Source organism: Candoia aspera, chromosome 6 (genome assembly GCF_035149785.1).
Source record: "Candoia aspera isolate rCanAsp1 chromosome 6, rCanAsp1.hap2, whole genome shotgun sequence".
Classification (NCBI taxonomy): Eukaryota; Metazoa; Chordata; class Lepidosauria; order Squamata; family Boidae; genus Candoia; species Candoia aspera.
Window position 1 is genome coordinate 25,661,672 of NC_086158.1, and position 72,089 is coordinate 25,733,760.

Genomic DNA, 72,089 nt, shown 5'->3' on the forward strand with positions numbered 1-72,089 from the left:
TTCAAGTTTTATAGTTTGTGTGCAATCCATTCCTTAAAATCTAATATACCTATACTATAACCAGTGTCACAGAGTAGCAGCATGTATAGGATATTAACTTGAATGTTTCTTCAAAACACTAACCTAGGCACCTTCTGGATACATTTACAGTCAGACCTTTCAACAAAACCTCAGTTTAATTTCAGAAACTGTTAAAATATATCGTACATCAACTTCTGACATACTACGTTAGTATACACAAATGGTCTCTTGAAACTGTATTTATGAAATGTACATTTTAATTTAAATACTCAGTATACACTGCACTTAATCTGCATGTTGCATTTATTAAATACATTAAAATCTGCAATGTAACAAAACGTTTTCTGCATACGAAATTCAAAACACCATTTTAAATGAACAAAAGATGGCTCACTTCATTTTTTAAACTAGTGCATAACACACCAGCTCAGCTCCACCACACTAGCTGTTCTTTCTTTTTAATTTGACATTGTTCACAGACTATTACATATCACAATAAGAGTGCTGGATAAAACATGAGGTACGAAAGTGGTTCAAAGATTATAGGTCATGCAGATCATGCTAGACAGCAAAGAAAAATGTGAATGAGAACACTAAATAAAAATACATAAAGAATGTGCATTATAAAATAAAAACTCAATTACACAGCTTTGCTTCTTTGGTTACAAAGTAGGTTGAACAATTTCACAGCTTTTTATTCCCACCCGCCCCCCCAAAAAATCATACGAAATGTCAAAAAGCAGAGGAATCATGGCAATTTCTCTATTAGAAAGTAGAAACAGAAATGAGCAAAGTCTTCTTCATCAAAATAGCCCATCAATTATTATATCACAATGACTGGCGACTACCTGTACAGATGCACTATGGTCTTCGTACTTACACTATACAAAAATTTACATTCAAGCTGGATCTTAACTACTGAAAATAAATACCAAAAGGTAAATTGCCATTAGTGTTAGAAATAGGCCAGGATTCTTTTGTTCAATTATTGCCTACACATTTTATCTATTAAACTCGATCCTGTCTATCAAGTTTTACTGATACTTACATTTATTTTTTTTTAAAAAAATTAAAAGTTCTGTGACATTGTTCACGTACATTATGAATAGCAGCCCTGTAATAAATAAAACAAATAAATGAAACTAATGTAGGCAAGTGTTACTTGTCATTGAAAGAACAGTGGCTCTAAAGATGAACTGTTACTATGTGAAAACGCAAGGCTCAAAGTAATCCATGAGTAATGGAAACCTGGAGGAGCCTCGCTAAAGCTCTTAAAGACCTCCACTCACGTGCATCAAACAAATGCAGATTTTTGCGTTCTAACTCCTCCTACATTTCCCCTTGTGCACTGATGGCATAATTGGACACCAACTGTGTTGTATGACATCTCACTGAGGGAAAGCGCTTGCAGAATGATTGTCTAATACTGAAAAGGCCAAAACACACAACTGAAGCATGGCTACTTGCTTTCATATAAAGTGGAAAGAGGACCAGTGGCACACAAGGACAGGTTGCTTTCAGTTCTTAACGAGGCAAGAAAGCTTTATGCTGAGGAAACATTCGGCTGCTGTGGAGGTTGCGTTGGCTGTGGAGGCTGTGCTATCACTGTTTGCTGTTGAGAGGTGCTACTTGGGTTGGCCTGTTGGGTTGAGAGTTGTGACAACTGATCGTTGTTTGAAAGAGATTTTAAGAGTGCATTTTCCCGTTCAAGTAAAGAGTTTCTTTCAACTAATTCTTTTATTTGTTCCTTCAGTACTTCCACTTCTTCTCTGACTGCATACATCAAATGGCTTTTCACCAGATCCTGTAAATGGCAAATCAGACCATTAGAGCATTCCATATCAAGCTCTTATTTCACTCCCAATACTTGAATAAAACTTCGGTATGAGTTTAAATAATATATGCAAGTAAAATAAAAATATCAAGAAATCTTACCTAAACTAGATACACATACTGCCAAGGAATAATATTGCTATAAAGACCTACAGTCTCCAAACCATTAAAAAAAACACACTGTAATCTATACCTTGTTTTCAGGAAGCAAGTAATTATTCTTAAGATCCAACTGCACATTACACCAAATAGGTTTATTTTACTCAAAAGCAAGCATGGCTCTTGATTGGGATACAATCCATAGTGAGAAGTTAGGATACCCCTGAAAACTTAAGCCTATGCATTTAGTTAAAGCCTCCATGAATATGAATGGGAACCCTTCGTTGATGCTTAACTACTTTTATGGGCAGGGGAAATTCAGGAAAGCGATTACTCTTCTCTGTACACTACACTCTTGATCTTAATTAGACTCATGTTTACTTTTGAAGAAATGAAAATAAGAAAATAATGTCATATAAGTAGCATAAGCTGTTGGCTCTTTACTCTCTTTTTGAAGAGTTTTGTATATTTTATGAACAGAAATAGGTATTTCAAAAAATCTAATTTGAGCAGCTCAAAAAGTGGCAGCTGAAGTAGCTCTCCTCCTAACATTACAATTGTTAAGGTACTTGTAATCCGTTGTCTGTGGAATGCTCATCTGCATAACCACCAGACTCTCTCTACCCCATCCCAATGTATTTAAACCCTACATCAGTTTAGCCACTCTATGTAGCTGTAGCTCATAAAAATATAAACCCTATAATAAAACATGTTAGTCTTAAAAGATGTTACAAGACTCTTTCTGATTTTGGGCTACCACAGATTCAGTTCTCTCCTTCAAAAAAAAAAAAAAAGAAAGCTTTAAATATTACTACAAAAAGAGTATATCATATTTCTTTGGAAGAAAAGCCATTATTACAGCTTCAACACTCCTGCAACTGAGTGGGAAGAGTAAGGATTGTCCAGGATTATCAAATGGGCTTCCTGGGTGAACAAGAAAAGAACTTGCTTGCCTTTTGTGACTAATCAGGACTGAAGCATTTTAAATCAGGAGAGAAGCATTTCTTTTTTTATTTACATGCTCAACCATTACAGGTATGTGTGGGCAAACATAAGGCAGCTGAAAGTCTCATTTCAACAAACTGTGTAAGGTTTATTTACGTTAGAGGACTTTGCTATGGGTAGGTTCTGGTTTACAGAAACTAATGACACTAAGGCCAACGGAGCTGCTATTCTGGAAACTAATCCATATGCTCTGCAGGAATCCCCAATAGTTCTCTTTAAAACAGTGTTGTTGTTGTCAGTTGTTAAGTTGTGTCCGACTCTTCGTGACCCCATGGACCATAGCATGCCAGGCCTTTAAAACAGTACCTGGCTATAAATACAAATTTAAAATAAGGGGATCTTGAAGATACAAGTGGCAACTGTCTTTTCAGCCTAAAAGAATGCCTTCTCTTGTATGAATTTGCACAATGACTGTGTTTGCATAACTTATATATGGTTACATTTATCAAGACATACTCAACCCAATTTTCTGGGTTTGCACAATCCATTAGATATTCACTCAGGCTCTGTTTGTCTAGGCTAAAAAGTGGTTAACTGGTTTATGGTTCTGCATGTAATATAAACATGTTGATTCACTTGCATCTCAAAGATTCTGCTCAAAGTAGCCTTTGCTTTTAGATATTAGATGCACAACTGATCTATAGTACTAGTCATCCTATGCTTAGAACACCATCCCCAGAAAAAAATCACTTGCTCTTTATGCTTCCTTCTTTCACGTGTGTGCTGCAGATGGTGATGCTATTAAATACATTATTTAAAGTAAATGGGATGTCCTTATAAAGAAAATGTGCCATGGTTTCAATTAGGCCCTTATCCCACATGAGCCTTCATATGGGGTTCTTCCAGCATGGCTACTGTAACACATTAAAATATTTTAATGTCATAGTTCTTCTGTATCTTGAAATTTCAATTTGATGCAAGGATCTAATTGTACTGAAACTAATACGCTGACTCCCTAAGTAAATCCCTCTTGGAAGACAAATCTGTAAATATTGCCCCTCTATTAATCAGCAATCGTAGGTATAGGAACTGTCCATTAGTAAAAAATATTCTAGTCTATCCAAAATGTACTATTCTTCAGTATGACGGGTTACTTTGGCTACTACTCAAAATTTAGGGCAAATAGAGAAAAGTATATTGTACATCATTCTATTTTTTTTTTCCATAACAAACCAGGCTGTCAGGAAAGCAAGAAAATTTAGACTTTGGAGATGTAACTATGTTGATCTATAGCACCTATTTTTATTAAGTCTTTACAAACCAAAAGTAATTATTTAAATCATTGTGTGTGTGTGTGTGTGTGTATAAACATTCTTACTACAAAACTAGCTAACAAACTAGAGAATTTAGCCTTTTTAAAAGTAATTATTTAAACCATTTATTTTTTTTATATTTTATATAAATATTATTACTAAAGAACTGACTAACCGATTAGAGAATTTAGCCTCTGGAAATGTAACTGTTGCAATGCACTCTACATGGGGCTGCCCTTGAAGAGCATTTGGAAGCTTCAGCTGGTGCAGAATGCAGTGGCCCGGAAAGTTAATGGCACTGGTTTTTCAGCACATGTGACATCACTGCTCTGCGATCTGCATTGGCTTCCAGTATTCTGGGTGCAATTCAAGGTGCTGGCATTTACCTTTAAAACCCTTCATGGCTTGGGACCGGACTACTTGTAGGACTGTATCTCCCCAATTGTTTCTACCTGTCCCACCCAGCCTCGCAGGAAGGATGCTCAAGGTGCCATCAGCTAAGGAGTGTCAGCTGGTGGGGCCCAGGAAGAAGGCCTTTTCTGCTGTGGCACCCGCCCTGTGAAACGTAATTCCACCTGAGATTAGGTTAGCCCCGGCCCTGCTGGCCCTTCCCCAGGTTCTAAAAACATGGTTTTGTGCCCAGGAAGGGTGATAGAGCCATCTCTTGGCTTTGTTGATGATTATTTTATGAAGCTCAACTGCCATGTGCTTTTATTTTATATTATGCATTTTATTTGTTTTTATCTATTTTACTGTATGCTGCCCAGAGTCACGTATGTGAGATGGGCAGCTATATAAATCAAATAAACAAACAATGTACCTAAAAACTAACAAATCTAATTTTTATGTTCACAAACCAAATATTTCAATGCATCATATTTTCAAAAGTAATTATTTAAATCATTATATTTAAAAATAAATAAATAGTATTATGAAAAATATAACTAACAAATTAGACCATTTTAGGCAGAATTCTAATAGCTATAAAGCAGAAATATTTTGGATGACTGAAGTAACAATAATTCTGCCACAGAATTCAAACTGTATTTGCTCAGCTAAAACATTCAGAATTTGAGTTTTAATTACATAGCAGCAAGTATTAGCTTGTGCATTTTTGTTGCTAAAAATTCTACATCAGCCCCAAATTATTTCAGAATTGGTGCTATTTTGCTCATAACAGAGTTGCTAAAGGACAAAATGCAGATAACCAACAAACTAGAGCAAACTATAATCTGTGCTGTGCCATGATGTTCTTATGTAGTTATTATTCTCTACCTATGAAGAATTTGGGACAGATAGAAAATTCTAAAACATATAATTATTTATATTAAAATCTCCAAATAACAGTCTTACAGTCAGGATATATGATCAGTATTGTAAGCAAAATAATCAATTAAGTTCCTTACTTACCATTGCCTGTTCTATTTTGTTATCAATGGCTACAACACCCCCAGCAGATGCACTGTTTAAAAGAAAAGACAAGACACATATGAGCTTAAAGTTCATTGAAATGCTGTTCAGCAAAAGTGCTGGAAAGGTGAAGAGTTCCATTATATTTTCACAAGTCAGCATTTTTACAGCACTTTGCATTCAACGTTCTTCTATAGCTTAGTGATCATTACAAACCTCTATGATTGGCCAGTCTTAATTCCATATACTCGAGAACAAGCAAGTAAGGATGGTATCTTCAAATCATAGGCATTATATCCCAGAGAAAGTGAGACATATTTAAATCCCATCAAAATCAGTGGGAACTGAGAATATTAATGTCTTCAATGGGACTTAGACATAACTAGTTCATGCTAGTTTTGGCCCCAGATAAAACTATGCCAGTCTTTGGGCCTTGCTGAAACTGAGCACAGACCTCTTGAGAGTACAAGGAAAGAAATATTGCCCACATCCTATTGGCTGTTATGGTCTCCCATATTTGAGCACCTTAATATGCAACTGAAATAGTTCATAATCATAACCAGGTCAACCACTGTGTGTTTGAAAGTGACATTTTGATGCAAGTCTCTTGGATCAGCATGATAATATGTAAAAGCACCTTAGTGGCAAAAAACAAACTAATTCTTCTACAGTAAAACTACACAAGACTGATTGTTAGGAGAGTTCCAACTTGTTCCACATCATCATTGCCACCAGACATTTTATATAGAATCTGGGCTCAGGTTCTAGCGGAAGTTTGTATCATCCTGGGCCATACTGAACAAAATGTCATCTCCTTATGATTACAACAAGATCTGGAACCTGATTTTTAAATTAGTATCAGCAGTTTCCAAAGCTTACTTCTATAATACTTTCACTAATCACAGAAACTAAATTTAGTATTTTTAATAATAAATTTAATAAATTTACTATAGAGAAAATTCACTGTATTTTGTCATATTTTTATACAAAGCATTCTGCACTCACTACTAGAAAGTTACATCTATTTTTCATTTCTTAACCTATTGTTAGCCAGTGAACTTGGTTCACATGTAATTATTTATATTTTTATAATCCAGTATGAAAATAAGACAAATTCAGATGCTCTTAATTGGATATTACAAAAACTTGCTTCCACACTGTGAATTTATTATTTTTAACACTTATTATAATAAAAGAGATTAAGCTCTAGCAAACAATATGTAGTCCAAGACTATCAAGATTTTATGATCTTCATACTTTAGTTATTTAACTATTTAACTATTAAATAATGGCAAAAATAATTTGCACTATGGTATATAACTTCAAGTGTTAATATTTCACTCTTTTATAGATGTACATATATTACAATGCCCTTTACAACGAAGTATTGGCATTATTAAACAAGGACAGTAACTTAACCACTATATTAATCAAAACCCATCTTTCCATAAATAAATGAAATTATCCTGGAAGGATTTGACTTTTTTTCTGACTCTCCCCCAGTGTAATATCAAAACTTGCTTTGATATTTGCCACCATTCAACTTCAACTTAGCTTCAACTTAATATACAGTAAAGAGTCTTATGTAGAAGCACCATGTGCCTTGAGAATCTTTATCCAATCTCAAAAGTAAGAGCCTTGTCAAGTTGTGATGAATCACGTGTCTAGGAGCTATTGCTGAGTAGTCAGTGAGCTGGCGTATACTAAAAATTAATTCACTTTTTCAAATGTTTAAGGAATATTAAAGAAAAAACCGACTGCCAAACAACTGATCACTTTAAACAGCAACATGCAATTGTGCTTCGTATTTACTCTTGCTGAAAATTTGTATAATCACTTCCAGATTTCTGATTCGTAAGATACACAGAGCACATAAAGATAAATGGTAGAAGACTGAAATGACTAACACATCACTATGAACTTTCAGCACAATATGTTTAATACTTGAGTAACTTATTTATTTGTTCTTTCTATGAGCCAATACCATTACTCTGGGTGAATGTACGTAAATTCTTAACATAAATATCCAACATGAAAAGCTATAAAATGCCAATTAACTTGCATCCCATACAGACAGGAATCATAGCAATACCAGTTTAATTCTCACCAAGAGAGTGCCTGAAAAGAATCACCGACACTTTTTTATTGTAAACTTATTCTCCATTGTTTCTCCCTATCATATGAAACACTTAAATTTTCTCTAAAATTTATAGTTGGAATCCATCTCAAAATTTCTTGTTGAGGTAGAATAGAAATGTACTAAATATTCATTATTTATATAGAAATGTACTAAATACTCATTATTTAATAGCATATATTAAACAAAGCAAAATATGTCAGATGAAAACACTGTATAAGAGCAAAGGATGCTTGTTGAAATGTGGACTTTTAGCAACTTTTTCAAAAGAGGCATGAAAACAAAATGTTCATTTTATTTCTTTTAAAAGCAGTCAATAACGGAAACACCCTTCATGTTTAAGAGGTTTCACTCACTCCTTTAAAAAGGAGACACTTAATATTTCATGTTGGCAAGTGTTTATAAAACAGTCTTAGTAGTCATCCCAACTTCACAATTTCACAACATCCAGAAAAAAAATTCTGATCTTTTAAAGCCCATTCATTTTTATTACTAAAAAGCAATAGTTGGTACATTTAATCAAGTGTAGGTTCCACAATTTTGTAATACATGGAAAATAGATTTTTTTAATTGTTTTTTTAGGTTTTGAAGTTTGTACTTAAACTTATTACTTAGGAACGTAATTGTGTATTTACCTATTTTATGAAACATAACTACTATTCCATATTTCAAAACAAAGCAAGTGCAGCCCCCCTGGTCTTATTAAACCTTTGGGAGTTAGGTAGCATTCCACACAGTATCCTTCTGGACCACCTGCAAGAAGTGGAAGAAACGGACACTGTTTTGTGGTGGTTCCACTCTTTACTGAGTATATGGTTCTAATTAGTAGTTATGGGAGATAAGCAGTTGAGCCCTTAGCTCAGTGCTTCCCAAACTTTTTCCTTCATTACTCAAAACTGGTTATAGAAAGTCCTTTTCACCCAATGTAGGTAGAACACTTTAAGTCAATTTAAATGTCCCTGTTGTGATTGGGTAATGGGTTTGTGTGTTGTTACCCAAAGAAAAACCATTTTTACCCAATTTTAGGTAATTTACCCAGGCTTGGGAAACACTGCTTTAGGTCCTCCATTGTGGGATGCCACAAGATTCAGTTCTTTCTCCCATGCTATTTAACATCTGTATAAAACCATGTTCTGGTTTGGGGTAAGATATCAATATACTGATGATACCCAGTTATACACTGCCACCTTAAACCAAGTCGGAGATGCAGTGGAGTCATTATCTGAGACCTGGGGGCTGTGAAAGATGGGATGAACAAAAATAATTTGAGATGCTGGCTCCTACAAAGCCCAGGACAGGATCACACTCCCTGTGGAAAGAGGTTACACAAAGCTGCTGAGAGATGCCATCCATCAGTTTGGGATGAAGTATCAGTATGCTAATAATTATACACTGCCACCCCAAGATGAGCTGGATAAGCTGTGGTAATCCTGACACAGAGCTTGAAGGGAATAATTGAGGATTTGGGTGGGTCAAAACAAGATCAGAGTAGATCCTTGAAAGACTCAGCTGCAGTATGTCACTGCTGTATGTCACTGATATATCTGGCTCAATCCACAGCTCTGGATAAAGGTTTTAGCTCTTGAGAGTCACAGTCCCTCCTATGAAGCATGCCTGCAATTAGGAGGTTTTCCTAGACTCACAGCTCCTGCTGGAACTATAGAAGGTATGGCCAAAGTTGCTTTTGCCCAGTATTGGTTATATGCCACTTACTGCCCTTTATGGACCAGAATCTCTTTCCACAGTGGCTTATACCCTAACTGCAAAGCATTCTACTGGGGGCTTTCTTTGAAGACCACTGGGAAACAAAGTTGGTTTGGAAAGCAACTGCCTTCCTCCTGGTGGCTGAGAGTTGCTTTGGCAAATAACACCTGTTTTGTGGCTATCAATAGCATTTTGAGTGCAAAACAAACTGCTGGTGCTTACGTATAAAGCCCTATATGGCTTGGCTCCCAGTTACCTTTAGAATCGTATCTTCCTAAGTATAATATGCCTGCCCTATACAGCTAAGGCGGCAGGAGCCAGAAGACCTTCTCTGTTGCAGCTGCCTCTTTGCAGAACAGCTTGCCTCTCAAGATCAGATTGTGACTTTTCCTGTTGAATTTCAGAAAGTAATTTAAAACTATCTTACTCTGTTGGTGTGTGGGTGGCCTGGTCTGGGTTTGCAGTTCTGTTTATATTAGTTTACACATATACTGAAAATTTGGTTGCTTTAATTAAAATAATTGATTTTTAATTGTATTTTTGTCTCTCTCTGTGTTGTTCTTTAACTAAAAACTGCATATGCGGTCACAAACTGGTGTAACAAACAAGCAAGGCAAGGACATCTATTGTTCAGATAGGAGGCAGAGGAAGACAGGTAAAAATTCTATCAGACACACACAACCTCTTCAAGCATCCTTAAAAAAGTTGTGTGAATCTTATATGCAGAAGATACCAGGGAAGAATTCTCCCAATGTTTTATAGGGTTACACATTTAAGTCATTCAGTGGTGTTATATCATTTCCTGTACTATTTATTCTGTAATTTGACATTTTCCATTTTAACTTATGTTTGCATGGAATAATCTAACATTTTAAAATATGTATCATGCTTTAATACACACTTAAAAAAATGTATAATCTCAATATGGACTACAGAAACACAAGCATAAATTCAATAAAAAAAATCCCCTTTGCTCCATTTCTCATACAAGGTTATTGTTTTGAGGATATAATTAAAGGAGGTCACCATGTGTTAATCACTAGAGATTCCAAAGGAAAGGTGGAATTTAAATTCAGTAACACATTGTATTATGTGAGCACACAAGAGAATGAACTTTCACAATATATTTCTATCATGTAGGAAAGGAGTAACTCAAATTCAGGGCTAACTGAGAACAGGAGACATACACAGTGGTGGAATAACCCACAACGTTCTAAGGAGTGTGGGGAAAAAAAAAGAATCTGCCTTTTCTCTTGAAACAATATACGTTAAAGTAAAAACTTTATTGCAATTTCATAAATGGAATCATTCACTCTTATTTCTAGCTCCGGCTTTCTGGTTATGTAGTACAATACTGAACTTCATCAGGCCATTCTACCTCCCTCCCCATTTTTTCCCAACTAATAAGAACTTTTTTTTGTTTCTCTTCTCAACCATACACTTAATGATGAAGTGGTATGTGATCTGAAGCTGGGGAAGCAGACATTTTTTGTCTTTTTATTTCACAAATGTATCTAACCTCTCTCTCTATACAGACATAGGATGTTTTTCAAATACCTATAGAAACCAGTCATATTTCTGGACGGCCCCATGATGCTTTGAAACAACCATCTAAGTTCAATACTGGAATACTTAAGAATCAAATGACAAAACACCTACATCCAAAAGCATTATCAGGTGGACAACTGCACACATTACTTCTAAATAGAATTTCAGGATAACTAATAAACAAATACAGCTATGCAAAGCTTCAAAGACAATTTAATGTACGATTTAAGGTCTTTGGATCAAACCTTTGATGTACTGAATCAGATGCTTTCAAACTGCTTTAGATTCAGAGACAATTTGGAACTCTGAAGACCATCACAGATTTGCAGTTTCAACCCCTGTTGCAGCTTTCCTTCCATATGTAGATAAAGCAGAGGGCTGATTGGCTTTTTGATACTAATATAAGTAGCTGGCTGATGAGTTTTTGTCTCATCTATAAACCCTGCCTATAACAATGTTTGAAGAAGCACTGCTCTGCTTGTGTCTCATTCTGATAGAATTTGTTTAGGAAGATTTGCTTGGAGACACAGAGAGAAAGAAAAAGAATTATTCTACTGCATTAAAAAAAATCCTATTTCTTTTGTGAACCTTTTTTTTCAAATCCATACTCTTTTATTCTTGTCTGACCTTAATGCTCAATCTATTTGCTTGCCCTACAGTATGATCCCAATTGGTCGCTGTGTCCAGTCTCCAGTACTTTCAATTTCCATTTCATTCTTTCCACTCCCACTAACAGCAGCAGTAACCACCACTGCATCATTTCTGCCACTTGTCTCTCACTCTTTTGTTTGGACTGAGTGAATCTGAGATAATGTACTTGTTGGACTTAACTGTGCATAATACAGATTTTTTAATATGAGTTTTGTGGTGTGTGTGTGTACACAATATATGGTAACACTTTCAGAATTTTTTAAAACAGCCTCTTACCAGACATAACTAACCTTACCAGTGACCCCAGCCAGAAAAACAAGCAGGTAAGAGTGATAGACTCTTAATGTTTAGTAAGTTCTTTCATTTTTATACTAGTTTTAAAAGTTTTTATTTTTATATTGCAATATGACACTTTCTGCACTTACTTGACACAACTTCTTTATAGGTACTAGACCACAGCCTTGGACACTCTGACTTTGTGTTAGTCACTATCTTTCAGGACATCCTATCTCACAGGGTTGTTTTTTCAGGTATAAAATTGGAGGGGGAAGTACTATGTACACTTCTGTACTTCTGGGAGAAAAGGCAGAAAATATCAAAACTGTTGGACAACTGAAGGCTACACTACTTCCCATTCTTCATTCCCGCTACTTCTACTCTAAAAAAGGTGCAGAGAAAATATTTTGGGTTGATGCTTTGCAGACTTAATGTCCTTTAAGGGTTTACCATGGCTACCATTTTCAGTCCATTTTGCCAAAGTTAAAATAGCTGCAGATGTTTAATATTTTTATGATTAAATATTTTATTGAACTGAACGTCAAATGGTTTAAATCAAATCTTGAATTCAAGTAAGTTCTTGCTTGACTCATACACCCTTAGTACTAACAATCATCAAACTATTCAGTGAAATGGGAAAGCAGATGAACAAGTAAATCTAAAATGAAAATAATGAATGTGAATATATGTATCGGTGGCAAATACTAAAGGTTTAGGATAAATTGGTGTAAGATATTAACTTATGAGAACCTTTCTTTAAAAACGACATTTTACAGTCTTATTTTCAGAGTTGTTATTGCCAACAGAACATTTGTGTTACTGAGTGAACACATCTGAGACTGAACATGCTGGTGCATATAAACATTCTAGAACATCTGTTAAGTTAAATACTGCATTCAAATTTGGAGAAGTTCAGAATTTAAAGTGGTTCAGGAAGTACAAATCAGATAGTTCACTTCCAAATACAGACTGAATGAAATGTTGAGTGAAACCAATTTATCTATCAGATGTATTGAGACTGGAACTGGTCAGTGGCTCAGAATTCTAGAGGCTGCAATCACAATACACAATACACAATAACATAGGTAATCACAAAGCAGAGAGCTGTGACTAAATATAATTGTCAGTGTTGAAAGGCAGAATTTAAGTCCTCCTCCCTTGTATCTATAGCAAAGTCAGAATACACTAGGCCAAGCAGCAAAAATATTATACAAGCAGAAGTTTGATTGCTCCCCAGTGTACTTTTTTTAAAAAGCCATTCTATAATCTCTTATTTTGAATAATTAAAGTAGTGAAAGGCTCCTGAGATTAGTGCACCTAGCAACAAGTGTTCAAGTGGTAAGCAAGAAAAAACATGGTGTCTTCCCAAAGGAAGGTTCAACATGGTGATGGTGTTTAATTCTTAAAACAGTAATTTAAAATATATAAGACAGAAAGGTTTCTTCAAATACTTAGCTCATACTGCTGTGCAGTATATGAGATACAGTAGTATTTTATGTTTTGAAATTATTTATTCAAATTCTTGTTGGCTTCAAAATGTTCCCAAGAAAATTGACAGTCCCTGGAGAGTATGCCAGATCCACTTATGGTAACTGCAGTTATAAAGCTATGATATTTTGTGGTTGAACCCCCATTAAAAATGCTAAATCATATATATCCAAAATATATCATGCAACATATTGTAGGAGGGGGTTAGAAGAAAGAGCTGGTCAGGCTTGTACAAATAAAGTATGAATATTGTCAAAATTCCCTCTTTGCCTGGGCAAGACTGCAGCGGGCCCAAGGGCCCAGGAATGAATTTTTAGAGATAGCTAAACCCATGAGTCTAGCAATCTGTCAAAATCATATGCAATCAGAGTTATGATGTGATCAGCAACTGGTTCTGCCAGCTGGTGATTTCCAGTATAGTAGGTACTAGCATATCCACAGACTTCGGAGTGTCTGTAGATATGTATATGTCACTGAAGTTCAGTAATATTTTATGTGTTGCTTTAAATTTCTGTCTTTCAAAATGAAAAAAAAAATGCTGGGTGGTAAGAGAAAAGCTAAAGATGACCAATTTACCAGAAGTGCTGGTAAAAGTAAGCCTAAGTGAAGAAGTTATGATAGAAATATAGTGGTTTATTTCTCGGGCAACCCTAATCCCAATAAAATCATTGATTTCAGGTGGGTGCACAAATTCATTATCATGCTAGGGAGTAATGATATCACAAAGTTTGAGAACCCCTGCACTACAGGGCAATATAGCCTAACGTGACACTATTCACATCTCCCTCTTGTCTATCGGTGCTGCTAAACTGTCTATGTAAGTACTGACCCTTGATCAGAATTTCGAAGAGAGAAAAATAATGGCTTATATTAAATTATAAGTGAATTTTACATTCCTTACGATTGCTCTGATATGAAGTATCTGAATATATTCTTGAACTATCAGTGCTGTTTAGATAAAATATTACAGATTTCTGAGTTATGGATATATACATCTACATAGAAGTAAATGTATTAGATTCAGAGTTTGCTTCCATTCATTTGAGTACCCTCAAAAAGTTCTTGTTTAGCTGAAAAAACAGAAACATTTTTCTCTTCTTACTAAAACTCCACATAATTAGAAGATTCCTAAACCTTCCAAAGCAGAATTGAAGGCACACAGAGACTGTACCAGTGACCGAAAAGGAAAATTTGCTCTTTCTCCATTCCATCAGTGCCTCTTGTGGATTGAGGGAGCCTATCTGTTCACAAAATGCAACATCTGCATTCAAGCCATAAATTACAAAATAGTATGAACAGAAAAGTCTGAAAAAATGAACTTTTAATAAGTAGGGTATGGTTTAGGATCAATTTCTCCCCTTTAACTGACACATTTAGATATATAATCCATATGTTTTCTATATTTATGTCAAATTTCAGATTAAAGAAACCTTCTAAAATTCAACATAAGAACATCATATACATAGCAATATATAAATAATGTCCATTCCCCATGTGAAAAATAAAAAAAATATCTTCCATTAAAAGCATTTATTAAAAAGACTGTATGAATTTCTTCATGAAAAGTCACTCTTTCTGAGATACTGAAGTTGCCTCAGTGGAGCAAGACTAGATATGAGTATAAGGAAATACTGAAATGAGTTCTGCACAGGTACTGAGAGAGCAACCTGCTACTGAGTATATGTATGAAGCTGTCTTGAACCAGTTCTATCTACTCCAGCATTATCACAGAATTGGAAGGGATCTCTAGTGCAACCCCCTACTCAGTGCAAAATTTGCTAAATCATTTTGGACAGATTGCTATTCAGCTTCTGTTTGAAGATCGCTAGTGAAAGGAAACATACTTTCTCCATTCCATCAGAGCCTTTGTGGACTGCGGAAGCCTATCTGTTCACAAAATGCAACGTCTGCATTCAAGCCATGAATTAAAAAATAGTATGAACAGAAAAGTCTGAAAAAATGAACTTTTAATAAGTAGGGTATGGTCTAGGATCAATCCCCATTTTTTTTTTTTGTGTCTTCCTTGTATCCTTTTTTGGTTATATGCTCTTCCCTCCATTTCCTATTATACTATATTTGTTTGTTTTTAACAGACTCACAGTGTCTTTTTTTCTAACTGTGGGAGACATTAGAGGTTGAATCAAGCTTCCATCAGCCATGTCCAGTTTGGTACCAATTTGCAATGACTGAAACTGATATTAGTTTCATATTAGGAAATTTCAGTTTTGCTTATGAAACTGAACCTGTGAGATGAACACTACTAGATTCTTCTTTGACCCCTATATTGTTCAATGTCTTCATGAAGCTAATAGATCTGACACTCTACATGTGAAAACAAAGAATTATCTTTTTCTCCTTAATCTTACAACATGATGAAACCTCAAAATGTAGAAATAAATTATTAAGGGTACTTGTGGATGTGAATCTCAACTGCCTTTGTAGTTCTTCCATATTTTTTTAAAAATATGAGTTATTCAGACCATTATGATTTTAAATCCTGTATTTTTTAAAACTAAAACGTGTCCTTTTAAAATGTTGAAATAAGCAAGCACGTGAATTAAGCAAGCTTTAAGAGAAGCCATTCAGTTTTCTTTGCTTCAATAACACAAATGCAAACAAACAAGGGTGCTTAATGTTCAATTAGCAGTAGAAAATATAAAACAGACAAGAACACTGTAAGCCTGAAAAGCCAACAAGATTCCAATCTTTAATACTAATATTGTGAGAAAGCAAATTGCAGCTGTTGAATTAGTAACACAACTTTGACAAGTGGTATCCTCAAAGTTGGATTTGTTGCAGTTTCTCGCCAAATGCCCAGCTGTAATTGAATTCTCTTTCAATGCTTTTATTTATCCATGACTCAATTTGTAGATACATGTTATAATTGTTATTCTGTCCAATCAATATAGATCCCATATTTGCTATTTTTAACTCTGAAATTTAAAAAAAAATGATTTTTCCCCCCAAAATACTTTAGTCAGGCAATTTTCACCACTGATAGCCTTCAAAACTAGATCTGGACTGCTGTTAGCTACAACTGATAGCAGTTCTCATTCTAACATTAGGGAACACCTAATTTAAAAATACTTTTCTCCCAGGAAAAGGTTGTAATATATAAAATGGAGCAAGACTCCACATGGCCCAGAAGACAACAGTTACATAACTGAAAAATTTTGGGATATTTTAGCTATCCTACATGGTAAATAAACAAGTACAAAGGCAGAAGATGCTAAAATGAACATATTACTTGATGACGAGAAACCTGCACAGTGCAAAGCTCTTCATGCGTACTTAAGCATGTATGCTTTCCATACTTAAATATTCATACCTATCCCAGAGGTTCTTTGATTCCTGTAACTTGTTCGAATGAAACACTTGGTAGAAAGTAGTTGAAGGATTCCTATGAGAGCCAGGAAATGAAACAAGATTGAGAATGAACAATCTGTTTTGAGTAAAATAATGAATTCTAGGTTTAAACATCTAGATAGCTAGGTTCAAAGTTTAGCAGGTATATAGTAGATAAAAGAGAAACAGAAAGTGTGTACAAAATATACTTCTTGGATATTAAAGACAATCTAGTTCCTTACGTCATTTTCAAAAAATGTTAGTCAAATACATCTAGATACTTATAAATAGAACAAATGATAGCTTTTATGATTCACCTAGCCCTAATATTTAAATGGTACTATCTTCTGTATGAAGTGTAGTCTTTTACCACTATGGACTGATAATATGGGTCCCAAAGACAGATCATGCCATAATTACGATATGTGAACAAGGTAGTATCCACAACTTCTAAACTATGAATTTAAAGACAGAGGAATGGGAATCCAAACTTAAAATCTGATGTCATTAACCTGAAAAGTTCATATTTGCTAAGCAAGTTATTCACATGATTACTTGATCAGTGTTTACTACCTTAGGGGAAAAAAACACATACCCATTTCCCAGTAATTTTTTCAAATTATCAAGCTCAGGCTTGAAAAAGGAAAGCCTAAAAAATAAGAGGTTCTAAACTGTGATCATTCAACGAAATGATGCTCGGTGAGCAAAAATTAGTAGCACAGAGAAATACTGACAACTTCCATGCTTCTAAATTCAGAAGCAGGATTAGAAGTAAACTCCCTTTAGCTGAGGGTAAAGAAGACAGGCAATATATCCAACTGCACAGAACTCTGATCACAAAAACAGGACATCATGGTATTAGAAAGGCAAGAATATAACTATTAAGGTATTAATGTTATATGCATTTCAGCTTGCAGAATGACGGGTTTAAGTGGACTGCCAAAATCTGAAACAATTTTCCAGCAGACTGGAAAAAATGCTTTATCAGTAATTCTCATAATAACTTTACTTAATGGAGCCAGGACAAGGAGCTCTTTTTTTTTAACCATTTACAATCTCATAAGGGAAATCTATATTCTCAGCTGCGATCTGCAGAAATAGAAACATTATCTAAAAAAAAAAAATACAATTATCCTAACTTATTTCTGGAAAAGCATACACAGAAATAACTGTCCTTCATATCTAAATTTTCAATGGGCTGTTGCATTCTGTTGTAAAGTTAAATTACTGTTAAAAAATTACATTACATTGCAAATATTTGCCACACTGAATCTTGAGTTTGCACAATTCTCCTTTGATCAGACGTTGAGAACTTTTGACTTCCATTTTCAATTCCCACAGCCTGTATCATCAACTATTTGGTGTTACTCATAGCCATAGTTTGTAGAAACAATTTTTTTTTCACTATAAATTATGAAGTTGATTTATTTCCATTATTATACTTTAGCATTTCGATAACATGCTACACAGTTCATGTAAAATAGAAAGGAAAGAGGCATACAAGAACCTGAGGGCTTGCTGGGGCTTGTTCTTGTAATACTAAATCATAATCTCATATTATATCTGAATGTTGTCATTAAAATTGAGTACCAAGCCATTGCTAAGGAACTATCACACACAAAATTATAGCTTCAAGGTAATTATCATACAAGCCAAATCTGAAATAGAAAGCTATTATGAATCTCACAAATGCAATGTATGTCAAATAATGTAGTTACCATTTTTATTCACAAGGACCACATACGTATTTTCTCAGAAAACACTAGTTTGTAACAGAATAGTTAGCCTCTTTCTGCAGTTTTACTGGACAACTGCAGTGATGATTAAAAAGGGGGAAGAGAGAGAATGATGCACTATTTGGTTAACATGCAAGTATGTATTCAATGAACTAATTCAGATTAAAACGTAATTCATCTCTGATCTACAGTATGTATTATTCTACATAATCAACACATACTTTTATGAGAAGATAAAATCTCAAAGTTAAAACTTAATCTGCTATCTACAGATTCTCTGATAAAATCCTTGTTGGATAATATTAGATAAAGATAAAACTAAATATTAAACAAGAAAATAAATTAAGGGTACTTCAAAAGAGCACAACAGAATGATTAAGATATATAGTGCTGTATAACTTAGCTGCACAAGTCTAAAATTAACCTGGACACTAAGCTTAACAAGACCTCACCGTGTAAATATAGTAAAACACTTATGGAACTAAAAGAAGTAACAAAAAAAGTGTGTAATATTAAGGCATATATTTCCTCCAGTGACACTGGTTTTCTGAAAAAAATATATGAATCTGAACATTTTCTGTTTATGCGGGATTCTTAAATTATATTTCTGGAAAAGACCAGACATTTTAAAGTACTGTATAAATTTAATTTTAATTCCCAAAACAGTTTAATTGGAGTACTCAACTAAGAGGTATTAATAGTTTCGTTTAACCAATGTAGTTTAACTCAGTAAGATATTCTTATTCAAATATCTAAAATATTTGTTATGGTATCTCACTAGAATACATTTACCCTTAAATTATTTTAAGAAAAAATATGAAGGCATAGAACACTCACATATTTAGAATAACTAAGAGATATGTACTTAAATGTGTTCTTTGGAATCTTCATTTAAACCATTTAGATTCATCTAGTATTGTTCACTATTTTAACACATACATTTGTACAATTTCATGAATGCATGCAAATAGTTTTTATTAACAAATATTTTAAATAGATCAGCACAATTCTGAAAAAAGACCTACTTCAAGTAGCTAACTTTTTGAAGCAGAATGTCTTGTAACTGAATTAAGATAAAGACCCAGGAACACCATGCTAAAGTACAATAGATACGGGATACTTGAAAATAAAGTTAATATTTCAGTAGCACAGTAAAAAGATATTGCCTCAAGGATATGGTAAAGATTTTTCTCTTTGACAAAAATTGTCCAAGTACTATGAACAGAAGGAAACTTATTCAAGGAATCTTCTCTGTTTGCTTTTTAACCCACAAAATGTCTCTTGAATGTGGGATCCAAGGAGTTGTTCAGATTGGATGACTCAACTGACCCATAATCTCTCCAAGGGCCATTGTAAAGTTCTAATATACTCAAACAAGCAGTATCTTCCCAATTTGGGACAATTCTGTCTCCACCAATTCACTACTCTTCCAGAGAGCTATTTCATGTTGCATAAGTGTGAAAAAGGTAATAGGAAAGTCTCTTTACATTAACTTTCATCTATCTTATCAAATGTGGTAATTTGTTACCATTTAAAAAATACCTGGCATATAATTACACACAAAGGTTTAGGCACTCTAGTGTAGAAGGCATAGAAAATGGCTCTGAAAGAGAGTGGGAAGATCTATTACCAAGGCAATGATCAGACAAGCATGGCGTGAGCCCATCCCAAGAAATAAAGTTAAGAAAACACATCAGACAGGCCCTTCCCTACTTCACATGAAGATAAAGTGAGGGAGGAGGAAAGCACATTCAGACTTGCAAGATACTATTACTATGGCTATTCTAATAAAAGTAGTTTTAGACCTACTGTATATGGCACTGGGCTGGCATCAATCTTGCAAGGCTCCTACTCTCTTTCTAGAGAGGCAGTCAATCTCATTATTGTTACTGGAGATAGTCTCCAATCCGTAGGGTACACCACTATCTGACAGGCATCTCACTGCAGTATTGTTGCAACACTATCAGCAAGCGGATATACAAATAACCAATTTATAAAATGCCATGATGCACCTAACACAACAGTTGGGACAGAATTTACCTCAACCTATAGCAGCCTGCAGCACAGCCAGTATTTCTGCATTCTCATGGGAGCTTGCCAGAAAAATTTAGAGGAGACCAAGACCAATTCCTGACTTTCCCAACTCAATGTGAACTATTTATGGTGGGCAAACCAGCAGAATTTCTATATGACTGCACCAACGTGACTTTTGTGCTGAACTTGCTTAAAGTAGCAGCAGCTAGAGTTGACAAAAGCAGCATATAAATCGGCCACAGACATGCTGGTAAGAGGGGGCTAGGGTTTGGTGTGGCTTTATACAGAATTTTTGCTGTCTCCCTGATCTTCAAAGTTGACTTAAAGTTTATTGGCCCCCTTCCAGTGGTTAAACAAGTAAACGTAGTGGCCTTCAGTTTGCAGTTGTTAGCATCAATGAAGATTTATCCTGTGTTCCATCAGTCTTTGCTTGTGAGAGAGGCACCCACCTCCCCCTGCATACTGGGATGACTCCACTCCCCCCGCACTAGTAGATGGAGAAGAAGAGTATGAAGCAGAGACTATTCTGGACTCTAGACACAAGGGGAAACCTTTGAATACCCGATCCAGTGGAAAGGCTACCCAGAGTCCCAGATATTGTGGGAGGCTGTGATAGATGTGCAAGTTCCATAAGGGGTATGCCAGTTTCATTGCAAGTGTCCAGGGAAACCCCGTCCACATGAACTGTCTCCCACTACAAGAGACTGGGGCAACCCGGAATGGCCAAAAGTCTGGCTTCTATGGGTTGAAAGGGGCCACAGAGCTGACAAATGCACAAGTAGGGGATAGGGAAAATACCCAGCTCTGTCTACATGCGGGATATAAGAAAGGAGTGGGGGGGGGGGGACTACCGGAACGGGAAGATGAAGAACAGGCTGTGCAGCAGGAAGGTGTGTGTGGGGGGGCATCACCTCTCAGGGCAGAGATGAATAACAGGATTTGTTGAATGATTTGGGGGAGTTGCTGGCAGAGAGGGGAGCAGCACATCTACACTTTGTTCCCATGGCCCTGACTGGGAATGTGGGAGGGGGACTGAGGCTGGTAAGGGAAGCGATAGAGAGAGTGTAGAGAATGGTCCAAGGACAGTGGGAAGATCCGTTTCCAAGGCAATCCATTACCAAGGCATCGGTTATCAGACAAGTATGGCTTGAGCCAATTCCAAGAAACAAATTTTAAAAAAACACCTCAGACAAGCCCCTCCCTAATTCCTGCAAAAATGAAGTGAGGGAAGAAGGAAGTACATTCAGACTTGCAAGATTCTGTTACTATAGCTGTTCTAATAAAAGTAGTTTTAGACCTATACGGCATTGGTTTCTTAGTTTGGCCTACCTAGTGCTGCCACGTAGTCAGATTGTATGTTTCAGTGAATCAATCTGTAACTGAACAGAAGCAACAGAAGCAATACAACAATATATTATATGAGAGTTTCTGAACCTTGGCAACTTTCAGATGTGTGAACTTCAACTCCCAGAATTTCCCAGCCAGCCTGCTGGCTGGGGAATTCTGGGAGTTGAAGCCCACACATCTTAAAGTTGCCAAGGTTCAGAAAAACTGCACTATACTATGCATTTGTGGTATAAAATATTTGTTGATTGCATTTTGAGTCTTCAGAATTATACATTTTACAGCATATCAGATTCAACCAACTTGTACATCAAAATTCAGGAATTATTGTTAGATCTCCTATTTTTCCTCTAAAAGATGCCTTTTCTAATTTTATCTTACCAATGGCCTCAGAGATTGTCTGAGCTGAAAAAATTACTGTCCCAAAATCTTCCATGGAGGTTCCACAGAAGAGTCTGGACTTGAAGCTAAGCCTTCCAAGTTCTACCACTATACTACACTGACTTAGACTTACTCAAGCATGTTTTTTCCCTAATATTCTCAGTACACCCTGCACTCTATCATGGACAGATGGTAATTCTTTCCATGTCTAACTTCCTTCAAGGGCCCATAATCAAAAATGCAGATTCTTCACCACTTGGCTAAATATTCATTATTTCTTTGAAAGCATAATTTAAGATGCCAAATATTCACAGTTGTCCCATTTAATTTGTAAAGGGGACTCCTCCTATGAATAATCCCATGACAACATTTTACTGAAAGGAAAATATCCACTAAAAGTGACAAGAAGAAAAGACTGTAAAGTTTCAAGAAAAAAATCTTGCATACATGGAAGATCATAGTAGCTCAAGTAAATATGGAACATTGTAAGTATTTTCCATTCAGAAAACCCAATCTGCTGCTTACTGATTTTTCATAGAAAGCTAGCATGTTGTTTCAATATGCCTTCGCTATTTGAATTTAAAATGACTATCTGGGTTCCACTGGAACCCATAAATGGTTTCCATTTCATATCTGATATTTATCAAAGAAATAACATTTAAGCATCTTTCTTCCACTATCTTTCACAGAAAAATATTCAAGAGAATTGGTTTTACTATTCTGAATCATGCATGCATTTATTTCCTAAATCAATTAAGATGCCATTTGTTGCTTTCCAATTCTCTAAAATTCTATTAGGGAACACTATTATCATTGCAGCTTTATCATAGAAGTAAAGTTTTAAAAGGAAAAATAATATGAAAGATCTTCAATAAGGTCTCATGTCTCAAATGTTGGTTAGAACGTTCATAGCAAAAGATTTAAGGGTATAGTTTTTACTTCTGAGCTCCTAAGTGACTTGGTAATGTATGTTTTAAATTTCTATTTCTCCAACTGATTGGCAAGCATGAGATTCACACTTGATGGAATTTTCCTGTGAGATTTGGTAAAGCTGGAATTTAGATCTCCTTTTGTTTTTGGAGGCTAGAGCTAAATCTGCACATTCAATAATTTGTCCTATTATTTTCAATGAAGATTCAGTTATCTGACATCAGTTCTCAGGATTAATTTAGTTACAAAATAGTTACAAACCTAGTAAAATAATTCTTCTAAATGTCTGCCTCAACACTACTGTTAATCTGAAGGAAATATTTTTAATGACTTTCTTCTCTCCTCTCATGATGGTGATCTTTAAATGTCTAAAACAGGGTAATTAAAAAAAAACTTTGAAAAAAGAGAGACAGGTATTAGCACACTCAATGGAACCCTAACTCTGCTGATCTTTTGGAATAAACAAAAGCAACCTGATGGGGATACAAAATGCTTGGCATCAAAATAATGATGGATGTCAGCTGGAAAAGAAAAGTAAAAATGGGACGAACTGTGAATGTCCATTTTTGTTTCTTCCAACTTAAATATTCTTATCATTAAAGTGACAAATTTAAAACACAGAACCTGCATATTTGCTAATGCAGACAGCTTAAAGCATCTGTTCAGCAAACTTGAGACCAGGATTTTCCCTACTAACCATACAGAACAAGATATGAAGAAGACCTAAACAGAAATTATGCAGACTATGTGAGTTTTACTCTAAGTTTAGAACATAATTTCTGGATCCTCTAATACTGTAAGTAATGAAGCTTGAACCAAACTCAGTTTGTGTAGCAGTTAAAGTGTTAGCCTAGAAACTAGGAGACTGTGAGTTCTAGGCCTCCCTTGGGCATGAAAACCTGCTGGGTGACTTTGGGCCAGTCACTCTCATTCAGCCCAAGCCACCTCACAGGGTTGTTGTTGTGGGGAAAATAAGAGGCAGGAGTATTGGGGGTGTTCACCGCCTTGAGTTGATATACACACACATTCTCTCTCTCTCTTTGGATAAAAACATAATAATCACGCATTTCTATTTTTTTTAATTCGAAGACACAGAGCTAAAGAGTGCTGAAGACTGAAATGCAAGACTTTGTAAAGGGCTTCCCATATCATAAATCAATGACATAAGGCAGATAAGGTACAGTATCCTTTGCTGCTGGAACAGATCTTGAAGGTTTGTTATTCTGTTGTAAGGTAACGCATCATCTGGAAAAGCTCTCCAATTAAAATGATGGCTTATCTCCAAACTATCCTGGTCCGGTTATAGAATAAATACAAAGAGACTTTTTGTGAACTGAGTTGGATGATAAGCATTTACATTTAATCCATATGAACTAACACTGGCTCATTAATTAATTATATTGTTGTATTTCAAAATTATATTCATTTTTATTCTTAAAGCTCAAATCTTCCCTAGTTTTAAGTGTTATAAGTCATCATGACTTATAAGACCATTTCCTTTTCTAGCAAGAAGAGAAAATTTGAAGTGTCTAGATTTATGTTTTCCAAATAAAGAGCTTTAGAATAATTTTTAAAATGTTTTATTAAGATTTCTAATCCAGTAATGAATCACAATAGTCTCAGTTTTAATTGGGATAAGTATTTCTGACTTATAAAAGAACATAAAGATATCATAAAGATATTTTGGGATGCCACTTAATAGATAGACTCCATTCAGCTGACATGAAAATCTTAAATTTTCTATTGGAGTTGTGGACAGGAAGTTTCTTTAAGCCTGGCTATTTAGAATGTTTAAGCCAGCTATTTCAGACATGGGACTATATAAAGTTTATTATACTTTTTCCTACATTTCATCTTCTGTTTATTGTACCTTTATTCATTATTGCCTTTAAGGTTGACATACTATAAGTGCTTAATTTATTGTTTTATTTTCTTTATAGTATATGGTTTCACTATTTTTCAATGTTATGTCATTTCTCTACTACCATCCCAATATATTCTAAATTTTTCATTTGGGGTGGTTCTAGTTCAGTCATTGCCAATCATATGCTAAGTAAATTAACATAAAGTAATAGAGAACCTGTTTTTCATTAGTCAGTACAGTAAGCCTATTAGGACAGTAACAAGCCAATGTGAAGCTCATGATATTTATTCCATGGAATCCCTTCATGGGCACAAAGGACAAGAGAACAAAATGTTTCTCCTCCTCTGATCAATCATGGCAACACAAGTTCTTTTGGGATGAATACCAAGTGAAGTGACTCAATCTAACTCTACAAATCAGTACCACAAAATCCACCAAATACTAGTCAAGGCCATGCCACCTCAGTTACAAAATCCATATAGTTAGCTGTTACTTTTACATGAAATTAGCATTGTGGAATATATTGCATACAAAATTTTGAAATATTTCGTGTGAAGTTTAACATTCATAAATCAACCAAATCTGAATTGTTTGAGGGAAACCTGACGTTTTTGCCATTAGATATTCAGAATGCCCCAAGATCAGTATTTTGAAGTACAATTAAAATATTGTTTGACAATCACTACTGAGTGCAAAGTACAACCATAGGTAGTGTTGCCTACTCTTAGTTTAAAAGTGACAACAGCATAGCCTGATTCATGTCCTGAATCTTTTACAGTGTAGTGTGGTTTAAAAGACAGACCAGCATATCTAATTCTATTTAAAGTACGCATCTTGGCTCCAAAATCTATTTTTAAAGCAGAAATAGGGAAATTGGCTTAACAAATGAAACAATATTAGGAAAACTTACTAATATCATTTTAAAAAAATCTTTCTGAAAAATTTAAAGTATGGATTAATGCTCAAAATACTTGGTATACTGGATTTGTTCAGTAGGGAACAAATACATAATTGTGGCACAGATATTAAAAATTACTATTTTTGCTAAGTAAAAGATTTGATGTTTGTATTTGAGCTCTGCAAGTTCTTGTTATTCTAATAAATGGAGGCAGTTTTAGAAAAGTAATTCTAAAATTACTAAAAACAATGTCTAGAAAGATAAATATACAAGTCTGACAATATACCAGGTAACTGCCACTAAAGTTTAGAACAATCTAGTAAGAATCTCTTCCTTTTATTCAGTACCTCCTTTAACTAGATCCCAGAACTGATGATCAAGAACTGAGGTTCCAATTCCAGAACATTTTAGACCATCCTATTTAATAATGGAAAATATCAAGGATTGCAACAGTGTGCCTGCATATATTATGAATGTAATGGATCTAGAAAGAGGATTGGAATAAACTTTAACTCCTACATATTTTGATTAATATACAAGAAAATCTGCTGTTATTCCATGCAGTTAATTATATGGAACTACACTGAATCTCAAAGGGGGCACATATACCCTAAACTGGTATAGATAAATACTTGTATTTATTTTTCAACTACATCTACGTTCATAGCAAAATTTTAGAGAATGAAAATATGATGGTTTATACCTGTTAGCAAGCTCAAGGACACAACTAGCAAAGGAGGGGGAAATCAATAATAGCAGGATGTGAGTAGAACCTACTATTTTCAGTTTGTACATTTTTTTTAAAATTCAGCCTTCAAATGGCACATATAACATATGTTATGAACAATGGATTAAGAGACCATTATCAATGTTAAAGCTAACAAGCTTTTCTTCCATTAAGAAAAGGGCCTCAAGAGCTTAGTTTTAACCTTTATAATATTTTATCACAAATTTACACACTATACAAATATGTTTTTAAACAGAACACAGAGAGATAGTCTGTGAAGAAATTCTTACAACAACTTTTCAATCATCTAGTCATGGCTGCTGAAAGTTCTACAGTATCCATTCAAATTCTGGACTGTAGCCCACACAGTTCATATTGGTTAGTTATCTAAGTCTTTCTATTCAGTCTATGATAATATTGCACCAAGTATCTGCCAAACAGGAAAGAGTTTAAAATAAGTTTTCACAAGAGCCAAAAGTAGTTAGCTAGTTATGTTTCTTAATAAGCTTAACAAGTGTTTGGATTTAAAAGTTTGGCAATTTAATGTATGCTACTTTATTTAAAAGCATTTTTATTTGAACCTTATGAAGCATTTAAATAAAAAATGTAGCTTCATATATTTATTAATATGATATATCCTATAGAAGACATTTGTTAAACCAAAGTAGTAAATTCATTCTGCAAATTATGTCAGTTTTGCAGCAAGCAGATGAATGTACTTTACAACTGTACTTTCAGTACTCGGTCTCAGATTTAGAATCTTTTTGCATATTACCAATTCAATACCATATATAGAGATCAATTAACTGAATTCAATGATCATTCTAAATCATAATCTGTCGAACAACAGAGGAATAGTTCACATTACACTAAGCCCAAACTAACCAATTGCTTAGAATAATGCACAAATCTAGTGATTATTATATAATTCTTCTATTGATCAAAATAAGAACCACCCAGAATTCTGAAGATAATCAATGAGAACAGACCCTATTTCCACTGTAGCTTTAAACAACCTTGATAGTAACTGCTTATAGTATCACAGAAAACTATAATAAAATTTACCAAATAACAAAACAATGCTATCAAAAGGACCTGTTTTTTGAAATCCTTCATATTAAACAAGACTAAAACAAGATTTCATTTTGAAATTCCTTCCAGCCCTAATCTTTCAAAATATAAAACAAATCAAAACAGTCTTGTAATACCTTGAAATTGCTTCAGAATTCTGGAATTGATTTCTAGTAGTATTTTAATATAATATTTTAAAATGATGTTTTGATTAATTTAAACTGCTGATTTATTCTATGTTATAGGACTTCTTTGCCTCATAAAGTTTAACTGAAATGGTAGTTAAGCAGTGTAACATAAGTACACAAAGATAACTAACTACTCACTGAAGATAACAGGTTTCTCTTGAGCATCCCACACTATAGTATCTTTAAGATTTAAGGCAAACCAATTAACTAGAAGAATCTTAAGTTATAGTAACCATGTAAGTTTCAAACCAAGCATAATGCTACCTCATCTTTTAATTACAACCTGAAAAATGTTTTTCCCTATTTTTTTCTTGTTTTCACACACACACACACACGCTTCTGCTGTTGTGAAATTCTATCATAGAAAGGAGGGGAGAAAAAGAGAAAATGTTTGAACATTATATACATGTGAACACTTTTAACATACTGTAAGTTTTGAGATGAAGTCTGTGTAAAACTGCAGTTTCATCATCATTTGTGTATATACACGAGATTACAGATTATTTGGAACTGAATTAATTATAAGAATTAAAAAATAATCAGATCATGAAGTGGAATTAATTCAAAAAATAAGTATATACATACATTATTCCAGGATACCATAATGAGGATGCCTTGAACATAGGCCTTTAACAAACACAACCAACTGAAGAATCAAAACTGAAATCTTAAGCAAGCTTACACTGACGTAAAAATTAGGTGGAACTTGCTTAGGACTGTCCTGCACATATATTAAAGAACTTTATATTGATACATCATTAATCCATTAACACTTAAACCTTGTGGGCACCAAAGGTGCTATGAGATTTATGCTTTTATTGACTTCGAGTTATGGAAATAAGACTGGAAGTTAGAATAAGGATGCATAATAATACAAAGATGCACGCCTCTATTATTGGATGGTTTATCTTCAATAAACCATAGCAATAATCAATTGTGTGTAATACACAATTGATAATGATAGCCTATCAACTGCTGCAAAGCCACAAAAGCTTCTTTCATTTTGCATTTAAACATAAGTAGATTTGTTGACAATTACATTTCATATATATATTACTTTGCTATTTCCCCAAGTGGAGAATTTTTATTTTACACCTACAACTCAAATGTAAAAAATATCCTGGTATAGATGACAATTCTGCATGACTGAAAGTACCTTATAGTAATAAATATTTTGGGGGAAGTTATTGTATGTTTAAAAGAAAAATCAACAGAGCAAGCCTATACACATTAACTGAGAAATCCTGGAACATATTCCAAGGTGATTTAAGGATTGCAAGTTTAGATGCAAACTATTTCTAGCTCTATATTTTTTAAGTTTATAAAGTTGTGTCAGAACTAGCTCCTCAGTCCAAGAACATTCAGCAATACAGGACAGATCAGCAATTTCTGCATATCCTGATTTTTTTTAAGATGACCCCCCTTTTTTCCCCTCTTACTTTCCTTTTATGATCACACATTTTTAATATAAACTTCTTACTGAACTATATCTCCTTAAAGAATTCAAATGAGGGAGCTCTGCATTTCCAAATTTGGTACTTTGTTCAAAGAAGCCGTTTAGAAATGTTTTATCTATGGAACTCCAAAAACCAGGAAGAGTCTGGTACAACTTCTTTCAAGCAAGAACAGATTGTTTAATAAACTTTTTAAAAAAAGCATGGTAAAATTGCAATCCTAAGCAATTTCTTTTCAGGAAGCAAATCTCATTCAATTCAGTGTAGCATGCCTTTCAGCAAAAATCCTCAAGACAGAACAGGGTGCTCTGAAGATTTTATGTTCCTTGCAAATTAATCACATACCTGTAACAATAATAAATGGTTCTATTAAAAAGCAAGCCAATGTGGAACCTTCTTTACCTGTATGATCTTTTTCCTAAGAAGCACCTTTTGTTAATTTTTGCAGCTGTTACACTGAAAAACCTGGAAGAAATATATTCCAGACTATATTCATTTCCTCATATAGCTCTTTTACTTTCACTTAAAAACTACATTTTTATCATATTTCTGCAAATGTGTAATTAGTAATTTGGTAGAATAAGTTGGAATTATCCAGTTAATAAGGCTAAATTTAATTATTTCTAGATTGTGCTGCAGAAAAATGTAATAAAGTATTTCTTTTCAAGTTACCAACTGTACTTGATAGATTCAAGAGTTACAGTAACTCTTTTCAGCAGTCTAGAAGTTTATCTTTTTTTTTGTATTTAGTTTAATGTCCATGATCTCATTTCCTTAAGATCTTATGAAGTTTTCCACATAGTTTTGCAATAGTTTAGTAATGAACCAGAGAGGTTAAAATTTATCCTACTTGTCATATCTTATCAGCAAGTACCTTGAAAGAGATTTAACATGTATTTTAACTGAATAAACATTCCAGTAAAATGTGTTTCCAACAACACATTCCATTTAGAAAATATAAAAAATAAATACCTGTCTTCATCACCATCAACAGGAATAGATATGCCAAAGACAGAGCTGGCAAGACTGTTCATAGGAGTAGTCGCAGGTAAATTAAGAGGGTTTGTTAAACTGTCCGGAATAGGTGGCTTCACATGAAGTTTGTTTTCAGCAACAAGAGAAAGTGGTGGTTGAGGTAGGGGTTCAGATTTTCTTCTAGTATCATCAATCTGACCTAAAGGTTGTGTCTGAAACTGTCCAATGTTAGATTGTGGCAGATTCGTAGGTACACTGCTTGTGCCTTGCATTAATGGAAGGCCAATATGTTGCTGGACAACACTGGAACTTCTACTGACAGATGTATGGCTGGTCAGCTGAGATTGGACTAAAGTAACAGAGGCATTTGGCATAGTAACAGAAGTTGTAGATACATTAGGCACAGTAGTACCAGGTACAACTACAGGCACATTCTGAACTCCAGAGACTACACTGTGTGGAGTACCAGCCACTTGACTGCTTCCACCCATTTGCTGCTGAGTCATGGATTTCTGTTGAACAGCCCCTGCATGTCCAATGCCTTGCTGTACCACACCTCCTGGCTGAGAAATGACAGTCTGAAGTGGAGTAGTCAGGCCACTCTGCATTAGCCCAGATCCCTGTCCTATTGTTTCGCCTGCTGGTGAAGCAACTCCCATCACTGGTGCTAGAGGTGAGGGATTCTGACCAACTACTTGTGCTGCTGGAAGACTGGAAGCTCCTGTGACTGAGCCAGAAGCAGCCTGTTGAGTAGCTCCTTGAGACTGCATTACTGTCATATGCTGAATGTACTCTGGCTGACCAGGAGTCTGGGCTGACACCATGTGTACTGGTGGAATCTGTGACTGAGAATAAGCAAACTGCTGAGTTTGTGCCACTGGTACATTAGCTTGCTGTACCTGCTGCTGTGGCATGGGCAAACCTGGCTGAGCTATTGCTACATTCGTAGGTGGTAAGCCTTTCCCATTGGGCCCAGCTTGCCCCATGCTCTGTGCATTTACCTGTGTCTGCAACAAAGGCCCCATCACCTGCTGGCCTGCTACTGTGGCCCCTGAATAGATTGGCTGAGCACTACTGTGAGGCTGCTGACCAATAACAAAATTAGGCTGCTGTGGAGAGGGCTGGTTTATTTTCTCTGGCTGGAGTAGCTGTGAAACAGCAGTAACAGAACTGTCAGCTAAGGAGTCAGGACCATGCACAGAAGTTGCCACACCTGAGACTATCAATGAACTACCAGTAGCACCTAAGCCACTGTCCCTATCTTGAACAGCTTGTTCAAAAGTACTGTTGTGTCTAATGCAATCACCAGTCCTGGCTAACACAGCCCCACCATCTGAGTCCCGATCATAGTATTCCATACACGTCCATCGCCCCCGTCTATACGGCTCTCCAGTACCATGGTCTAGCTTGATCACTCTGAAGCGAGAACTGCATGCAGCAGCAGCCGTTAGAGGCATGGCTGCCGGACCAGCAGCTGGTTGCACACTGCTGCCTCCTGTCGCTACTGAGCAGGCTTGGCTGGCAGTCGTTGAAGGCATCACAGTGCTCCTGGGAACCGCTCCTCCGTTGGCAACAGGCACAGCAGGAGAAGGCGGTGCTGGCTGTATCCCTCCGGAAGCTGCAGCAACAGCAGCAGCAGCTACTTGGCCATCCAGAAGCAAATTGGGAGAGACTGTCCCTGGAGTCTCGGCATCACCCACATTGTTGAGAGTCTCCTCAGAGGAGCTACGCTCACAGACATCTTCAGGTCCATAGTCAGTGGCACGGGACACATCGAAAATCTCTGATGAAACATCCTCGGTGCGGGATTCATCTGGGTCATCCAGGCTCTCCGTGTCCTCCGTGATGCTGCTGGCCACCTGGGCCGTTGTCACACTTGTGATCTGGAAACAGCTCTTCTTCTTGGCCGGCATCTTGGACATGGTTCCTTCGCGATAGAGACGGGGCTGAGAAGTCAAGGGGTTCCGCCCACCTGCCCTCGCTGGAGTCAACGAAAAACTAGGTGAGGATGTTGAAAGGAAGGGATCCGAGCTAGCCACCACACAAGCCTGGCCTGGCGGAGCGAGGAGGATCACGTTCTCTCTACGGCGCAGTCGCTGGAGGTCTCGCACATTCCTCCAGCTTCCCGAAGCAGTCCGGGCTCAGCAGACGGTCACCAGGCCTGGGGCTGGAGATGAGGTAAAGAGAGAAGGGGGGGCGGCGGCCGGGCTCCTCCTCTTCCTCCCCTTGAGTAAAGCGGCGGGCCCCTCGGCGGGCGGGCGGCGCCGCCACCTCCTCCTCCTCCTCTCCTCGCCTCTCAGCGAGTTCCGCTGTCCCCTTTCGCAGCTGCGGTTCCTTTCACAGCCGGTCTCTGGTTGCGCGGCCGGGGTGGCGCTATCACTCAAGCCGCTCCGCTGCCGGGCTTCCGGCCAGACCCGGGATCCCCAAGGCGGGCCCAACGCCGCTGATCCGTCCGCAAGCTTTCGGAGAGGGGCGGCGGCAGCCGGCGAGCCGTCCTGAGGCGCAGGCCGCCCTGCCTCCCCGCTCTACCTGGAGATCAGCACCAGACGCATCATCTTCTGGGGAGGAGAGAAAAGGGGGGAAGAGAACGCGCCCGGCTCACAGCGGCCCCCTCAGGCGGGCGGGCCTCTTAGACGCGGCGGTGTCGCTCGCTCCGTGCCTCCGGAGCAACTCTCCCGTCTGCCGAGCCAGGTGGCAGCGAGGCGGAGCGGCCGGGCTCCTTTCCCCCTTTTCTTAAAACTCCGCGCACGCTCCGCTCCCCAGCGCCGCCGAAGGAGCTGAAATTCAAACTGCTCACTCCCCTCGCTCAAGATGGGGCTCAAATGGAGCCGCGGGGCAGCCTGGGAACTGGAGCGGGGCTGCTACTGCGGCAGCCTCACTGTCTCCGCCCCCACGCAGGGGCGCGCGCTGACATCAGCGCCAGCAGACGCGCCCCTCTCCGACTAGAGCGGGTGAGAAATTTCATCCGGCCGAGAAAGGGGCGGGCGGAGGGGAGGAGCGGAGCGTGGCTTCGATGGGGGAAAGCCCCTCCCCTCCACGATCGTCATGCTAACCGTTTGGAATATTCCACTGGCTCCGCCTTGCCTTCTCTCTCTCCCAGCAGACTTGGTATCTTCCCGAGTTGGGGGGGGAGCGAAGGGAGCAGCAATGCGGTGCCTTTTTTCGTTCCTGCTTGTGCTCCACGTCGAAGTTTTATCTGCCCCTATTGTGGCACTTTTATCTTTAGGATGTGACACGCCTGACTGGTTATACTATAACTTTTATAGCCTCCTCTTTGCCTCGAGGTTTTTCTAATGAGGAAAGTGCTTCCTCTGCTGCCAAGACTACATTTATGAGTCTGCTGGCTTTTAACTGGTTTGAATCCGGATTAAAATAAAATGTTTACCACTTCCACAAGAACAGCAATGGATTCCGCTTGCGATCCTTGTTTATTTCCCACACTATTTCACCCAGCTTTGTGGCCCAGTATGGGAAAAGCTGCCAGGGCATCAGTGGACGAGACATTTCCATGTTTAGGAAATTTTGTTTCTCTTTCTGCCATGCGGTTATCCAGGATCTGGCAGCCCTAGGTGTAAGGACATGCCTTACCACTTAGCCTTGTATTACATCAGAGTATACTTTTAAAGAAAGATACACAGGGCAATGGATTCTGGGCTGCCAAAATCCAGGCAACCACTAGATATTTGCATTTTGGCGACTCAGACAATCCTGGACAAGAAGCTCTACCATATCATTGAACAGATGTTTGTCACATGTTTTTAAAAAAAATTTGAGAGCCATATTAACAGTTCAGTGTACTCACATATGCAATTGTAACCCAATAGATCCAGTGGAATTTGCTTCCCTGATAGTGTCTAGGACAGAGCTGTGGACATTCTGTCCCCACAAATGTGTGGTGAACTTCAGTGCACAACTACCTATAATTCAGTAATCAATGGTGAAGTACATTAGGAGTAGTATTTCAGGATTTTGCTTGATTAGAAGAGTGTGGTTGGTTGATTTTTTTTTTAAAGAAAGACCAAGCCATGCTACCTCAATCTGCAAATCGCTGGTATTTTAAAGGGGTTGGACAAAGCTGGTGGGAACTATCAGATGATCACAGATTTGTTTCATTATCCCAAACGTTCAAATTTAAAATTACCCTCATCTTAGGACTATATGTTATAAGGGAAACCCCAAAATAAAGTATCACAAAATACTGCAGCCCTGATTTAAAGTTTTTAAGATGATGTAGCATATTCAGTTACTTAAAAGTATTGGAAATGTTAATCAAATTCTATGATGCCTATAATTCCCTATATGTGTTTTATTTTTCCTTTTTTTGCTCCCCCCTTTTGTGTGTGTATATTTTTTTCTTTTCTTAAAATAGCCAATAAAATATATAATCATAATCAAAATACTGCAGTCTTATCTGAAACAGGAGGACCTCATTGCAGTAAGTCAGGCCCTCATCGTTGGTTGGAATACTGCAATCAGGGCCACAACTGGGGGGGGTGCCACACTGGGGTGTGTGTGTGTGCCAAAATGAGCGTGGAATCTATATTTGTCCTGGGTGACACAGATCCTAGTTGTGGGCCTGACTGCAATGAAGATCATGCAGAAGCTGCAGTTGATTCAGAATACAGAAACCTGGTTGTTAGGTGGCACATTTTGTCAGGAGTATGTTTCACCTATGCTAGGCCCCTACATTGGCATTCAATTGGCCCCTGGTGCAACCCAGAGTGCTGGTTTTAAACTATAAAGCCATATATGACTGGGCAGGTAGATACCTTTATAATAACTTTCTTCAACCTGATCTGACCAGGCCAATTCAATTTGAACAAAAAAATTAGGTTAGGGTTTTCCTGAGTCTGAAGATATGCTTATATATGCCATCTGATTAAAAAGTCTTCATTTGATCCTTCTGTTTGTTTTAACTTCCACCCATTGCCTCTCCTTCCCTTTTTTATATAATGTTCTTGAAATAATCATTCTCAGTTCTTGCTTCACCTTTCTACCAATATCTCATGGACTTATTCCAATTATGTTTTCATGTAGGATACTCTATGGAGTTTACATTGGCTCATGTTAACCTATTGGTGGCCAAGGTGAACCATTATTGTTAGTGCTATTAAATCTATCTGCTGCTTTTTATACCTTGGGCCACCAAATATTACTGTAACAATTGAGTTCCCTTGACAAGTATGGCATTTCAATAGTTCAATCTTATGTATCTCAAAAGGTTTTCTCATTTTCATGGTTCGCAGTCTTTCCCATTGTCAGTGAGACTTTCTTAGAGCTCAGTGTTGGACTCCTTATATACTCTTTATCTCTGATTTCATATTCAAAGTTAAATTATCATATATATGGTGACTTTTAGATTTATTCATCTGTCCCTACTCAGGATGATATTATTCTATATGGGCATTTCTTTCCCTGCCTAGGCAGGATTTCAGACTGGATGTGCTCCCACCATCTTAAACGGAAGATGGATAAAAAAAAGATTACTGTGTTCTACACTAATCCTATCCCTTCCCTTCTTATTTTTCATTGGAGTTTCAAGTTACATGTCTCGCCAGGTGTGAGGCACCTGGGAGTCCAAACTGGTGATAGACTGTCCTTAAAACCTTTCATTGAAAAAAATGTTAAGATCTGCTATTTCCACTTAATGACTATTTGCAGAATCCTCCAGTTCCTCACTACTGAGGCAGCCAAGCTTTTGGTTGATGCCCTTGTGGTGTCCTTGAATTGTTATAGCAGCCTGTTGGCTGGGTTACCCAAGGCCTCTCTCCACAATTTCATTCGTGTTCAGAATGCTGCTGTTCATACTATTCTACATGTTTTTATAGTCAATTGTTATACTGGTTGGGAATTTGAGAAAGATACTAGGACAAATTGATGCTGTTGACACATCATGCTCTACATATGGGCACAAGCAGTTATTTGAAAGCAGGTGCCTCATGTAGTTGTGCCCTAGGCTCTATATTTGGGCTATGGTCATTTGGTTCTACCACATACAAGAATAGCCATGTCACGTCTAAGGGCTTTTTCTTATCTGGTTTTGGTTCTGTAGAATAGACCTCATCCGGGATTATACTTGGAACTGGATTTAAAATAATAATTTCCCCCCCCCCCAAAACACCCCACTAAAAAGTTGCTTTTTCATGGGTCCCTATGAGGTTGCTTTAAAATAAATAAATTCTTACCTGTTACTTTAAATGTTTAAAGGTTAATATATAATTAATCTTTTCATTTAGAGCATTCTTATTTTATATCATGATGTTATAACTGATTGTAATAGATTATCATTTCCACTGTTTAATTCTAGGTCTATATTGCATTTAGTTATAGGTAAAGGTAAAGGTAAAGGTAAAGGTAAAGGTAAAGGTTTCCCTTGACATTAAGTCCAGTCGTGTCCGACTCTAGGGGGTGGTGCTCATCTCCGTTTCAAAGCCGAAGAGCCGGCGTTTGTCTGTAGACACTTCCGTGGTCATGTGGCCGGCATGACTACAGGGAACGCCGTTACCTGCCCGCCAAAGCGGTACCTATTAATCTACTCACATTTGCATGTTTTCAAACTGCTAGGTTGGCAGGAGCTGGGACTAGCAACGGGAGCTCACCCCGTCACGCGGATTCGAACCGCCGACCTTCCGATCGGCAAGCTCAGCAGCTCAGTGGTACGATTACTAATCCAAATCAGTGGGTTCAAATTAAAAGAAAAAGTATTTGGACCAGCATCTCCCAACATTTTCCATTGTGAAGATTGCTACATTGTTATCAAACGTTTTTGAGGACCATCATAAAGGTATCAGTCAGTAGCATGGCATCAGTGAACACTATGGCACATATGGCCTGTATAAATGGCATCCACAGGAATCCAAATTTAACTTAAAAGCATTTCCTCTTACGTTTAATAAATAAAATGACCAAAATAAAGAGTTCTAAAATGTCATGAGATGTTGAGTGAAGACATTCAAATTTTGCAAGGTTTCATGATTTCGTGAGAGTTGGATGTTTTATTTATTTATTTATTTATTTACTCATGCAGCACTAACCATCTGAAGTATATACATGGACCAGACCAAAGATTGGGAACCACTGATAAATACTAAACAGTAGGGAGGATTTTGCTATGTCCTTGGAATGTGATGGTTATTCCTTTGCTATACTGCCATGCCCATTATTCTATTAATTGTTCTATATTCTGCTACTCAAAATGTTGAGCTGCATGCTTGTGATTTACTATGCATGTACACCAACTCTCTAAACTGAACCCTACATTTCTTCTTGTAGTACTGTATACGTATAGCTGGCTTTTAGAGGATGCTGCTATGACTCAGCTTCCTTAGTTGGTCTTAATGGATGCATTTTTGGCATTTAGCCATGGCTAGAGATGTGAGGATGGTTGTACTGTAGTTTACCAGTATGCTGGTCTATGACCATAATAAAGATATGATTTCCCCAAGCCCTAAGAACCAGACTAGTCATACGTCCATTATTAGAGGTGCCCATAGTCTGAATTTGAAATATTGGGGAAATGTCCAAAGCAGATCAGTTCCAAACGTGCACCACCTTGAAGCTTTACAAGTAATTTGGAATTCAGGAAAGCACAGAGAAATAGAGTGTTTGCAGAAATGAATGTGTATCTCCTCAGAATCTCCAATTAAGAAAAGGAGTGGAAAGGGAGCAAAATGGATACCCTTCTGTGAGTGACATTATTACAATTACAATGAATAATTCTACCGGGAGTAGTGTCCGTCCTTCCGTCCTTCCGTCCTTCCTTCCTTTTTTGTCAAATTTATATAGCCGCCCATCTCACAAAATGTGACTCTGGGCAGCATGCAATACATAAAAACAATACAAACCATAAAACACTCAAACATAAACAAACAGAAAAACAAAAACCCAAGATAGCAACCATCACTTGACATCACACAACCACCTTGCTGGCTCCCTATTGGACCCCCAGGGTTGATGGAAAAATCACCTTTTGAGGGCTTTCCAGAAGGCAAGCAGGGATGGGGCCAATCTCACCTCAGGGGGAATGAAATTCCAGAGGGTGGAGGCCACAGCTGAAAAGGCACACCATTTGGGTCCTGCCAGATGGAACTCCTTAGTGGACGGGACCCACCACATACCCCTTTTATGGAAAGGATGTTGCAATAACATGCTGCAGGATTGTGCCAGAAGGTTCTTTGCTGGTTCTCTCTCTGTTTCAGAAACCTGAAATGTAAAAACGTTTTAGTGGAGTATTACATGATTTAAGAAGATGCTACACTCATGCTTTTTTTTTTAAAGCCACTCTTGTCCTATTGCACATTCTTGTGTTTGTACAAAACATACTGGCCACAGTATGAAACACTAATTAGTTCGTGATCACAAATTAATCAACAATATGTTGGTCTAATAGGTCGTGTGAATCCAGACTGTAGAGTTAGCTTCCGGTTTACTTATAATGCAAACTCAGAAAATTATTGTAATAGAATAAAAAATGGTTAAGTTAAATTCGGTGATAGTGACATGCAAATACAGTCTTTGTAGTTTTGATGCCAATTGGACAGAAGAGGAAAAAAGACTCTAAACTGCTTTTCCTTCATCATTGGTTTTGTGTCATACATCGTACATCATACATCGTATGATGAGTACATGACAAGAGAAAAGGCAAATATATACACACAGTCCACACAATTATATACAAAACTTCTGCAGGGATACAGCAGTAGCCTCATAACTGGATGTCCAGTTCAGCTATCCAGGCGATCATTTCTGGTGTTGCTTTGTGCAGATCTTCTAAGGAACCAGGGCACACACATCATGGGCAGCCTTGCACAATGTGCTTAATAGTTTGCATATCGGCACCACAGTTGCAACAAGGAGAATCTTTCCAGCCCCATTGATACAGAGCAGAGGCACTCCTTCCAGCATCACATCTGATTCTGTTCAATTTTGTCCAGACAGAGCGAGGCAGGTTAAAGCCAGGAGGTTTGGAAGAGGGATCACTAATGACCAAGCCACGATGTGACAACTTGGACCATTCCTCTCTCCTGGCATTCTTAGGGTTGAACTGTACAGCTGTTTTCCAAGCTGGCCTACAAGATTTCAATTTTGTGGTGATCTGTGCAATATCCTGATGAATAGGAAGGACCTGTCTGGAGAAAAGGACTTCTCCTCAAACTAATCAAGGTTGTACCTTGCTGTAAGAGCAATAGGTTATTCCAAGTCTCCACAGAATTTGACAGGAGTAGATATCACAAGCTGAATAATGGATTACCATAGGGATCAGTGTTATCCCCTATTCTTTTTAATCTGTATATCCATGACCTGCCTGAAACTGTCTCCCAGAAATTTAGTTATGCTGACAACATCAATCTCACATTCCAAAGAACCAGCTTCAGCGAAGCAGAAGATATCCTTTCTCAAGACCTTCAAAAGATGGATGACTACTTCAAAAAATGGTGCCTCCAAACAAGCCCATCAAAAACACAAGTAGCCACATTCCACCTCAGCAATAAGCATGCAAACTACCACCCTTCAGTGAAGTTCCAGAACCATATTTTACAGTGTAACAACTCCCCGAAGTACCAGGGGGTAACATTGGACAGATCACTGACCTTCTGACAACACCTGGAAAAAACAGATGCAAAAATTGGTTGTGTTCACATAACACAAATTAAAGATCTAGCAGGTAGCCCTATGTATATAACAGGACCAACTTTGTTACTGTTAAACTTGGTTTGGGTTTCTGTGGCTTAATGTGTTGCATAAACCCAACCCATTTGGTTTACAGTTCAGTGTACTATGCAAATCCAGAAAAGAGGTTAAGAATATTATGCTAATAAAGCCATTGTGTGATACAATGACTTATTTATCTGAGACGAAGACAGCAGAAAGTATTGTGACCTTAAGGACTAATGTTAATTATTACATAAACCACCACGGATCCCAGTCCATTTCCTCAGATACATGGAGAGTTGTATTAGAGCACTTCCATATGGCTTTCCCCCAAATCCTATGAATCAGCCTGAAGTTACCCTCCCCATGAGTGTTCTTACTATTGTCCTCACATAAGTTGGCCATAAGTTGGCCAATGTAAGGTCACAAAACTTGGTCTCATTTTTAATTTGTGTGGAAAAGAGGGGAAGATGCTCATTCTGCTCAAGAGAAATTCATGGAGAAATGATAACCAGATGTAATGGTATCTTCACTCCTGTGATGGGGTGTGTATGAGAATATCTGAGGAATCTGGAGGTATGACAAGAGAAGAGTTCCCATATATGGGAACCTGTGTCAACAGTACACAGTTTAGTATAAGACAGGTAGCTATATCATGATCCTCAGTTAACTTCTACTTTGTTCCTGCAAACTGTTTCCCAGCAGTAAGTCTACAGGATGTGTTAATTAGACCAAAAAGTCAACTAACACAAATGATTAGGTTATCAAGTATATACAAAGTCATGAGGAGCTTGGTAGCACCTTTTCAGACTAACAAATTTTATTAAAAACGACAACTCTACCTCACTTCATCAGATATATGATGAATATATGGTATACAGTAGAAAGTGATTCTGGAAGACCAAGGATGGAACAACGAAAAATTCTGTCATCCATTTTTCATTTCAAAATGTACAATATTCTGATCCAACATAGGGCTCTGTCATTCTGCAAAATTCATTGTCAAGTGTCACCTGCTGTTAGGGAGTTCAAACTCCTAATTGGAAAGAATTAATCACTAAATGCTCCAATCTCCATACATAGTTTGCATAAGGATTCCAGTGTAACTTGAAATAATCCTGTTATGTAGTCTTTTCAAAGTGATGATGAATGTTCATCAACATGGATTACTTGGCTGGGATCTGACTTGGCCTAAGGACAGAGAAGGGAGTTAACAAGGGATGGAAAAATCAAAGGGAGGCAGGTGATGGGGAAGATGAAGTCCCAGAATGAACAAGATGTACAGATTCACTAATAGGGCAGAAAAGGTTTATGAAAAGGCATTTACAAATATGTGAATGCAATGGCCTTGGCAGCATGACAGAGAAAATATTTTTAAGGTTAGATGGCTATTGTTGAATTGTCCTAGTGTGTTGGAAATAAGCATGCTGATACCTTAATCACTGTCAGGCATACATGTATTTCTTTTTACTTTTGCCATGGACAACTGTTGCTATTCAGTGATAGAAAATTTCAGGTAGAGTAATTTGCCTGCTTGACTACCTATGTGGTCTCAGTCTCCTGGGTCCTTTTTCAAGCTGCATATAAAACTACATGCAAGTTTCTAGGAAAGGGTTATGTAGCAATTGGAGGGACAAAGACTCCCCTTAACATGTTTTGGGAAGCTGAGGGCCACAACATGGGTGGGGCCTGAGGGAGGATGGTTTCCATTCCTTGAGAAATGCTCCCTTGACACAGTTGAAGCTCTTTCAGATTTACTGTATACTCAGCTTAACTTTTCTTGATGCTACTTCAGGGTTGGGATCTGAGAAGCAGTCTGGGAAGGTACAGTATTCTTTTTTCATTTAACTGGCACAAACTTATTTTAGAGGGAGGGCTTCTAAAAAGAGAATTGAGGGCTGCATGTTGCTCTGGGGCACAGGTTTCCCACCTCTGTTTTAGAGGATTCTTCCATTCAGTAATAAATGTGAATTGTACCTTTCAGCTATGCTTAGGAAATTTTTTTCCAAATCCAGTTGTTGAAGTGGGGTGAGATATACAGTATGTACACCTGCACATGACAGGATGTGCACAAAAAATCTAGTATGCCATTACCAAATCCCAGATATAACAGATGCAGGGATACAAGTATGTTGTACTTCCTATTCCTACATCACTCTGAAGTGGATATTCTGTATCTTTCATAAAGAAATGGACAATATATCAAGGCAGGGTTTTCCAGTGGTGAAGGAAGATGGTGAATTTATTTGGGATGAGATAGAGAATACATAAACAGGAAGTTAAGTGACTTGCCCATCTTATCACCCCTAAAATATGGCAAGCTACACCTGTTCCTCCTTTTACATAGTTATTAAAAGCAAATGAACTCTGTTCTCATTTGTAATCTGGTTACCCTAGGCCTCTTCTCTTTTATTATCAGCTCTGTAGTTATTCTTATATATAATCATCACCTTTATTATAGCTTGCTTTTTACACAGTATGCCAGATAGAAATACTGCAGGTGAACCTGTTCCTGCACATCTCAGGGTCAATACATTTCTTCCTATCTAGGGGCTGTCAAAGGCATAATAGCTCTGTCAGGGAGTGGAAATAACTGTGCATAAACCAATCAATTTTGGCCAGGCCAAGCCAGTGGGACAGCTTACCTGTTCAAAAAATGGCTGTCATTCTTGAGAAAAGACTTTAGGAATGAACAGGCTGTTCTGTATACAGAATTCTACTAGCACAACGTTGTATTTTCCTGTCTAACTAGACTAGAGTAAGCTTCTTCTAATTTCTGCAAATCAAAGTGTTCTTAAAGACATAGCTAAAAGGGCAAATGTTGACCAGGGCAACTTATTCCAAAATAATAACCCAGAAATGCATTATTTGTTAGAAAGATACATAATATCGTAATAATTGTAAGTAGTTAAAAATAAATTCAGCTTTGTATTACGGTTTGGTGTTTCAGCAATACCCTTATTTATAATGTATGAAAAAGATAAAGCAAATGATGATAACCAAAACAGTTTTATGTTTAGAGAGGGAAAATGTGCATGTACATGATTGAAAAGGCCTGGCAATGCATTTTAGAGTTCTGCTTTGTTAGGGCCCATAAATGGGAAGGTTAGGCAAGACAGATTAACATGCCGTTCTTCCTTTTACACAAAGCACTGCTTCTCAGTCTGAACATTAAACATAAAAATAATGGATTTGGTAGGGTGTGAAACAGTCCTTAAGTTAAGAAATAAAAGTCCTAAGAAACATTAGGAAACTTGTCTTCCAATACTGTATTTAGGCCCAGGAACTTGGGGGAGGGGGGTAATTTTTAAAATTGAATCAAATACATGTTCTATTGTTTCCATGATAGCTGCATCCATAGTTAACTTGCTTTCGTTAAGTAGTAAGCTTCATATCTTCTTCAGTTTACACAATAATGATAAAACAAATGTTTTGGGAACAATATTGACTCTTCAATATTTGCTATTTGGAACATGTCAGTCAAGACTTTGATTCTTAACACAAAAGAACCTGAGATAAAATTGAAACAGAAGAGTTGGTTTGGAGTTTTATGATATTCACACTAAGATGATATATATTAATGTTTTTATCTTTATTGTAAACCGCCCAGAGTCCCCCTTTGGGGGGAGATGGGCGGTGGCAAAATTCAATAAATAAATAAATAAATAAAATTTACATTTGGACAGTGGATAATTTTATAAACAAAACTTTGAAGACAGCACTCTTCACATTGGAAAATATAGATTTGCCTTCCCCAGTTTAGTGCTGGACTTCAGTTCCCATAATCTCAACAAGCATGACCACTTGCAGAAAGGAACTGTGGGATCTGGAGGGCCTTAAGTTGCCTATCCCTGGTCATAACACTCTGGTACACTGAGCTTTATGATAGCAATTTAAGATACAAGAGGGTATACATTTTCATCAAATTTGCATATCTTAATATGCAAAGTTTTAAATGCACATCTGGGAATAATTACTGCAATTTAAATAGAAATATTCTATATCTCATCATATGGGGGAAATCATGGCCAAATAATCTGTCAGTATTAGGCTGCAGCCCAGATGCTGATTGTTGATGGGCAACTTCAATTTTTATCTTTTAAAATTATTTTTTAATCTTTAAATTAGACTTGGACTTGGACTAACCAGCCTTTCAAACAGAATAGGGATAAACAACATTTAACTTTCCTGATATTGGTGAGACATTGTTAGAGCTAAACATCTCAAAACTTCATATGATTCCTGAAATAGATGATTTCTTCAACTATAGACTATTCTCCCTAAAATAGGACAATTGGTTATGTTGACTGGGCTACAAATTGCAAAAATTAGGAAGGCTTTAGTTGCCTCTGTAGTAGAATTGAAAGAAGTGAAGGTCATTATATTTATACTTCTTCGCTCAGATGTTTCTTTATAAGTGAACAGACCAGTTTACTCCCATATAGATCTGACAGGAAACTCAGTCTGGCTGAGATTGTTGTATTTGGCTGTTTGTGTCAAGGAAATGTGTTATTGGTGCCATATGAATGTACTACTTGTTGTGGATTATACTCACAACAACTTTTGTGCAATTAAGTCACGGAACTGCCTCCTCTTTTTCTGCTTCTATAGAGTATTGCAATGAGAGGGCTGATTTGATGTAATTGGGTCCAGGTAATTGGGTATGGTAATTTTTTAAATCCAGTGCTATTATTATAGTAATTAGTTGTACCTGGTTTTTCTGTTGACCTTTGCAGTCTCTTGAATTGTACATCCTAATTGCTGTCAGCCCTCCAAGGTAGACTAGGAAACCAAAGTCGTGCATGCTAATACTATTTTTATTATAAGGTTACAGTATAGTAACAGAATCTGAATGTGCTTCTCCCTTCTTCCCTTTATCTTTGTAAGAAGCAGGGAGAGTCTTGTCTGAAACGCTTACTCAGGTTACAAATCTGGCCTGGACTCAGATTTCTTTTATCTGACCATTGTCTTGGTTGCATCTCTTCCTCAAGGTTATTCCTTCTATGCTTAGTTAGCACATTAGCTAATACAGCATGTAAATAGCTTTCCCCCCCCCATACTATGGTTGTAATTTATTATCCCTTTGTTTATTGTTTATATTCATTATAAATTTTGACATTATTAATTGAATTCATATTTTAACATTCTGAACTGAAAGTTTGCTTAGAGGTTTGTACTATTTTTTATTATTAGTTTTTAAAAATATCCTTTAATGTGGGGTTTGAGATTAAGGAATGTTTTTGAATGATATTGTTAGCTGTTTGGGGGAGTTCTTTAGGAAAAGAAAGTGAGTATTAATCAAAGAATACATAATTCTGATCATCACTTTGTAGCATTTTGGTTAATAAAGAAATGGCTAAGTCACTGATTATTTATTGATGTATTCTGGCATACTGAAATAGCTTCTTCTACTTTTTGTCAAGTTTGATCATTTAGTTATTTTATTAGCTTTATCTCTTGGGTGGTATATAGTAGACAATTATATCATGGGTAGAAAAACTTCAGGTGAAGTTTTATCAGCTTGATTGTGTGGTGATAAGGACATCTATTTGCTGATTTTTTAAATTTCATTAGGCTTACTTAAAAATCAGAATATATCAATGGATCTTGGAATTATACACATGCCAATTACCATACAACTGCTGTGATACAAGTAAGTTAAAATAATAAATTAAAATGAAATGAAACAATGTAGCAAAATACTTAAGTTTAATTATTTTATTTATTTATTTTATTATTTAATTTTTATCCCGCTTTTTTTATTTTTATAAATAACTCAAGGTGGTGAACATACCTAATATACCTCCCTCCTCCTATTTTCCCCACAACAGCAACCCTGTGAGGTGAGTTGGGCTGAGAGAGAATGCCTGGCCCAAGGTCACCCAGCTGGCTTTCATGCCTAAGGCGGACTAGAACTCTTAGTCTCCCGGTCTCTAGCCCAGCAACTTAACCACTTTTCCCAACTGTTCCCCATCATGTCATGTAATTTATTTATTTATTTATTATTCAAATTTAATTACCACCCATCTCCCCCAAAAGAGGGACTCTGGGCAGTTTACAATAAAATCAAACTACGGTTGTAAACATTAAAATCTCATAAAAATCAAACACATTACAATTATTATAAAATGCAATAAATAAATATAAAATCCAAGAGGCTATAAAATTCCAAGCTGGTGGGAGGGACTCTAGGGTGCGAGCCACCCTCAAGAATGGTTACCCACTTTCTCGCCCCAGGAGAGATGGCAGAACCAAGTCTTCAGGGCCTTCCAGAAGGTCAGGAATGAAGGGCCCTGCCTCACCTCCGGGGGCAAGATGTTCCAAAGGGCAGGGGCCACTGCAGAGAAGGCCCATTTCCTGGACCCCGCCAGATGAAATTCTCTTACAGACGGGGTCCGTAACATGCCCTCTCTGGATGATCGGGTGGGGCGGGCCGATGTAATGGGGATGAGACGGTCCCTCAGGTAACCTGGCCCCATGCCATGTAGGGCTTTAAAGGTGATAACCAACACCTTGAATTGGACCTGGAAGCAAACTGGCACCCAGTGCAGCTCGTGCAGGAAAGGTGTGCTGACCTAGGGGCATGAAAAATGTGCCGACCTAGGGGCACCAAAAATGGCCCGTGCGGCTGCATTCTGGACCAGCTGAAGCTTCCGGATACTGTTCAAGAGTAGCCCCATGTAGAGCGCATTGCAGTAGTCTATATAGGAGATGACCAGGCTGTGAGTGACTTTTCGGAGGGCTTCTCATTCCAGGAATGGGCGTAACTGGCACACAATCCGAAGTTGTGCAAAGGCCCTCCTGGCCACGACTGCCACCTGCTCTTTGAGCAGGAGTCGTGAGTCCAGGAGAACCCCCAGATTACGCACTGTCTGGGGCAGTGCAACCCCATCCAAAACTAAAGATGACAATTTCCCGGAAGCCAAGGCACTGTCAATCCACAGCCACTCCATCTTACCAGGGTTCAGCTGAAGCCTGTTGTTCCCCATCCAGACCCCCACAGCCCCCAGGCACTGAGAAAGGGCAGTCAGTGCATCACTTACCTCACCTGGGATGGAGATGTATAATTGGGTATCATCAGCATACTGATGATACCTTATCCCATGGTGACGGATGATCTCATCCAGTGGTTTCATGTAGATGTTAAATAGGAGAGGAGAGAGAACCGAACCCAGAGGCACCTCACAATAGAGAGGTCGAGGGTCAGATCTCTAACTCCCTATCACCACTGATTGGTATCGGCTCTGGAGGAAGGAGGTGAACCAGCGCAGAACTATGCCACCCACCCCCAACTCTCTGAGCCATCCCAAAAGGATACCATGGTTGATGGTATCGATAGCCACTGAGAGGTCAAGGAGAGCAAGGATGGATGCACTGCCTCCATCCTGCTCCCACCAGAAATCATCCATAAGTGTGACCAATGCAGTTTCTGTCCCATATCCTGGCCTGAAACCTGACTGAAAGGGGTCCAGATAATCTGTTTCATCCAGAATCCTCTGGAGTTGCAATGCCACCACCTTCTCGACCACCTTCCCCAAAAAGGGGAGGTGGGAGACTGGACAAAAATTGTCCAGCACAGTTGGGTCCAGTGATGGCTTCTTGAGGAGGGGGTGCACCAGACAGGAACACCCCCTCACTCAAGGATGTATTTACCATCGCTTGAACCCAACCACATGTCACCTCCCGGGCTGCTGTCACCAGCCAGGAGGGGCATGGATCTAAATGACAGGTGGTGGCATTCACAACCTGGAGGATCCTGTCCACTTCCTCGGGTCCAACAGGATCAAACTGCTCCCATATAACAAGGCTAAAACGTTTCCTCGGCATCTCCTCAGACCCTGCTTCACACATGGAGTCCAACTTGGAATGGATCTGAGTGATTTTATCCTGCAGATGCTCAGAAAACTCTTCCGCACGGCCCTGTAGGTGGGTCACTGGGTCCACCTTCCCCAAAAGGGTACATGTGATCTTAAACAGGGCCATTGGACGGCAATCTGCGGATGCAATAAGAGCGGAGAAATACTGCCGTTTTGCCACTCTTACCGCCACAAGGTAGGCCTTAATAGCGGCTCTAGCTTATGTTCGGTCAGATTCGGTCTTTGTCTTCCTCCAGCGGCACTCTAGATGTCTCTTAAGCCTCTTAAAAACCCTCAACTCCTCCATGAACCATGGGGAGTGTCGGGTTGGATGAGGCAAGAGAGGCCGCACAAGTGCGATCCTGTCCAAGGCCCCAGCCACCTCCCTATTTCAGGCAGCAGCCAGGGCCTCTGCTGGACCATGTAGCAGATCCTCGGGCACAACCCCCAGCTCCCTCTGAGATCTTACTGGGTCCATCAGTCGCTGGGGGTGGACCAACTGAATGGGTCCTGCCTCCCTGCAGAGTGGGGCAGCATAGGAGAATCTCAGGGCCACCAGGGTGTGATCTGACCATGACAATGGGGATAGATGCGGCTCTCCCCTCAGATTACATTGCCACTGCTCCGACAAGAAAACCAAGTCTGGAGTGAGACCATTGTCTCGAGTCGGGCCCTGGATAATCTGGGACAGGCCCATGGCTGCCATGGTAGCCATGAACTTCTGAGCTGCCTCCGAGGCATGCCCCAGGGAAGGCAGATTGAAATCCCCCAGAACCATAAGTCTGGGGAACTCCACTGCCAACCCTGAGACAACCTCCATCAGCTCAGGCAGGGAGGTTGCTACGCAGCAGGGAGGCTGGTACAGTAGCAGCACTCCCAACTGTTCTTGGGAACCCAACTTGAAGAACAGGGTCTCACACCCGGCCACTTGTGGAGCAGGCTCCTGAAGGCCACCAGAGACTCTTGGATGACAACAGCCACCCCTCCTCCCCTACCCTGGTATCTCGGCTGGTGCCACACCTGGAACCCAGATGGGCACATTTCCGAAAGGGCTACCCACGCCTTCTGGGTCCAGCCAGGTCTTGGTGATACACACCAGGTCTGCCCCCTCCTCTGCGATCAGGTCGCATATGAGGGGGCCTTGTTGTTAACTGACCTGGCATTAAGGAGCAGCAGCCAGAGACCAGGGCCCTCAAGGATCTGTTGTCCAGGGCCTGGGTCTGAACCTGGAGGACTGGAACACGCCACCAGCAGCAAACACTGGGGGTGTCTTCCCTGAAGATGGCCTGCCCTCCAGTTCCCGTCATAACATCCCAACCCATCACCACCTCAATGGTACACCCCGCCCTATAGCCCCCAGAATTTCCAGGCCCAGTTGCCTCCACTCCCAGACCTCCAGAAACCCTGGATGAAAATAAGGATCTCCTCCTCCACTCACACATCTCCAAAACTCAATCAGTGGCCGGCCCCACAGTGTACCAGCTCACACTCTCGGCACTGTGGGAGCCTAACAAAATATAAAGCCTAGGGCTTACATGAAACAGTGAAAAAACTGCCAATATATTTTTGACTGAGCATTGAAATTATTTGTTTTGAAAAAAGAAGGCCTCCATTTCGGCCTGCCTGAAACTTCAGTGAGCTTATCAGGCACTAATAAGATGAATGTCTTAGTAATGCCCCGACCATCGGGTTGTTGATGGTTTTCTTGGCATTTGTCCCACATAGTCAGAGGGTCAGCTTGCACTCACCTAGCTCTTAAGCAAGTTATCAATGCATGATGCAACAAGGGGTTGTTACAGAGATAAACACTAATTTGGGCTGAGAGGGTATGATTGGCTAAAGGTCACCCAGTTGGCTCCCACACCCAAGGGAAGACTAGAATCTGGATCTCACTGCTCTTAGTCCAGCAGGTTAACTACTATGCTCACTGGTTCTCCATTCCCTACCTTTTGGTATTTCCTAATAAGTCACAATTGGCTCCTTCGGTTGTATTATTTAATACATCATTGAAAATCTATCTATTTGAAATTGGTGTCCCTTGTTTTGATGTCCTGTTTTATCGTTATTCCATGGCCATGGCTCTAGAATTTTTGAAAGAATTTTAACTAAGTAATATTTTCATACAATGTCATTATTTTTGGATTTTAAAGCATTACAATTTTCTGTTTTGCTAGGTTGGGTAGACTTGGGAAAAGAATATAGTTTATAAATATTTAAATTCAACCAAATATCCCTCTCTCCCTCCCTCTCTCTCTCACACACACCCTAAATTAACTCACTTTAGTATGTTTCCCTTTAAAAAAAAAACTTGCTTGGCAAGTCCATGCCTAAAATTCAGTCTTTCAACTTATATAACATATGCACAGATTTAGGCAATTATCAACTTAGCCAGAGAAAGCTGGTAACTCAGGGAGGACTCTTTGAAATATTTGGCCACACTTCATTATTTTAATTTTGCATGTTTCTGTCACTGAGACCACCCCAGACTGCTTCTGGAGACTGGCCCATGAAGTTATTAACGAACTACCACCTAAGGAAATACAGGAAAGAGGAGAAAGTTCTATAAGGTAGCCAAGATCTTATAAATGAACAATCATTTCCAAACAAATATATAGACAATTGTACAGATACAATTCATCCTCTCTGAACTATTTCATGCTCAAATATTGCCTAATCCTGGCAGTGGTTGAGAGCAACTAAGAGGGGTGTCACAATTAAGGGGAAAAGGGTCAGTCTTGTGCAGCTGAATAGAAAACATAGTCAAACTCACTCTGGGCTCTGCTTCTTATTTTGCTTGCACAAGACCACAGTGGTCAGTTGCTGTACCACAACATTTGGCGCCTCTGATACACATAGATTAAAATTTAATTATTGCAAGTAAATGACATGTTTATTTCTTGCCCAACACTAACACCAGTGAAATCATCAGTTTTGTTCATGGTTTTTTTTTCTAAATTAATGTATCATTTCAGGGGTTGAAGTGCCACAAAGTCTGAAAACTACCAGTTTAACGTCATCACTCATAGTCAAAATTCATTATGAAGTAGTAAGAAGGGAATATAAATAAAAGTGCAAAGTAGGTACAGTTCTCTTCCCTATAGTGACAAGAACCATAACAAAAAGTCATTTACTCACTGGACTGTCATCGCACTAAGCCAAAATGTAATTTGATTTTGGCTTAGCATAGTTGTCTTAAATCAAATATAATGTTTTGTAAAACATAATGTATCCCCCAGCATAATTTATTAATCCAGCCCTTGTGATTTAGCAAACAAACCATGATTAGGAAACCATGGTTTAGCATAGTGTGAAACAGGTCACTGTCTGAATGTATAAGGAGAACCTCTTTCAAAGTAAGAAGCAGGAGAAGAAGAAAAAAATCCAGTCACTGATGCAGCATGAAATTTCTGTTTTTCATTGAGATTCATATTTATTTTAGTTTAGAGTGTGTTCAGCATTCCAGTCGCCTGATCAAATATAATCCCTGGTTATGTCCAATTTAGTTCAAATTAAAAGAGCAGCAGAAATATTTTTGGATATCTTGTATATAAATATGCATCATGTAATGAAATATTGGCAAGAGACAAAAAATTCCAATTATTTCTGGAAGACTTTATAGATCCTATAATAGGACAAAAACATAGCCTGTAAATGATTCACTATAGAATTTTTCAAATCCATCATACTCAGAATAGAAAACAATGTTGTTTTCATAGATTAATTTGATAGCATGTCTTATTTGCCTGTCATATAGACAAATAAAATTAAAAAGACTGATTACCCTAGATAAAATAATACAGGGTTATAATGACCACTGTGCCTTATGGAACCTGTTTTCCAACTCCTTATCTGATAATTAAAATGATGAGGATAAATATGCATGATTATATGGTAGTTGCATCTCTCCTACTAGTGTTTTTCCTGATGGAATGAAAGATTAGACTGCCTATATGTTGCCAAGCTAACAGCAGCTGGTGCACACTGGGGTTGATTGAGCAGACTCAATGAGTGACCAGAGATTGAGCTAACTAGCTTTCTGTCCATTATCCTCTCCTGACAAAAGAGGAAGTGGCAACTCATGGTAAGTAAAGGAATGGTTAGGGAGCATCCAGCTTTCATGAATGTAATTAAGTTCTCAGGACCAGAATAATTACGTCTAAAAGTCTGGAGCGTGGGGTTGGTTGTCATTTCAGAGTCCTTTTTTCTATTATCTTTAAGAAATTATGGAGGATGACTGTAGTGCCAGAAGATTGGAAAAGGGTAAATGTTCCTATCTCCAAAAAGGGGGAAGAAGAGGATCCAGATTAATATGATTCAGTTTGCTTGCTGTCAGTACTGGGAAAAACACTGAAACAATTTAAGCAGTCAGATTGTAGGATTTAGGGAAAAAATTCCATGCTCAGCAGAAGCCACCATGGGTTTATCAAGAATAAATCATGCCACACCCCTTTTTTTTTTTTAAGTAAGGTGACCAATTTAGCTGACTATAGGAATATGGTGGATATAGTACCCCTGGACTTCAGCAAAGCATTCAGTAAAATCTAGCATGAGATCCTATTGGTGAAGATGGCAAAATATGGACTGCACTATGATATGGATTCAGAATAGGATGAGAGCTGGTTAAACAATCTTGCTCAATTAGTGTACAGCAATGGTTCTGCAACAATCAAGAAAGCAATGTCAAGTGGCATATCACAGGGTTCAGTTTTTCGCCCTGTGCCATTCAGCATATTTATGTATTTTCTATCCTGCCTTTATTATTTTTATAAATAACTCAAGGCTGCGAACTTACCAAATACTCCTTCCTTCTCCTATTTTCCCCACAACAACAACCCTGTGAGGTGAGTTGGGCTGAGAGAGAGCGACTGGCCCAAGGTCATCCAGCCGGCTTTAATGCCTAAGGTGGGACTAGAACTCACAGACGCCTGGTTTCTAGTTTCCTGGTTTCATTATTTATAAATGACATGGATGAGAAAATGTGATGATTAAATTTGCAGATGGTAGAAATATCTGGACATACATTTTAGGAAGGATATTAACAAATTGGAACATGTTCAGATGACAGCAACCAAGATCATAAGGGACATGGAAGGAAAATCCTATGAGGTATGGTTGGAAGCTCTGGAGAAGAGAAGTCTGTAGGCAGGCGTGATAGTTATCTTCAGATGTCACAATCTGCTTAAATTGTTTCAGAATTTTTCCCAGTACTGTCATCAAGCAAACTGAATCATATTAACCTGGATCCTCTTCTTCCCCCTTTTTGAAGACAGGAACATCATGAAGGGCTCTCATGCAGAAGATAGGGCAGAATTGTTTAGAGTTGTTCCAGAAGACAAGACAAGAAACAAAGAAGTAAATTTTGGTCAGACATCAGGAAAAATTTCCCAAGGTAAGACTATGATCCTGCAGAGATTCTAAACATACTTTAATAAGCATTGCAAGCATTTAGATTCTAAACAAGTGGAAGAATACTGGTATCTCTCTTAGTTTAAAAGTATTGCATGCCAGAGAAAAAGACTCCATCACCTGTATGGCTGTTTTATCTATAGTATAGTTTTAGACCAGCCCTTCCCAGCCTGGTTCCTAGTCTTGGAACTACATGCCCCAAATCCCCAGGTTGAAGAAAGCCTTTCAAGCACTTAAGTAGCAAGTGTAACTGAAATGCAACAATTTTGAGAGACAAAACAAATTTTCAGTTAGATCATGTATTTATTATTAAATTGTCTAAGTCCCCACTTGTGGATGATCTTATTAGAAATCAGCTCAAGTATTTACTTCTGTTTACATAATCAACAAAAAAGTTCTGTCATGAGGTACATTGGACTCCCTTTTTGATTCAGTTCAGCTTCAAGATGGAACATTTTTTAGGGGTGAGAAAGCATGTCAGTCAAAGCACTGAAAGATGGGACCCTCTCACCCCTCCAATCCACCTTATAGTTAAGGTCAGTGATCTGATCCATGAGAATTTCAAAAACACTTTCTTCTTTGAAAAAAAATATTCAAAAGCAATTGTCTTTTCTCAAATGGAAATGCTTGAAAAAAAAATGCAGAAAAATGCTGCATAGCATTAGTTTTTCTTTCAGGTTTAAAGGTAAAGGTGAAAGGTCCCCTGTGCAAGCACCGAGTCATGTCTGACCCTTTAAGGTAGTCTATTACTAAAACTCCCTTAATAATTCTGTAAATAAACCGTGCTTTTTTCCTGATTTTCCCCTTACATTTAAGAGCAAGGAATGATATCTATATAAAAAAGGTGTGTGAAACTAGCTATATATCAAATCTAGGTATGGATGAGACAATTCTATTACTAGAACATGGTCATATACTGTACATCACTATTTCTGTAAAGCATGATTTATTTGATTTTTGGTTTCACATATTGCGGGAATATAATGTAGCCCAAAGACTTCGTAAATATTGGTTTGATATTTAGTATGGGGTGCATGAAGGTAGTTAATTGTGGTTTATTCAATAATGCATGATTAATTAATTCTGACTTAGTATAATGTTTGAACTTAGTAAATCTTAGTATAATATTTGAACCTAGTAGCATAGCCTTAGTCTCCAGAGACACAATTACTATTAAGACACATGAAGTTCACTGAACAGTAATTCTGAAGCAATTTGTAAAAGTTCACAAGTTTAAAAATATCCTTTTTAAAGCTAATTATTTAAACCAGAAGAACCAATGTTAGAATCACTACCACTGTAGTTCCATTAGGGCAGGGAACACAGAGAAAACCAAGAGAGGAAGAGGAATGTAGGAATGTTATTTTCCTACATTCAGAGGAAAATAAATACTTTCAACCAGATTATTAACAACCTTAAGATCCTCAAGGTGTCATACTCCTTTTCCTCATTCCCCAGGTACAATCATTTCCTCTAGTGGATCAGAGAGCATCCTGGACTAGAAATCCAAGCTTCATCCATTCAAAATCAATCTATTTTTGAAAACATTCAAAATCAATGTTCTCTATAGGACTGACACACCAATCTAATACCTCTGGTTATTTAGTCTGATACTCCTGATTCTTTGTTCTTTCTTTGCCTCTGGCCCTTCCTGCAGCAGACAGAAGAATATGCACCAGTGTTCATTCTGGAAGAAAGCCCTCTTTCAGTCTGCTTCTACAATAGAGCTGTTACTTTCCTCTTAAATTCTTGGCTGCCCCACCTGCACAGAAAGCAAGATTCTTCCAGAGATTCTTTACCAAGAGAGAGGATAGAATAAGGTTACAGAAATCTCAGCAACTGGCTTGCTTTTCTTCTTTAGAATCTCCCAGATTCCTAAGGCAGAAACTTTGTTTGTCTTAACTTGGGGCTCCTATACAAACAGGTGATGAGGCTGTTCTCTTAACTGATACTGGAGGAATATCCACCTTGTCAGAATATAAATTTCTCTCAAGTTCTAAATATACCTTTACACCTCAGCAAGTTGGGTAGCATCACATTGCCACAAGGTGAGAAAATGGAAACTAAACTACTTTTAGTTCCATTCTCAGTTGTAATTTCTTAGATGGATTTTCTGCAAGCTATAAGGGAAAAAAAATCCTTACTTTTCTATTAAATCCAGCTTAGTAATTTTGGAAGTCTTAAGTATTAGAATTAATACTGCAATAATTTATTGTATAATTTATTTATTGAGCTAAATAATTAATCTGGGATAGTTCTGAACCAAAATATTATATATGCATACAAATTTCAGTGCAAGTGGGAGGACAATGTTGAGGAAATGAATGTTAGATTCCTCTTTCCATATTTGATCCCTGCTGCTCTCTTAATGGTACTAGCTAGTAATTTGTTAGACAATTTTATTGTGGGTTTTGTTTCTAATGTAAAATTGGGGCATATGATAGTCCCTTAATCTGGCTTATTTAAGGACCTAAATAAGGCAAATTAACATCTGGGATGTCAGATTAAGTAGAGACCCTTAGTAGGATCCCAGGATATATCTGCCACATACTGGCTGATCCTATTCTTATGTAGATCCTATGGGAGGCACTCCTGGTTAACTGGGTGTGGGATTCTTAGTGTGATAATTTATGGTCACTGCATAATATCAATTGAGTTTGAAACATTTATTCACTGTAACTATCAATTTAAATAGTAAAAAGCAATAATTTAACACTGTAATCTTATGCCAGTTGGATGTAAACATATACAGTACAGGACTGAACTTCACTCTAGATTAAATTCCAGTGAAGTTATAATTTATTATTATGCTTAAGTGAGACTCCAATGGGATGTAGGTTAAGATGACAAATAGCAATTGGCCCAAGCCTCTCAATAAATTTCAACACATAGAATAAACTATTTCCCTACCTACCCCTAGTGAACAGTGTGATAACTATTTGAAACAATACGTTGATTTAAAGTAAGGGCAGGAGACGGCTGTAGCATTACTCTAGGGGGTGAGCTAGGATCCAGGAATGACTGAAGGACAAATTAGAATATAGATTGTTCTTCCATTATTTACTATCTCAGAAAGATAGTAAAAAGATTGTTCAAAAATGCTATCAGAAGGATCCAATTATCGGTCCAGAAGGCTCTTAACTTAAAAGGCTGCCATGAGCAGTACAGTGGTTCAAGATAGATGGAGTTCGTGTCACTCATCCATTCAGATGGCACCTTAGCTAGCATTCTGCTTATGTTGCATGAATCTTCCATTTTAAGCTATATCTTTTCATTGACCAGGGTTTAAATATGGGAATTGAGATTTATTTTCTTTTTAAAAAAAATAGTTTACAAGGCAACCTGTTCAGCAAATATAAAAGAAGCTGCTACCTTTCATGGGATTTCCAAACTGAACTTCAGCAAAAGTGAGTTCATCCGAACAAACCATAATGCAAAGTTCAGAATGTTCTGTATATTAACATTTTCAAGGTAGCCTAATGATTTGGGGTAAACTGTATATTGGAACACCTAAGAGGTATTTGGTCAAGATTATACTATTTGAACTAAAGTGCAGCATAGTGAATAATGTAATGCTTATAAGAATGCAGAGATAAGCAATGGAAAGTCTGATGTCTGGAACTGTTTCAGTTTGATTCTGGGTGAAATGGAAAACATCACGATTGAAATAAACAGTGTTATAGGAATATATATTTTAAAAGCTATGACTTATCATTGGAATTTAGTTTATAAAGAAACTGACAGTTCATTTCATCTTGTGCCCTAAAATATCATCTTCAGCATGGACCTCTGCCATGTTTACTCATTGTTTCTTCCACCTTTTTTCTTTCCATAAATATGTAACCCCCCAACCTTCCTTATTAAAGAGAAAAATTAACTGCACAATATGTTTTAATTGGTAGTGCTATGAGTCACACATCTAGAAGAACCTTCTTTCTCATACACATACATTGTTTCTTTAAAGTTGAAATGTTATGGACATTTACTCAAATCTGTGGAGGAGTAATAGCTCACTGGTAGATATGCTTTGCATGCAAGAGGCCTCAAGTTCTACCCTAGCATTTCCAGATATAGGATGGACAAAGTTCCTATATGAAACTTTGGTGAGGTGCTGCTTATTCACCACTCCTGCTTTTTGTGACACCTTATCTGAGAAAAGTTCTGGAAAACAGGAGAACTTGAAAGCTTGCAAACGCCTTTGTTATCACTTGTGAGAGACATTTCCCACAAGGAGAAGTAGTCTAGCAGCAAAACAATCAGCTGATACAGACTCCCCTACCTTCACAAGAGACAAATTTCTTCCCCTTTGTGTCAAAAAAGCATGAGCAATGGACCAGAATGTCACCTCCTTAGACTACATTTCTTTAGGTTTCTCCTTTGGTAGTAGAGTAACAGCTAGAATTTTTGAGTGATAAGCTTAACCTTCCTTCTAACAAATATTACTAATCATTGCTCTGAGAGACTTGGTTTTTGGATTAACTGTCTCTGGTCCAGACAGGCAGTAGAGAAGTCTGACATCATTTTTGTTGACTTTATTATATGTAATATGGAATCTGGATTGTTCCCTTCCCTCTTCTAATGATCTAGCACAGCAGTTATTGCTTTTTATTTGCACCATAGTAAATAATGTTGCATTTGGAATTCAGCGGCTTTCTACCATTCTAATTGGGATTTATGGTAAACATGTACAAAAACAACCTGATATCACTTTTTTTAGGGTTGGTTACAAAATTTAAATACTATAATATTGGTGGATATTTTTTCCACATAGCACTGCCTATTAGTATTAGAGCCTTTGTAATATAAAATGTATTTAAATGTACATACCACAACAGATACAACATTCTGAGGTGCACACAACAGTTAGAAATCCTGATACTAAAGAATTAGGTATAATCCCTAGAGGAGTTAACTGCAAAGCAGTAATTTATGATAGAAGCTATAACCACCTATGTATCTGGGGCTTTGGTGCATTCACTAAAATGCATGTTTTCTTGTTTAGACTCAAGAGCAAGATAGTTCCTAGAGCAGTACATGGAATTCTAAGGAGGTCCACTTAGATTATGTGATTATGTGATGAGTACATGATTCCCCCTCCCTTGCTCTGGTATGCAACCCCCCTTTCCCTCAGTTCGTGCCAGTCTCTTGCAGGTGTTTCCAATGGCTCAACCAGTTGACCTTGGGTATGAGAGATAGTCCAAACATGATGTCTTCTCACTTCTGAATGTTCCCTCTCCCTTCTACAGACTTGCAAGTTTCGACACGTGTTGACTTCATTCATGCATGTGAATCCAATCAGATGTTCTGGGAACGTTTGATTGGGGAGCATGACAGATTATTTCACTCAGTTGTTAATGGCAGTGAAGCATACAATATGAAGAAAGTTACAGTGGTAGAACAAGTATTCAATTCATCCCTTGGATATAATACTTGCAACATGTGGTATTCAAAATAATTTTTAGCACTAGGTTAAAATCTTGTACAGAATAAAAATTATAATCTCCCTAATAACCCATTTTAATCCCAACTCTAACCATCTAATATTATGGTAATATCCTTATCACTGAATTTATGTTTGATACACTAGCCATATCCAACATGTGGATTTAAACGGAAGAAAATATGGCTTCAAGGGGGATTGATAAAGGGAGTGAGAATACAACTTGTAGCAACTATAGAATATTCAAGTATGTGGTTTAGATGTGAAAGCAGATTCATTGCTGCATAACTCTACAAAGCAGCTGTAGTAACAGATGCATAAGTAATTGGATTCTTTCCTTCAAAGATCTTCCAGCAGGATCTTTCAATAGCATCATAATGCCTGAATTTGACCTGGAAAATGTACACCATGCCCCAAACTTGTGAATGGTACTGCCTGATCCCTCTTCGTTTAAGCTGAGCAGGTAACATAACAGTTTTTAAAATTTATTTATTTATTTATCTATCAAATTTATCACTGCCCATCTCCCAAAAGGGACTCTGGGCAGTTTACAATAAAACAAGGTCCTTGTAAAATGTGAATAATCCAGAAAGCCAAGAAGAACATCTGTCTCCCATACGGGTATCCTTCATTGGCTGTTGCAGTTGGGATTTGCAGCCCAATAGGAAGTGGGAGACCTTTGTAATAATTGTACCAACAACAGTACTTTCTAATAATTGATATCAGGCTGCTTTATTTATGCTGCATTAAGCTGTCAAGCATATTTTTCTAAAAAAAAAATCTGATTTTAAATGTGTCTTTGATACCGCAGAAATTTTGTATTTTGTGTGTGTATGTGTGCGTGTGTGTGTGCGTGGCTTCCAGAATACTTTTCAACTAAGCAATGCTAGGGTATACATTTAAGGCTGATGTATATTTAGGAAGATGAATGTAGCTCTGAAAAAATCTGACAAGGATGTTTTTTTCTTCAGAGATCAGAACAGAGATTGTTTGTTACATAGGACTGGGTTGGGATAGAAGTTAGCTGTGGATCTAATAACAGAACTCAGACAATCTGAAGTACATCAGCAAGGATTTCTGATTACCAGTTGTTTAATAACAATAGAAACCCAGTATTTCTTCTCTCCCATTATATTACTGACATTAAAAATCTTGAAATCTTTTGTAATGAAAGATGGAACTTTATGTGACTTCTGTTCACTTTTGGCTCTCAAAAAAAAAAATCCTGGATTTAGAATGTTTTAATGATAAGTGTGTATGTTTTCCACCAAACTCTAGTTAGGAGGTTTCTAATATAAATGAAGTTATCCTGCAGACTTGAAGTCCATTCCAGATGTAGAACATCACCCCTCCATGTTGCTTAATACAATTTTCCATCTTCTGTGCAACTTTAAAATACATAAATCCTCTTTTCTTCCTATGCATTTTTTGCCCTTTTATTTTGATAGTGATAGGTTTCTTGCATTCAGAAAGTAGCAATTATTACCCACTCTAAACTGTTTGGATGGGATGTGTGGGCAATACAGTATATCAAAGAGGAGGCAAAAACTTTATTTTTATACTCCAAAGATCATATGAGGGCAGCATACATGCCTAGCATTGTCTGACATAGTTTTTCAGCACCACCAGCAGCAATTCCTAGTGAGATTGGCTTTTTTTAAGTCAAGAGGAAGATTATAGAAAAAAACAGCAATGCCCAATCTCTTAACTATTGCTGCTTTCCTAATTCTGAAATTACCCATGAGAACTGCAAATTTCTTAAGAGATATTCTACAGGTATATTATATTACATGAAAGTTCAGTTTTGATTGTTTTCTGATGATGGAGCAGCTTAGTCATCTGATGTAAAACACTTTGGTAGAAATGGAGGTGGCAGATAATGGGATGATGGAAGTTTGAACGCTTTTGCATGAAAAATCGTATGTGGTGCACCATAAACTTCCTTACGAGTATACACACGCTGTGTGTGTGTGTGTGTGTATTTCCCTCCTTCAGTCTGAAGATTCCAGCTCCTAAAAGTCTAGCTGAAGTATAGTTCCTGCATATCAGTTGTCAAGCAGGTAATAGCTAAAGGTAAGTGAAACGTTCTGGCCAGATGTCCATGTCATTCTGTTTCAATAAAATCTGGTAAAACTGAGGGTAGAAAAAGCTGGACAAGTATGCTAATGATTCCCCTCCAGACCTTGTTTTTGATAAATAGTTCCTAAAGTACATATTTTATTTGGAAAAGCATCTAAATATGTAGTCCACCTACTCAGGCTACACATTTGGATAATTTGTCTTGACTTCCGTAAATATTGCCCTAGGACCATCATGCGCTCAAAGCTCTCTGTCTCACTCACTCACTCTCTCTCTCTATTTCTGAAGTCTCAAATTGGATCTCTTAAGAAAACAATTCCTTGTCTTTCAAGTTTGCTGACGCTTGCTGAGGACACAGTGTACAATTTGACCTAGTCCATGTTTGCTTGGGAGTACATCTGACCAATTTTGTTCAGAAGGGGAATTTGAATTGTCCTTAAAGGCACAGTTCATTAACTGGGCTTAAATGCAACACATGCTTAACTGCAACAGTGGAACTGAGACATAAACTTTTATACCATTTTTCAGAGCTTTACCATAAACTCAGCTAAGTTCCCCAACCATACAACAACTTAATCTGCACCACTATTGATAACCATCATGTAAGAGAAATTCCCAGTTGAAAATCTCATTTAGAAAGCTGGCTGGGTGACCTTGGGCCAGTCACTCCCACTCAGCCCAACTTACCTCACAGGGTTGTTGTTGTGGGAAAAATAGGAGGAGGAAGGAGTAATAGGTATGTTCCCTGTCTTGAGTTATTTATAAAAATAATAAAGGTGGGATAGAAAATAAATTCCAGCAACCTAAGAGACGGCTTTATACATGGACTTCACCAGATGGACAACACCGAAATCAGATTGACTACATCCTTTGCAGCCAAAGGTGGCGGACATCTATACAGTCAGTAAAAACAAGACCTGGAGCTGACTGTAGTTCAGATCACGAACTTCTTCTTGCACAATTTAGGATCAGACTAAAGAGATTAGGGAAGACCCACAGATCAGCTAGATATGAGCTCACTAATATTCCTAAGGAATATGCAATGGAGATGAAGAATAGATTTAAGGGACTGGACTTAGTAGGTAGGGTCCCAGAAGAACCCTGGACAGAGGTTCGCAACATTGTTCAGGAGGCGGCAACAAAATACATCCCAAAGAAAGAGAAAACCAAGAAGGCAAAATGGCTGTCTGCTGAGACACTAGAAGTAGCCCAAGAAAGAAGGAAAGCAAAAGGCAACAGTGATAGGGGGGGATATGCCCAATTAAATGCAAAATTCCAGAGGTTAGCCAGAAGAGATAAGGAATTATTTTTAAACAAACAATGCGTGGAAGTGGAAGAAGACAATAGAATAGGAAGGACAAGAGACCTCTTCCAGAAAATTAGAAACACTGGAGGTAAATTCCAGGCCAAAATGGGTATGATCAAAAACAAAGATGGCAAAGACCTAACAGAAGAAGAGGAGATCAAGAAAAGGTGGCAAGAATATACGGAAGACCTGCATAGGAAGGATAACAGTATCAGGGATAGCTTTGATGGTGTGATCAGTGAGCTAGAGCCAGACATCCTGAAGAGTGAGGTTGAATGGGCCTTAAGAAGCATTGCTAATAACAAGGCAGCAGGAGACGACGGCATCCCAGCTGAACTGTTCAAAATCTTGCAAGATGATGCGGTCAAGGTAATGCATGCTATATCCCAGCAAATTTGGAAAACACAAGAATGGCCGTCAGACTGGAAAAAATCAACTTATATCCCCATACCAAAAAAGGGAAACACTAAAGAATGTTCAAACTATCGAACAGTGGCACTCATTTCACATGCCAGTAAGGTAATGCTCAAGATCCTGCAAGGTAGACTTCAGCAATTCATGGAGTGAGAATTGCCAGATGTACAAGCTGGGTTTAGAAAAGGCAGAGGAACTAGGGACCAAATTGCCAATATCTGCTGGATAATGGAAAAGCCAGGGAGTTTCAGAAAAACATCTATTTCTGTTTTATTGACTATTCTAAAGCCTTTGACTGTGTGGACCATAACAAATTGTGGCAAGTTCTTAGTGGTATGGGGATACCAAGTCATCTTGTCTGCCTCCTGAAGAATCTGTATAACGACCAAGTAGCAACAGTAAAAACAGACCACGGAACAATGGACTGGTTTAAGATAGGGAAAGGAGTACGGCAGGGCTGTATACTCTCACCCTACCTATTCAACTTGTATGCAGAACACATCATGCGACATGCTGGGCTTGAGGAATCCAAGGCTGGAGTTAAAATCGCCTGAGGAAACATTAACAATCTCAGATATGCAGATGATACCATTTTGATGGCTGAAAGCGAAGAGGAACTGAGGAGCCTTATGATGAAGGTGAAAGAAGAAAGTGCAAAAGCTGGCTTGCAACTAAACCTCAAAAAAACCAAGACTATGGCAACCAGCTTGATTGAGAACTGGCAAATAGAGGGAGAAAATGTAGAAGCAGTGAAAGACTTTGCATTCCTAGGTGCGAAGATTACTGCAGATGCTGACTGCAGTCAGGAAATCAGAAGACGCTAAATCCTTGGGAGAAGAGCAATGACCAATCTCGATAAAATAGTTAAGAGCAGAGACATCACACTGACAACAAAGGTCCGCATAGTTAAAGCAATGGTGTTTCCCGTAGTAACATATGGCTGCGAGAGCTGGACCATAAGGAAGGCTGAGAGAAGGAAGATCGATGCTTTTGAACTGTGGTGTTGGAGGAAAATTCTGAGAGTGCCTTGGACTGCAAGAAGATCAAACCAGTCCATACTCTAGGAAATAAATCCAGACTGCTCACTTGAGGGAATGATATTAAAGGCAAAACTGAAATACTTTGGCCACATAATGAGAAGACAGGACAGCCTGCAGAAGATGCTGATGCTAGGGAGAATGGAGGGCAAAAGGAAGAGGGGCCGACCAAGGGCAAGATGGATGGATGATATTCTAGAGGTGACGGACTCGTCCCTGGGGGAGCTGGGGGTGTTGACGACCGACAGGAAGCTCTGGCGTGGGCTGGTCCATGAAGTCACGAAGAGTCGGAAGCGACTAAATGAATAAACCACAAGAAAATAAATAAATAAACATCTCCTCCTGCTAAGATGGCAATGTCTTCCATGTTACAGAAAGCAACCTTCTATTTGAAAGTAATTCAAGTAATTCTCAGTGGCTTCTTTGCCCAACTGCAAGGTAAAGATGGAGCCCTGAAACTGCCCATCAGCAGTTAGCATCAATAAAGGAACTGAACAAGCATGCAGACCACCATCCCCACTAAGATTGTGAGTTATATTAAATTTGTACCTAAATTATAGTGATTGCTTAGAAGTTGCATTTTTACTTAGAGTAAAGTATACATGGGCTTGATATAAAGTGATGTATCTTCTTTGAGGGCAATGCATTTGTTCTTCTTGGCAATGAGTAAGTTACCCCTCAGTATTCTGCTATAGGAGGATAAGATGTACTTGGGATAAATGATGTAAAATCATGTTCCATTCCCTTCCCTTTTCCAAAAACTGACCAGAAGGAATGACAAACAATTTTTCATCACAGTCATCCAAGATGCTTGTGAAACATGCATGTTGGAACAACACTGATTTCATATTTACCCTGACACCTGACTCTGGAATGTAGCCCGTGCTTGTTGCACAGCTGTTTATTTGACTTAGGCAATTGCATATATACCAACTTTGCAGTTTCTCTTGGCTGTCAGTTCTGCTTAGAGGTGAACTAAAGAAGATGACTGTGTAACTGAAAAAAAAAAAAAGGATATGGGCAATCCTAAGTGTCTTCACTGATGGAACTCTCTGGAGGTACTTCATACTGCTATGGACCCACAGAAGCCAATTGTAGGTGGTCTGTGATTGTCTTTCTGTCCATAGACTTGAAATGCTGAGCAAAAGGAGCCCAAGTCATTGCATGAACTGCTGCAGCAAGAGAATTCCTCTCACCCTCACCAAAGAAGAAGAAAGAAAAGAAAACCCAGTAACCCAGCAGGGCTGCTGCTAGCATACAAGGCACCCTTGTGCAGAATTCCACTTAGCCTCCCCTCCCCCATTTTTTTTCAATGAACAACATATTGTATCTCCTCTTTCTTGGATGGTCTCTTTTTACATAATGGGGCCATGCCCCCCTTCATGTGATGTCCTTGTGTGTTGCACAATTTGCACACCGGGTTGCAATGGATCTCTGTCCTGGCACTTTGCATGTAGGTGCTTCAGGCAGGAGGAGGAAACTGGTTAAACATTTATTAGTTTTTTTCTGCTTCATTTTATCTGGGTTGCTGGGAAGAAGTTGCAAAATTGTCAAGGTAATGATCTCCTTATAGGACCTGAAGTTCAGGAGCCAGGAAGAAGAATGAAGCAGCAATTCCCTTCAGTGGAAATACTTTCCATTTGCATTTCAAAACTTTGAAATGCTTTCAAACTGGCTCAGAAACAACCTGATTTAACTGAAAGTCCAACTATACCAAAAGTGAAGATGAAGAGATGTTTGGAGAACTCTGCCATTTCTTGTTTTCTCCCTTGCATTGGAGGCAACAGGAGGGAAATTCTTTAACTGCTCTAGTTTCCTTCCCAGATGAAAGATGGAAGAGGATTCTCAATCTTGTGGACATGGAATCCCACCTCCAGCAAATCTCCTTTCAGGGCTATCTAAGATCAAAATATCCTTAAGGCTAGTGGAGAGGGAAATGGGAAATAATATTCCTCTAACATCAGAGCAATGCCTTGGACCTCCAGATTCACAGGGCTACAATACAGATGTGGCAATAATAATAAAAGTGGTCTTGCAGAAGTCCCTTGTAGATATGAATCTTACCTTGAAAAGCAGATTCAATTTCAGATTCTCGCTCCTACCATTCCACCATTTTCCTTTTAATTGTGCACAGGAGGGATTTTGGTCATGTTGGAACACTTCATCACTAGACTGCTGTAACCTACACTTCTTCCTTCATTAATTAGTGTCACTGGAATGGCCTGGCAACACCAATTTTACCACCTGTACCCCAGATGCTACCCTTGTCTCAACCATAGGCCGTAATGTACGCAGCCTCTTCTTGCTATTTTCTATTTCTATGTTCTATTTCTACCTCAGGCAACCCATCATAATGTTACCAGGTCTTTCTGTCACCAGAGCAAAGGCAGGGTTGCTCTATGGTTTCCTTAGGATTCTTCCACCTGTATCCTTTTACTTTTATCTATGTGGTCATCAATCTTAGCTTGTCTCACAGGACTACTGTATTTTTGTTTTGTTTTTTAAACAGGTAATATAGTTCTCAGAACTCCCTCCCTCCCTACAAATTAAAAAAAAAGAATGTAACATGTAAGAATGTAGATGAAAAATATAGGTGATTTTTTTTTTTTTAAATAACCATTTCTTTGAAAAACCACTGCAGAGGTTGCTAAATTTGGACATTTGTCCTCAAGGCCAGCAGAGAGGCTCACTGTCCTAATTTGAACAATTTGCTCAGAGAGTTCAAGAAAATCAGACACATTGCCAACATTTGCATATCTGAAGATCCCCACCCCTTCAAATCCTGGAGCTAGTGCTGATTTTTAAAAAGTTTTATTTAACCTTATTTCAATTTTTCTCATGTAATTGTCATGTTCATCGTTCCAATGTTCTGAATACATCGTAACGTTTCGCATGTCACTTTCCTGATACGTGTTTGCAGAGTGGGGATTTCCAGCTGTGCCAGACTGTAATCTCCTTACTGTAACTGTGGAATGTATGTTTGGGTTATGGAATGTCTTCAAGGTTACTTTCTCAGGCCAATGTGGGCAACCGTTGCTAACACCTGGGAGGGGGTGGTTGCTAAGCGGGAGCGAGGGCGGAACCGGGTTTGAGGCGAGGGTTTTTAGTTTGTATTTGGCGCGCTTTTGCTCATTCTCAGCTTTCTTTGTATTTGCACACTATTCTTTCAATAAATCAGTTTTCATTAAGAACCCACTTGTGAGGCTGAGTATGTCAGAATAGGCAACCATTACAGTAATAGACATCATGGTATTTCACAAATAGTTGGTGATTTAGCACAGTGTAATGGTCTGAAATGTTTCAGCAATGAGAGCTATATTTGGGATATTGAAAAAGTTCACCTCAAAAATTCTTCCTGTTCTTCGCATGTTTTCCACATATAGTCCTTTATCCTCCATCCTTGGTGGGAATATCTGAACTGATCACCTGAAAAAACTACTCCTTGTAGCTACTTCATTATTGGTCATTTAGGGAAATTATACTACTATAGGTCCTTTTGCCTGATGAGTCAATTTGCAGCACTAAGCTTGTAGAGTATCTGTCCTAACAGCCAGGAACCACGCTGAGACAAGGAATAGGTCTCTAGTACTTTATTACTGCTACATTAGACAGAAAATCCTAACAAACTGAAGAAGCGTGGGAAAAACCCAGACAGATAAACCCCAAAGGTTAACGCGGATCTGATCTGTGTCTCTTTGAATGGCTGCTTAACTCCTCAGTACTACGCATGCGTTTTCCCCCCTGGATAGAGACCCCCTCCTGCTCACCATCAGTACTCATGACATCACCCTCCCCTCCAGATTCACATTCCACTTCAGTCCCCTCCCTTCCAGAGGTCTCATAAAAGTCCATCTCCCCCTCTAAGCTCCCATGGGAACTGGGCAACGATGGAAATTCTTCAAAAGAAAACTCCTCCAAGGACGAATCAGTGCTGCTCTCCAGGTCTGATAATGCTTCTGGCCCAGTGGCTGCTGCTGGAAAATAGCTAGATAATTAGAAGATTCTTCCCCCTTCCCCCTTGGGAAATGCATGCCCGAGGTGGAGGGCTGCGGCTCTCCCTCCTCCTCTGTCTCTGGCCTCAGAGCCTCTGGCAGGGGTGGAGGTTGCCAACTTACGAACTCCTCTGCTTGGGATTCCTCTGCTTGCTCAGTCAAGCGAGGAATCTCTGGTAGAGTGCAAGGCTTGGGTTTGTGAGGGAAAAGCTGATGGAATCGATGAACCAGCATTGGTGCATGCACATCTCTGGCATTCTCCCACGTGCGCTCTTCCTCAGGGTACCCTTTCCAGTGTATTAAATATTGGATGCCCCTTCCCCTCCTCCTAGAGTCCAGAATGTCCTCGACTTCATATTCCTCCTCCCCCTCCACAATTACTGGAGGTGGGGGGGGGGCATTTGCGATTGTAAGGTACGTGGGGGAGGGTCTTTGGCTAGCAAGGCTCTGTGAAAGACTGGATGGATTTTCATGGATGCTGGCAGCTTTAAGCGATAAGCCACTGGATTTATCTGCTGTACCACAGTGAACTCACAGCAAAGGATCGTTACCTTGTCGTGGTGCTGGAGCTTGAGCACCTCAATGATGCCATGAGCTAAACCATGAAGGGACACCCAAGACAGGAAGGTCATGACAGAGAGGTCAGACTAAACGCGATCCCTGGGGAAGGTAATGGCAACCCACCCCAGTATTCTTGCCGTGAAAACTAAATGGATCAGTACAACCAGAGATATGTCGGAATACCATCGGAAGATGAGACCCCCAGGTCGGAAGATGGTCAAAATGCTACTGGGGAGGAACAGAGGATGAGTTCAACTAGCCCCAGATGTGATGACGCAGCTAGCTCAAAGCCGAAAGGACGGCTAGTGGCCAACAGTGCTGGTGGTGAACGGCGAATCTGATGTTCTAAGGATCAACACACCACTGGAACCTGGAATGTAAGATCTATGAGCCAGGGCAAATTGGATGTGGTTATTGGTGAAATGTCAAGATTAAAGATAGACATTTTGGGCATCAGTGAACTGAAATGGACTGGAATGGGCCACTTCACATCAAATGACCACCAGATCTACTACTGTGGACAAGAGGACCACAGAAGAAATGGAGTAGCCTTCATAATTAATAGTCAAGTGGCTAAAGCAGTGCTTGGATACAATCCAAAAAACGATAGAATGATCTCAATTCGAATTCAGGGCAAGCCATCTAACATCACAGTGATCCAAATATATGCCCCAACCACAGATGCTGAAGAAGCTGAAGTAGAGCAGTTCTATGAGGATCTGCAGTACCTACTGGACGACACACCTAAAAGAGATGTTATTTTCATCACGGGAGACTGGAATGCTAAGGTGGGCAGTCAAATGACACCTGGAATTACAGGTAAGCATGGCCTGGGAGAACAAAACGAAGCAGGACACAGGCTGATAGAATTTTGCCAAGACAACTCAATGTGCATAACAAACACTCTCTTCCAGCAACCTAAGAGACGGCTTTATACATGGACTTCACCAGATGGACAACACCGAAATCAGATTGACTACATCCTTTGCAGCCAAAGGTGGCGGACATCTATACAGTGCGTAAAAACAAGACCTGGAGCTGACTGTAGTTCAGATCACGAACATCTTCTTGCACAATTTAGGATCAGACTAAAGAGATTAGGGAAGACCCACAGATCAGCTAGATATGAGCTCACTAATATTCCTAAGGAATATGCAGTGGAGGTGAAGAATCGATTTAAGGGACTGGACTTAGTAGATAGGATCCCGGAAGAACCCTGGACAGAAGTTCGCAACATTGTTCAGGAGGCAGCAACAAAATACATCCCAAAGAAAGAGAAAACCAAGAAGGCAAAATGGCTGTCTGCTGAGACACTAGAAGTAGCCCAAGAAAGAAGGAAAGCAAAAGGCAACAGTGATAGGGGGAGATATGCCCAATTAAATGCAAAATTCCAGAAGTTAGACAGAAGAGATAAGGAATTATTTTTAAACAAGCAATGCACGGAAGTGGAAGAAGACAATAGAATAGGAAGGACAAGAGACCTCTTCCAGAAAATTAGAAACATTGGAGGTAAATTCCAGGCCAAAATGGGTATGATCAAAAACAAAGATGGCAAAGACCTAACAGAAGAAGAAGAGATCAAGAAAAGGTGGCAAGAATATACAGAAGACCTGTATAGGAAGGATAACAATATCGGGGATTGCTTTGATGGTGTGGTCAGTGAGCTAGAGCCAGACATCCTGAAGAGTGAGGTTGAATGGGCCTTAAGAAGCATTGCTAATAACAAGGCAGCAGGAGACGACGGCATCCCAGCTGAACTGTTCAAAATCTTGCAAGATGATGCTGTCAAGGTAATGCATGCTATATGCCAGCAAATTTGGAAAACACAAGAATGGCCATCAGACTGGAAAAAATCAACTTATATCCCCTTACCAAAAAAGGGAAACACTAAAGAATGTTCAAACTATCGAACAGTGGCACTCATTTCACATGCCAGTAAGGTAATGCTCAAGATCCTGCAAGGTAGATTTCAGCAATTCATGGAGCGAGAATTACCAGATGTACAAGCTGGGTTTAGAAAAGGCAGAGGAACTAGGGACCAAATTGCCAATATCCACTGGATAATGGAAAAGGCCAGGGAGTTTCAGAAAAACATCTATTTCTGTTTTATCGACTATTCTAAAGCCTTTGACTGTGTGGACCATAACAAATTGTGGCACGTTCTTAGTGGTATGGGGATACCAAGTCATTTTGTCTGCCTCCTGAAGAATCTGTATAACGACCAAGCAGCAACAGAACAGACCACGGAACAACGGACATCACACTGACAACAAAGGTCCGCATAGTTAAAGCAATGGTGTTCCCTGTAGTAACATATGGCTGCGAGAGCTGGACCATAAGGAAGGCTGAGAGAAGGAAGATCGATGCTTTTGAACTGTGGTGTTGGAGGAAAATTCTGAGAGTGCCTTGGACTGCAAGAAGATCAAACCAGTCCATCCTCCAGGAAATAAAGCCAGACTGCTCACTTGAGGGAATGATATTAAAGGCAAAACTGAAATACTTTGGCCACATAATGAGAAGACAGGACAGCCTGGAGAAGATGCTGATGCTAGGGAGAGTGGAGGGCAAAAGGAAGAGGGGCCGACCAAGGGCAATGTGGATGGATGATATTCTAGAGGTGACGGACCCGTCCCTGGGGGAGCTGGGGGTGTTGACGACTGACAGGAAGCTCTGGCGTGGACTGGTCCATGAAGTCACGAAGAGTCCGAAGCGACTGAACGAATAAACAACAACCACAGTGAATGGGCCCACAAACCTAGAGTCCAACTTCTTGGAGGGTCTCGTAGAAGTCAAAAACTTGGTAGAGAGCCACACTTTGTCTCCTACCACAATCGCTGGCCCCTCTTGTCTGTGAGCATCTGCAGCTCTCTTGTAAGCACTCTTTGCCCTGTTCAGCTGCTCCTTTAACAACTCCTGTGCAGCTTGTTGCTCTTTAAGAAAATCAGCCACGGCTGGAACAGTTCCCTGCTGGGAGGAGGTGGGCAACACCCGAGGGTTAACCCCGTAGAGTGCTTGGAAAGGAGACATCTTGGTAGACGATTGCACAGAGTTGTTATAAGTAAGTTCTGCCATGGGGAGCAGGGCTGGCCAATTGTCTTGCTGATAAGTGGTGTAATACCTGAGATACGGCTGTAACCATTGGTTAATTTTCTCAGCTTGCCCATTACTAGCCGGATGATGTGACGATGATAGGTGGATCTGGACCCTGAATGACTGGAAAAGGGCCCTCCAGAACCTGGAAGTGAACTGAGGGCCTCTGTCACTCATCAAGTGATTTATCATGCCTCTATACCTAAAAACATGGTCCATAAACAACTGCGCTGTGGCTTGCGCAGGTGAGAGGCCCTTGCAAGGAATAAAATGCACCATTTTTGTGAAAAGGTCCACCACCACTAGTATGGAAGTCAGCCCCTGGACCGGGGGTAAATCAGTGATGAAATCCATGGAGATTGTATCCCAAGGCCTACTGGGGGTGGGTAGGGGTTGCAAGAGTCCTGTGGGCTTCCCTGGGAGAGGCTTGGCTCATCTACAGGTATGACAAGAAGCCACGTAGCCCTTTATGTCTGCAGTCATCTTAGGCCACCAGTAGTCTCTCAGAGCTCTATGGAGGGTTTTGAAAACACCTCCATGGCCTGCCGTTTGATGGTCATGGCAAAGTCTCAGTATTTCTTCCCTCAATGAGGGGGGAATGTATAATCGCCCGCTATGCCAGAGGATTCCTGCCTCCACATTAAAGGAGGAGGCAGTGTCTTGCGGGTCCCTCTGGAGGTCATCCATCCTGGCCCTGGCATATGGGTCCTGTTGCTGCTGAGCTCTGACTCTTGTAAATAGGTCCTCTGCTTGTCTGCCTGCTGCTAAAATCTCTGTCTGGTTCCCCCTCATAGACTGCTGAAAATTGTGAGGTTGTAATATAGTAGCCTGTACCTCCTGGTGAGTAGTGGGGGTTGCCTGAATGGATTGAGACAGAGCATCTGC

General features: G+C 38.7%; 1 protein-coding gene across 2 annotated transcripts; it reads right to left on the reverse strand.

The window, feature by feature from the left end:
- Positions 1-260: 260 nt before the first annotated feature.
- On the reverse strand, positions 261-33,223 carry TSC22D2 (TSC22 domain family member 2). 2 transcript variants are annotated; one of them, XM_063306581.1, is made up of 4 exons: positions 30,370-33,223; positions 16,754-16,825; positions 5,622-5,673; positions 261-1,825 (listed from the first exon to the last, which is right to left on the reverse strand). In XM_063306581.1, the coding sequence occupies exons 1-4, from the start codon at positions 32,292-32,294 to the stop codon at positions 1,565-1,567; spliced, it is 2,310 nt and encodes a 769-aa protein (XP_063162651.1). In that variant the 5' UTR covers positions 32,295-33,223; the 3' UTR covers positions 261-1,564. The 2 variants fall into 2 exon arrangements, with proteins under 2 accessions (XP_063162651.1, XP_063162652.1); XM_063306582.1 differs by lacking the exon at positions 16,754-16,825 and having other exon boundaries at positions 30,370-33,222.
- Between the last annotated feature and the right edge of the window lie 38,866 nt (positions 33,224-72,089).

Bases quoted from the DNA above. Each gene is read 5' to 3' on its own strand.
- TSC22D2 (XM_063306581.1), bottom strand. From the start codon at position 32,294: ATGTCCAAGATGCCGGCCAAGAAGAAGAGCTGTTTCCAGATCACAAGT. The intron at 16,826-30,369 runs GTATTTATTTTT...TGGCTCTCATAG, and splicing joins GTTGATGGTGATGAAGACAG to GAATCCTTCAACTACTTTCT. The intron at 5,674-16,753 runs GTATGAATATTT...TCTTTTAAACAG, and splicing joins TCAAAGAACCTCTGGGATAG to TGCATCTGCTGGGGGTGTTG.